The 60,948-nt window shown below is 35.1% G+C and overlaps 1 protein-coding gene across 5 annotated transcripts; it reads left to right on the top strand.

Annotated features, from left to right (window-relative positions):
• The first annotated feature begins 685 nt into the window (after window positions 1-685).
• Window positions 686-48,284, top strand: LOC125651551 (cAMP-dependent protein kinase type II regulatory subunit-like). Of its 5 annotated transcripts, none has more exons than XM_048880202.2 (5): window positions 686-1,033; window positions 2,943-3,003; window positions 3,109-3,172; window positions 28,482-28,612; window positions 45,984-48,284. In XM_048880202.2, the coding sequence occupies exon 5, from the start codon at window positions 46,613-46,615 to the stop codon at window positions 47,720-47,722; it is 1,110 nt and encodes a 369-aa protein (XP_048736159.1). In that variant the 5' UTR covers window positions 686-1,033; window positions 2,943-3,003; window positions 3,109-3,172; window positions 28,482-28,612; window positions 45,984-46,612; the 3' UTR covers window positions 47,723-48,284. The 5 variants fall into 5 exon arrangements, with proteins under 5 accessions (XP_048736159.1, XP_055995226.1, XP_048736161.1 ...); XM_056139251.1 differs by having other exon boundaries at window positions 721-1,033; window positions 28,502-28,624; XM_048880204.2 differs by lacking the exon at window positions 686-1,033 and having other exon boundaries at window positions 2,453-3,003; window positions 28,502-28,612.
• The last annotated feature ends 12,664 nt before the right edge of the window (window positions 48,285-60,948 follow it).

The following is a 60,948-nucleotide window of genomic DNA, read 5'->3' as shown; positions in this document are numbered from 1 at the left end:
TGCGTATTTTTGTTCAAGTTCAATTATTCGCTCAAACCACATTATATATGGTACACTAGATAAACATACATTTCAGTGCGAATAAGATCAGAATATGTACAAATACACAATATACATGTAGTGAAAGAGTATTTGCAAAATATGTGAAGAAGAACAGACTAACTCGTGGAAATTTGAGATAAACATATAGAGTATTTTAAAGTGTTTTAACCTTACTGGTTTACAAATTCCCATGCACTTTAATAACATGACGTGTAGGTCTAGTGTAGTCTTTTCTAAATTAAAAAAATAATACTTGACAAAGCACTGCGTTCTAATATATAATGGAATTCGTCTGCAATTTTTTTTTTATTCGTTACACAAAATCTTTCATTATATGGAATACTAATCTATCTGCCAGTCTCTATTTGAATGCCATGGTTTGTGGTGCGAAATTTAAGACGAATACTTCTTTAAAAAATAGGCAATGTTTTCTAAATATTTTTCAAGTCCAAAGTGTATCTTAAAAGTTGTGAATAATTTACGTTTTCCACTTCAACACTGTCTTTCTTTGTGCCGTGGAAAGAGAACACCCAACGACTTTCAATTAGATTGTCTTTGATTGATTTAAATGTCTACAGATGATCATGTCGAACGAACAATAAAATAAACCTAGAGAAGACAACTCGTACGTTAAACTGGTATAATCACGAGGCAATTCATTTTAAAGAACGATGAAGGAAACTGGAAGCACTACACATTCCGGTTTATTCGACGTGTAAACCTTATTGTGCTTGCTTTCTAGTATATTGGATTTGGTAGATCATTGTCATATTTGCAGAGTGGATTTTCATTTTATCTGCGTAAACGAATTCTATTTATATAGCAATTTATATCGAGTAACAAATTGCTAGGTTGAGGACGTTGAGCGAATTAGTCTGTTTGTAGAAACGCTTTCGTTTATTTTACACTTGATACGAAATTTATTGGTCGTACAGGTTTGCTAAAGTGAATTTCATTTCTATCGTAACAACGATCTGAAACCGACAGGGAGGTAAGTAAAGTCATGCTATCACAATATGTTAAAATGTTTTACATTGTCGAAGTGTAAGTTACTGATAAATATCACTTGCACTGATGGATGAAAATCTCCTTAACACAACTGTATGCGATAGGATAAGTAATTCTCATCACAGGTCACTGGAGTTGTTTGCTAGCTCAATATTGGGATATCTTTGTTTTCATCATTTGCCCTATTCTCTGTATTCTTTATAGGAGCTATGAGATTGATCATTGTTATTTTCACCTCTTCATTAAAGACTGGATGCGGTGGTTCGGTAGTTAGTACTTCGTAATTAGGCCGTGTCAAACATGCATGTACATATAGGTAGTGACTGCTCCTTTGCCATACGCTCGACATTGCGAGAGTCGCTGCCCTTGAAACCTTTAAAACCGAGATCCCGTGTCACAGTGAGGGTTTTTAGCTCCCATGAGCTAAAAGCTCGTGAGCTTTTCTGATCACCGGTTGTCCGTCTGTCTGTAAACTTTTCACATTTTAGACTTCCTCTCCAGAACCATCAGCCAATTTCAACCAAACTTGGCAAAAAGTATCCTTGGTTGGTGAAGGGCTTTCAAGTTTGTTCAAATGAAGGGTCATTCTTCAAAAAAGAGATAATCACAAAAATGAAAAAATAGGGTGGGTAATTTAAAAATCGACTCAAGAACCAATGGGCTAGGAGAGCTGAAATTTGAATGAAAGCTTCATGACATTGTGCAGATTCAAAAATCTTCTCAAGAACCGACGGGCCAGAAAAGTTTACATTTACTAGGAAAGCTTCCCGACATTGTGCAGATTCAAGTTTGTAAAAATAATGGTCCCGGGGGTAGTTTGGGTCCACAATAGGGGTCAAAGTTTATGCGTTCATGATGTACCTCGACAACTGACATTCAAATTTTTGCTGACCATTAGAAATACCTTAGTTAAGCATTCTAAACATTAAAAATGGAAAAATAAAACTTGACTTTTCACCTCAAATTGTGTCCATACTCCTTTAAACATTGAGAACTTTTCTTTTGAAGATTTCAGGCCTAATAAATGTACTTTGTAATCGGTCATTGTATTAATCCAGCTTCATTAATCACGTGACATGCATAGTGACGTGTTAAAAACGAATGCGCGTAATCAATATTTCATGCATGTATATCGCATGTATTTACAATGTATAAGCATAATTATGTAATATAGTTATACACATTTTCATACAATACATGTTTAAAATCCATAGGTCTGATGCACAGACAATCACATCAATCAGTGTTTTTTTCATGGTCCAGAGACGTGCACCACGAAACCTTGATTACTGGTAGATACTGTAATAATGCACATTTGGAAAAAATATCTACTTTAGTGCACGCATGCATTATTAATATGTTAAAAAAAATAATGAGATTCTAATGGATTTATATTAAAATGTCAATAATGTCATAATAGCGGATGTATGTGACGTCAATGATGTATGTCTATATTTGGAATTCCAAATGCTCAAGAGTGACAAGAGAGTAGATTCATGGATATATTGACTAAATTAAAAACCGATGCAAACATGGGGCCGATTTTAGCTCTCAAGGTCTCTAGCTCTTTGTGGCCCTTTACCGTCAGTTGTTGACGTCTCAATATGAGTGAAAAATTCTCGTGGGGACATAAAAAGAAACAAACAAAATCAGTGCAGTGTATTAAGGGACACCGATTAAACGATAAGATTGCAGTTTTATAGCATACAGAGTTTCTTTTCTTCCGTGTGATATAAATCGTGGAAGTATTTCATGAGTTTTTGAACAGGAAGTTGTGTCTCTCCTTCAGTGAAAACGACTACAATTTACTAACACGACAAAAAGTTATAATGCAATATAAAATTGACAAATTTGGGTGTATTTATATGTCTAATCAATTCAATTTATGCTAGGCTTTTGATGTCCGTAAACGATTATTGTTACATCTGTAACACAACACATGGCCATTGACTGGTGAGTACATGCGACAAACAAACGTCGAATTTGTTCACTGAAACGTATGGCTGCATTCATGAGCTGGCGGAATAAGGTGTTGATATTAGACGCATTGATTTACAGATCAGAATCTACAACAGCTGCGACAGTGTCCTGGGAGGAAAAGCCCGCTGAAGATCACCTACAGGTAACGCTTTTCTTATCGATATTGTAATCAAGATAAGACAGGGCCAATAATGAATATTTCTAGGAATTTTATAAATCCGAGACAGAGGCTGCTACATTTTATAATTCCGTCTTCCGAATTATATGAACTGTACATTTTGTCAACATATGCATTTGAAGGTATCATTGAGAATGCAGTGACATTAAGTAAATATCTAATATGTGCATTCAGATATATTAAAATTTTCAGAAACGTTTGGTTCATTTAAACTGCTCGTACGAGATGCGTTCAGCTTTGTCAATATTAACAAGTTTAGTCGATGATATGTTTGTCCGTTCATTGATTTTCATGATCTATTCTTTGAACATTTTTCACTGACGTTTTCCATTATTTGAGAGAGGTTCGCGATCAAAAACGTTATATATTTTGCAAGCTACATGTAGGACAATTTGCGAATGACACTAGAATTCTTGGCGCAAGGAAAGGTCGGTATATACATGTACTTTTGTTTTTACAAAGTGCATGGCAAACTTTAATATTATTGTTGTGGGCTCACTAGTTTATTTCAAATAATGAACAGCTGTTATATGCTTAATGTATATATGAAAAGTTGTTTCATTTTTAAAAAAAAATGCATTTCATCTGAAGACACAACGGTGCCTTATATAGCCAAAATGTTAAATTAAATTATCTCCTATCTCTCGTCTCTTTCGAAAATGTGGCACAGTTTCACAATTTTTACTTAAGGTAAGATAAAAACGAGACTGAAAGGTCAAAACTTTGTCAAATAAAGGTCAAGGTAATAGTCATGATAATCTCATCGAACCGCCGCTGGTACGTTTCTTTTGATTGGGTAATTAACATCTGGTTTTGGAAACAAAGTGAAATCCGCTCATAAATTCCCTTCTTATTTTCGGTGTAGACAACGAATTCACTTGTGTTACTTATTCTTTAGGATCAAGGTATAATATATGCTAAAGTACGTCAACTTTAAAGACGTAAGTGAAGCACAGCAAATTGTGCTATGCGAAAAACCCTTATAGAATGAACTGCCTTTATAATTACTAAAGTACCTTACATGGAAATATTAATTGTGTGTGTGTGTGTAAAGTTAATTACAGAATGTTTTAAGATAAGGAATAAATGTCTAGTTGTATATACATGTACAGTACATTAGGGGGGTGGGGTATAAAACAATGGCAGTAGAAGATAATTAGTCTGAAACCAATGGAAAACATAAGACAATTTCTGCGTAATCGGCTTTACAGTTTGCAAAGTACCCCGTTCTTTCATTGTCATTTACCCCATAATAAAATTGCAAACAAAGTAGACATTCCTGAATTGTATAATGTATCAATTTCATAAAGGCGACATGTGCGTTCGATAGATCGATCTAGTTTTAACATTGATTTCTTAATGAAAAGTCATTTAGTTGGAAGAGTAGGATTTTTTAAAATTTACAGAAATTCTGCGTTGAATAGCTTTCATCTGATGGAATGCCATATGAGTGGCTGTAAATATATTTGAAAATCATCCATTGTGTTACAATTCCATGAATTCAAAAGGAAACTTGAAAGGGTAATAGAGACAACTGTGCATTCGAAAACCTAAGGTTTCAGTTACTTCATGAATCTAAAAGCATACATGAATGAAAGCCACGCTGCCCATGTGTAGGTGTTTAGGGTTCTTTTTGTCTTGTTGATCAAAACCTGCACGATGTGGTGTACTGTGTATATACATCGGATTGTAGATCCATTTTTATGTTTATTGTTTCGTTTGATGGCCGCTAGAGGATAAAATCTGTAGTGCTTTAACAGTGTTTGCTTGTGTATATTGAATATAAGCTTTTAATGCTTACTTTTAAATGCGAAGACTTCGAAAACTAAACGATATCATATCTCTAACTGATCGTGTTTACATTTGAGAGAAAACGTGGGTTTACATATTTGTTTACCCAGAGTGGTTTGCAAATCTGATTCTCCCAAACATATCACTAGTAATCCATACAAAAGCCACAGGGAAATTCTCATCATCTGGTCTCACTGTTGTATTCCTCTGCCCCAAAAGAATGAAACGTCGTGATTGTTGTTGGAAATCAATAAATAACTCTTTCTAAAACAATTACGGAGAGCACAATGTGATCAGTCACTCTCTAGCAGATTAAACTGGGCACGACTTCCCTCCCCCCGTCAAATTTGTCGCATTGCATACAAAAGAGTGAATTTCATTTATCCGCTGTTGGTGATCTTCGTTCAGGATTCGATAAAAAATATTTTTAAAAAACAAGATGTGTTTGTGAAACAAATGCCCCCGATAATGGCCAATTCCGAAGATGGCCAAGGTCACAAGGATAAATATCTTGGTACCAGTAAAAAGATATTGTCACAAGAACTGCTCATGTACAATATGAAAGCTCTAATATTTACCATTTAGAAGTTAGCCTATGACCAATGTAAAAAAAAAATTAAGTAGGTCAAATGTCAAGGTCAAAAGGTTTAGTACCCACGGAAAGGTCTTGTCACAAGGAATACTCAAGACATGTGAAATATCTAAGCTCTATCACTTACTTTTCAAAGGTTATTAGCAAGGTTAAAGTTTCAGACAGAATGACAGACAGGACAAAAACAATATACCCCCCGATCTTCGATCTCGGGGGCATAAAAATTCACTGATATAACTACACGGGTGTCTTGATACAATGTGTGGCAGTTCCATCTGCAGGATTCAAAAGCAGTGATGGAACATATCTATTAATTAGATATAAATCACCCGTCCTCTCGAATAAATCCGTGTTCTCTCTGTTTAGTAACTTGGTCCCTCTTGGATTGGTAATATGTTCCCTTGGGTCGTTAATTTATGCCCACAAAGTGCGAGCCCTTGGTCGGTCCAACGGACTATTTTCATACTCTATTCCCTTTTATTGGAAATTCACTTCATAAACTACATGTGTAAGTTATTTATGAGATCCTAGACTAATGCTTTATTGGCTTCATTATAACATTTTTTTTATACAATTATCTAACTACCGTACAGCTGTACCTACATGTAGAGGCATCATACGATACTGCAGACATACTTACACTCCTCCTAACATGTGTTGTATGAAGTATCTTAGGACTATCGTAAGATATTCTTTGGCATGTAAAACAAAGGTTTCTTAGGAAAATCTTAAAATAGAATATCCAAATGGGGATATGATTTCGGTGGTTTTAATTTTGCTATGTTCGCGGTAGGAATTTTTTAGCGAAATTAAAACAACCGCAATCATTTTGTAAGTGTGACACAATACGTTTTGAACAGTATATATGATTGTCATAAAATTTGAATTCCGCGAAAATAAAACCATCGCAATTAGACCAATATGAAAAACCGCAAACTTTTACCACCGCGAAATTAAAACCGCTTATAGTATTTTAAATGCAATTTCCATTTGCTCGACATTATTTTCAAACGCGTTTCATTTTATAATTATACAGACATCATTAGAGCAGCTACTGCCGACTGCACTCCGTGCATACACTTCAAGCGTAATTAATCTAAGTAGACATATTTTGAGTTAAACGTTTCCCTTTATGAAAACCAAAAAGGAGAGTGTATATATGTACCTCAATTGTCGGTGCATCAAGCTATAATAATCCAACTTCAGAATGTTATAATCTGATAGATGTAAAATACTGGAATATAAAGCAAACAAGATATTTTAGCTCGGCAGGACGACTGTCCGGAGAGTTATGGCCCCACTGTCACACTTGAAGGAAAATTTATATCCTTTAAACCAAAAGGGATATGCTTTTGATATTTCACATATAGATGTCTCATGAGGAAACCTTCCGTGTAGTACCAAGACGTTTGATCTTGTGATCCTTACTGTGGACTTTGACCTACTTTTCAAAAACTTTAAACTAGGCTCTATCATTTCAACTAAAGGAGATTGACCAAGCCTTTCATGTGATATCAAAGTTTTTGACCTAGTGACTTTGGACTTCGACCGTCTTTTCAGAAACTTTAACGTTGGTTATATCTTTTGATCCTACGGGGACAGGAATTTGATATTTAGATGCCTCACGATCAAGCCTTTCATATGGTATCAAAATGTTTGACCTACATGTAGTTACCGTGGACTTACTTTTTGACCTTGGACGTACTTTTTGAAAACCTTTTCAACTAAAGGGGGCAGGTTAAGTAGAGCCATGCCTGCCGGCGATGAGATGTGTGGGAATAATCATAATCAACAAGAAAAAGTAGAGCCATGCCTGCCGGCGATGAGATATGTGGGAATAACCATAATCAACAAGAAAAATGTACTCAATCTTCAAAATATATGGTTATAATATTAAATCATGATAGCATAGAATTCCAAACATGTGTCCATCAGTGTTTGTAGAGTATAGAGAATCTCCCAAGAAACTACAAATATTGATTGATACGCCCGGAGAGAAACTACAAATATTGATTGATACGCCCGGAGAGAAACTAAAAACATTGATTGATACGCCCGGAGAGAAACTACAAATATTGATTGATACGTCCGGAGAGAAACTACAAATATTGATTGATCCGCCCAGAGAGAAACTACAAATATTGATTGATACGTCCGGAGAGAAACTACAAATATTGATTGATCCACCCGGAGAGAAACTACAAATATTGATTGATACGCCCGGAGAGAAACTACAAATATTGATTGATCCACCCGGAGAGAAACTACAAATATTGATTGATACGCCCGGAGAGAAACTACAAATATTGATTGATCCGCCCGGAGAGAAACTACAAATATTGATTGATACGTCCGGAGAGAAACTACAAATATTGATCCACCCGGAGAGAAACTACAAATATTGATTGATCCGCCCAGAGAGAAACTACAAACATTGATTGATCCGCCCGGAGAGAGGACCTTTACGTCGAATATGGAATTTAAGTACTCTACTCAATAATGACCCCTACCGAGACATTCTTCGTAAATATATCTCATTTATTAAATGATATGCAAGAAATGATAAACAGTGCTACAAGCAAATTTCACACCATCAACTCATTCATAGAACGGATCCATTGATCTGAACTGTCAGGTTTCCAATTTCAGGGAACATTTTATTCAATTGAGGTAATGGATTATTCGATTCCTTAGAACGTATTACTTTTCAGATTTTCTAACATGGATTTAAGTGTGCATCATGGCTTTCGTAACACATAAAATTTATTATTTAAATTGACCAGTATTTATTATTTAATTAGTGTTTATCTTAGGATTCCGACAGATTATGAAAAACGTGAAGACAAAGCGAACACAAAACTAATAGCAGGGCAAATACAAACCCCTGGACGCACCAGAAGTGGAATCAATTGCCAAGGAGGAGTAAACATCCCTTGTTGACCGGTCACACCTTCCGCGAGCCTTATATCTTGATCAGGTACATGGAGCGATCCGTAGTCAAAATCATTAAATAAAAACTGTCTAAAATTAGTATAAAACATGCCAGACAGCATTCAAGTTAATGACGGGTTGTGTTTGCAAATTATATCATTAAATAGCGTTTTGGAACTGGCGACTTTAAGTGAGACTGTTGAAACTCATGTAAAATCAACTTATTTTTAGTAGCCTGTCTCGCTTCATTTTCAGAAAACAATTTTTATAAGTCCGTCAAATTATGGTACAACTTCGTCCGTCCGGACCATATATGCAAAATAAATCGTAAGCTTCGGGATCTCAATACAACTTGGTACATTTTATCACCTTGGTGAGAGGAATATGCCTATTGTTTTCATGGTCAAGGTTGTAGTATCAATTAATAGAAAAACCCTGTAGGCAGAATACAGATCGAACTATTGGGGCTGGGATCTTATAACTTGGTGCATTTAATCATCGTGAGGAGAGGAAGATGCCTAATGTTTATCTTGGTCGTAGTATCAGTTAATAGGAAAACCTTGTAGGCAGAATACAAACCGAACTATTGGGGCTAGGACCGTCAAACTTGGTACAGAGAACGTTGGGGCTAGGTACACATACACATTATGCTAAGCCTATTGTATCTCAAGGTCAAAGGTCAAAGCCGTAGTATCGCTTAGTAGAAAAACCTTGTTTTCGTTTTCCAGATTTTTTCCCCATTATTAGGGGCGGATCCAGGAATTGCAGTTACGGGGGTGCCATTTTATGAGGCAAGGGGCTGGGACCGCCTTGAGGCGAAGCTCTAGAGCTCTTGGATTTTACAGATTTTATAGGGCTTGAAATATGTCTCCTAATTAGTCATTCGTACTATTTTCTATCATTTTTTATAAGGTGAAATTAATAAAAATGAAGCAAATTTTAAGGGTTTATCGAAAAATTAAGTTCTCCCATTAAAGTAATTCAAGAAATCAAAAGATTTTGTCTTTTATTTCTCCGGGAGTGGAAGAAATTATTGCTTCTTTTATCGTTTAGTACATTTTTCAAAACAAGATACCACGATTTACCTTAAATTTGAAAATTTTAGGGTGGGGGGGGGGGGGGGGCGCCGCCGGCTGCGCCCTCCCCCCTTAAATCCGCCACTGGTTATGAAATACAGATATTGTCCTAAAATTTTATCAGAACCTCCATCTCAGAGAAATACTTAATCAGTTCACATTTTAACGTGAATGGTGCACTGTGACCTACTTTGGGGCTAAAAGTACGTCAAATAGTTTTCTAGATTTTTTTCTCTTAATGGATACAAATATTGCACTGAAGTTCTAACGGGCGTATGCCGTGCTGTTTGTGGTACTCTTGTTCAGATAGCCAAACAGTAAACATATTGCTACAAAGTAAAATTATTACAAATGTATAATCAAGCCTAGGTATTTATTTTTTTATCAAACATGAGGACGAATTAAATGTTTTGTGAAATTACATGCAGCGGTGATTTTGTTTGTATATCTACGTAGCACAGTAAGGTATTGGATTACTGAACCGCAGATCCCGAGCTCAAATCCACCAGTGTCTTTCCTGTTATTTATTGATATAATTTTTTGAAAATCAGGATTTCTCTCTCCAAAATCATATGTACATGTACTTATTACAGATCATATGTTTCATGATTAAATTATTTCATGCCGATTTAACACTCTCTTTCATGGTGTAGTGAGCCACCTTAAAGTAAAACCACCTTTTGTACAAAGGTAAGATAAAATTATGTTTTCATGGAAGAAATAGCAACTGCGAGATATGTTATCCTGCTGTGATTGATAGTCACTCGTGTATGACGTCACAATTCAGAATGATTTCCTGCATGTTGCGAAAATCAAATAAAACTTGAAGAATTTTACTCAAAATTAGTTTTAAGGAAAGGGTAAGATAACGCTTGGAGCAATATCAAATTGATATTGGTGATGTATTACACCGATGTTATAATATTCAATAAATTTTGTTTTGCCCGATAAAAGCGCACTCTATTCACTTCACTGTTTCAAAGTTAACAGCTATAAAATGATCTGACTTTATCTATCAATAGTTAGATTTTTTCAAGTTGTATTCAGTTACTGATACAGTCATTACGTCATTGTTTGTGTGTATGCTGTTTTAACGTCTCGTCAGATAATTTTTCACTTGTACAGGAACTTCCAGTTTTAGCTCACCTAAAGCCGAAGGTTCAAGTGAGCCTTGCTGATCAAAACTTTCCGTTGTCCGTCGTTTACGTCGTTGTCGTAAACTTTTCAAATTTTCATCTTCTTCTCCAGAAAGACTGGGCCAATTTCAACCAAACTTGGCACTAATCATCCTTGAATGAAGGGAATTCAAGTTTGTTGAAATGTAGGACCATGCCCCCTTTTAAGGGGAGATAATCACAAAAATGTAAAATTAGGTCTGTGTCATTTAGAAATCTTCTCAAGAACCACTTGGCCAGAAAAGCTGAAATTTACATGAAAGCTTCCTGCCAAAGTGGATTTAAAATCACCACCCCTGGGGTTAGGATGGAACTAATTTTACATTCCTTGTGATAAATTAAAGACTAGACTTTTTGACATCATAGACAGTTGCTTCTTCAACAAAAATGGAAAACGGAAATATTCATATCTAGTAGTATCAGTCATCCAAAAAATTACTTTGTTAAACACCATTTTGATTCCACGCACAAATACTCTGAAGTTGAAATAAAAAGTATGCTGGGATTCCTCATTGACAATATCTTCGTAGTATTTTGATGATCATGTCTTCCAACAGTCTGTTGGAAATCCAAAGGGCACGAATTGTGCTCCTTTGTTACCTGACCTATTTTCATAGGCCTAATTGTTTTTTGTTTTTTTTTATTTATTTTTAGCTCTTCTGAGCCAAAGGCTCAAAGAGCTAATGCTATGGCCATTTGTGCGGTGTGCGGTGTGCGTAAACTTTTTAGAAAAAGGGCTATAACTCAAGAACCCCTTGGCCAATTCTTTTCAAATTTGTTACAGGGTATCATTGGCCCAAGGGCTTTCATACATACTAAATAGAGGGATGTGACCCTTTAACAAGGGGAGATAATCAGGAAAATACAAACAAAAGTAGTGGTTGCTAAAAAATCTTCTTCTCAAGAACCACTGGGCAGATTATCACCAAACTTACACATAAGGATGAGGATATGTTGTAGATTAAAAATTGTTCAAGGCATTACCCTGGGGCAAAGGGCGTGGTCTCAAGGTCACTTCAAAGTTGACCTAAATTTAAAAAATTTTTAAATTCCTTAAATCTTAGATATTTTAGTCATTATAAGGACTAGGATCATCAAATTTTGACAGTTGATGCATCTTAGGACCTTGTGTCAAGTTGTCTCAAAAGTAGGTCACGGTGACCTACTTTTTGAATTTTGCAGGTATTTATTTTAAAATTAATTTTGATGCATATCTTGGACACTTTGAAGCCTATGATCATCAAAACTTGTCAGTTGGTGGATCATGGGACCTTGAAATGCGTCAACTGAAAAATAGGTCACCGTGACCTACTTTCTGAATTTTATGGCTTATCATTTATAGATATATTTTAAGTTGTTATTTCAAATACCGAGAGGTTTAGAATAATCAAATCTTGTAAGTTGATGCATCTTGAGGCCTTGAAACATATTTATAAAAAAGTAGGTCACAGTGACCTACTTTTTGAATTTTGCAGATATTCAAATTTCACATTTTCAATTTTAGATGCATATTTTGGGCACTGTAAAACCTAGGATCATCAAACTTTGTCAGTTGATGCGTCTTCAGTCTTCGGTTTATGTCGACCAAAAAGTAGGTCACCGTGACCTACTTTTGGTATTTGACAGCTAAATTACTATATTTCAGACACTATTTGACCTACAATCATCAAACTTTGTCAGTTGATGCATCTTGAGTCTTCGGAGTGTATCGACCAAAAAGTAGGTCACTATGACCTACTTTTGGCATTTGACAGTTATATTTATATATTTCAGTCACTAATTGCCCTACAATCATCAAACTTTGACAGTTGATGCATCTTGAGTCAACGGAGTGTGTCGACCAAAAGTAGGTCACCTTGACCTACTTTTGGAATTTGACGGCTATATTTATATATTTCAGATACTATTTGACCTACAGTCATCAAACTTTGTCAGTTGATGGGTCTTGCATGTTCGAAGGGTTTCGACCAAAAAGTAGGTCACCTTGACCTACTTTTGGAATTGGACGGCTATATTTATATAATTTAGATACTATTTGACCTAGTCATCAAACTTTGTCAGTTGTTGGGTCTTGCATGTTTGAAGGGTGTTGACGAAAAAGTAGGTCACCTTGACCTACTTTTGGAATTTGACGGCTATATTTATATATTTCAGATACTATTTGACCTACAGTCATCAAACTTTGTCAGTTGATGGGTCTTGCATGTTCGGAGTTCGCTGACCAAAAAGTAGGTCACCATGACCTACAATTGGAATTTGACAGCTATATTTCAATATTTAGATACTAATTGGCTTAAAATCATCAAACTTTGTCAGTTGATATTTCTTGGGTTCTCAAAATGTGTAAACCAAAAAGTAGGTCACATTGACCTACTTTTTTTTGAATTCTTAGGATTTAACTAAAGATTTAGAATACTAAGAGGCTAAGAATAGAAATGGTGGGGTTGTACAATTTATCAGAAGAGCGATTCTAGGCCCTTGGGCCTCTTGGTTTTTTTTAAACATACACACAGTATATATATACATACATTCTGCAAAGAAACTTGTACAAAATGTTTATAAGAACTATCAGAGGTATATGTATATATTATTTTCTGAGAGAGAGAGAGAGAGAGAGAGAGAGAGAGAGAGAGAGAGAGAGATGAGTTCAATCATTATTTAATATATTTTAAAAGGGTACATATATATTGAAATTTATAAAAAAGATAATTTTCAAACAAAAAACAAAAAAATAAACAACAACAGCAAACAAACACTCAATGAAATAATTGATTCCAGCGGTTCCAGCAGGTGTCAAACAAATCTTTTTCACCATTTTTATATGCAATATGTCTTTGAGTTTCATAAAATGTGTTCATTAGCGATATCACAACATTTACATTCAGTGTCTTCCCTTTACACCTCATAGTATAGATATAATATTTCAGCCAAAGAATAAGATTATTTTGTATAGTTTTCTTTTCATCCAAAAATCCAAAAATAAAATTATTTTTTGTTATTGATATTTGAAGATTGGTCTTATGTTCAAAACAAACTTCAAATTCTCTTAAGAAATGCTGAACACTATCACATTCCCAAAATAAATGTTCAATTGTTTCTTCTTCTATCTGACAGAATGTACAATTCTTATCATCTCTAATTTTGATTTTGAATAAGTATGAGTTTGAAGCTAAAATTTTGTTCAGAATTCTGTATTGAAACCACTGCAGTTTACAATTACTTGTAACTTTAAAGGGCAATCTGAAGATCATTTTCCATTCTGTGTCATTTAATTCAAATATTTCATTCCACTTTCTTTTACCAGTAGGTTCTGTGCAGTTTTGATTGAGAAGAGTATAAAATTGTCTTGATTTTTTGCATCGTAGAAGAGTGTATATACTCGACATAATCAGAGGGTTTGTTAATTTAATTAATTTTTTATCAAACTTGACTTTTTTCATCCATGCTTTAATAGCATTTATGACACTCTTATCAAAGACGTATCAGTCTCACCACCATTGTCTTTTTCAGAATAAAAACACGATGTAAATGTATGGGTTTATTGTATGGAATATATTGGCCACAGTGGTCAGAAACAACATCTGTGGGGTCGCCGAACAACAGGGCTCACCCCCAACAACAACATATTATGCGTCGTCCGAAAGGGCAAGTAACATGCTGGGTTGATCTCAATCATGCTACCGACACATACAACACACAAGTATTCAACTCATAATTATTTACATAAAATGAAATTAAACTGTCAAATCAACATTCAACCATCATCAACAGTCAATGTATATTTTCACAACCAACTTGAAGGTGACGATTTGGCCTCGCACCGCTCATTGACGACCACTAAGATACCACTGTGACTATGTGAAATGCATGGATGCTATCAATGATGCTGTACCTGAAAAGATAAAAGGCTAACAGCAGAAAAACTGAACTCAAAACTTTTTGGGAAAAAAGGGGGGTGGCTTGGGTGGGTATTTAAAATGTTTTTCTTCCCCAAAATTTGACCGACCTTCTTGGTTGGCTGCTGAATGGAAAAGAAGGAAGCTGGGATGCGTAATTGCCGAGTGCACCCGTGATGAGTTATAATTCCGGAACAAAGTTTCCGGATTGCAACATAACAGAAATGGGCTTACTATTATTATATATATATATATATATATAGTAAATCATACGTTGATGCGAATACTATCGTAAATAATGCTTAGATAAAGACACATATTTACAGACAAGCTGAAATATGTGTTAATATATTCTAAAAAATTGATTTTTACTTTTGGATAAATGTTAAGGAAAGATTCATAAGTCAGGAACAAACCCTCTTCATCAATAAGGTCATTAAGGTATTTAATATTATTGAGAAACATGGATTTATTAAGAAATGCTTTCCCACCCACAAGAAAGTTAGAATTGTAAAATATTGGAGTATCTACTGTTACTGTAAATGGATTTTGTTTAAGCTGTAGCTCAATCCAAGAATCAAATACATCAACCCAAAATTTGTTTTTCAGCGATGTCTTAATGTTTTTTATGTATTCTATTCCACATGTAGTAACTTTTATTAAGATCTAAATTTGGTATAAAATTATGTAAACCCCTATCTGAAAAAAGGAGTTGTCTCATCCAAAACAATTTTAAAGATCTTCGTAGTATTTTGATGATCATGTCTTCCAACAGTCTGTTGGAAATCCAAAGGGCACGAATTGTGCTCCTTTGTTACCTGACCTATTTTCATAGGCCTACATTTTGCAGCCGGCAAAAATCTCTTACTGTGGCCTTCAATTCGACATTTAGATACAATGTATATCGACGCCGTATTATCTATTAACAATGATAATTTCCATTTATGTCGTCCACTTTTACTTCATAATTAGATATTTTATTGAAAGTAGACATCAACGGAAAGCTAACAACTCATCTTTATGACAAACGGGATGATTTCAGCTTCTTCATCGTCAACTTCCATTATTTATGTAGCAATATTCTATTATCACCTGCATATGGTGTTTATATCTCTCAACTGATTCAATACGCAAGAGCTTGTTCTGCGTGTGGTCAGGTTTTAAATTGGGGCAGGCTACTGACAAGCAAGTTGATGGTGCAGGAGTTTCAATAGTCTCGTTTAAAGTCAGCATTTTGCAAATTGTATGGTCGCTATAACGATCTAGTTTGTAAATACAACCTATCATTGGATCAAATACTGTCTGACTTCTTTCATACCGAAAGTTAGGCCGTTCTTGGCACACTGATTTTAACTACAGGGCTCACGGCGGGTGTGGCCGGTCGACAGGGGATGCTTACTCCTCCTAGGTACCCGATCCCACCTCTGGTATATACATGGGCCTCTTGTTTAAAAGTCATATCGATATGATTTGTGATATTCAATTCTAATGCTGGGCGAATGGCGAAGGTACAATCACCACCTATGTTAAACGTCTTAGATTTGTCTTTGCACCCAAAACCATCCAAAGCCGAATCCTGGGACTTCTTAGCTGCGAAGCACCACTAGGCTACCACGACCGGTGAGGTCATATATAAATGATAAATCTGAATCTGATGATAAATGTCATAATCTATAATTGCTTATTTTAGCTGAAATGTCAGAAGCGATAGCTCCGATTTCTTATCTGATCTCTTATTCTTTGACCAAGTACATGTAAATTACCAAATACGAATGCATTGGGTTGTAATTGGATATTTGAACTTTGTTTCAAAACAACAAATTAAGGCTTTGATTAGTGATTGTGAATGTATGAAATTCCCTTAACTTTGATAATTTAAGTTAGAATCCCTGCTCTTCCATATACATCATAATATACCAAACATCAAATAAATGTACGATACCTTCAATAGTTGTCCCTCCGATAGACATAGAGATAGGTGAATTTAATTGAAAAATACACCATTGAGTTCATTAAGATATTCGTACATTATATAATGTCATATTGTAATATGAATTTAGTGGATGCGTATATGAACTGCCCCCCATCCCCTACATTGCCACCAAATGATTTGGTGCTAAGTTAATCTTCCGCACGCGATTTTGTCTGATCTGGAGTAATTTGTAATGCAAGCAAAGAAAGTTTGACGAGAAAAAGCTACAGAAATGCTCATGATTTATTTCTTTTTCTAATTCATTTCTCGGGATTTGCTCCGAAAATTAATTTGGATAGCTAATTTATTGTCATTTGAAGTCCTTGTGTGTAAGACAGAGTAGAATTGTCACTTAAATTTATTGTCAAGAATACGTTCATGCATCATGGCAGATAGTTGATCATTGACGTTTGGGTATAGTATATATCAAACTGATATTAGCATGCTGACTTAGAAGTACTTTGATATGGCTAACGACAGGTTATTTTCCTATTGATTCGTCACGAGTATTAGAACTGTGTTCTGCTGCATAAATTTTGTTTTCGCTTAAAGTGTTTTGCAATGTTTTTAAAAAGAACGTGATATCTTATGCATGTGGGTGTATGATAAAGATTGGTAAAAATGTTGGCTAACTTTAAGACAAATTGCTACAAGATTAAAATAATACAATGCGAGCAACTATTTCATAGAAATTGGGGGTAAGTTTAATTACAAAAATGTACATGTACTGCACATGGTATTCAGAAGATGTGTCAGGATGTACATTCGCCTACAGAGCTCTTGAGATTACACAATGAATATAAACTGGGTATATAAGTATAATTGTATGCTTATATAACTTGATATATACATTTATGATATTTAAGTTACTTGATATTTACACATTACGATATTTACATTACTTGATATTTACACATGATATCAACATTACTTGATATCAACATTACTTGATATTTATATTACTTGATATTTACATTACTTGATATTTACATGTCATGATATTCACATTATTTGATATTTACATTACTTGATATTTACATTACTTGATATTTACACATTATGATATCATCATTAGTTGATATCAATATTATTTGATATTTACATTAGTTGATATTTACATTGCTTGATATTTACATTACTTGATATTTATATTACTTGATATTTACATTACTTGATGTCAACATTACTTGATATTTATATTACTTGATATTTACATTACTTGATATTTACATTACTTGATATCAACATTACTTGATATTTATATTACTTGATATTTATATTACTTGATATCAACATTACGTGATATTTATATTACTTGATATTTATATTACTTGATATTTACATTACTTTATATTTACATTACTTGATATTTACATATCATGATATTTACATTACTTGATATCAAAATTACTTGATATCAATATTATTTCATATTTACATTACTTTATATTTGCATTACTTGATATTTGGACATTATGATATCAACATTACTTGATATTTATATTACTTGATATTTACATTACTTGATATCAACATTAATTGATATTTACACATTACTTGATATTTACATTACTTGATATCTACATTCCTTTAAGGTTCTTTTTTAAAAATGAATAAATAAAACAATCAAACCATTACACGCGTCCTGCTATTGTATCAGCATTCCTTGGTTAACAATTAGTGTCGAAAAGGGATACCTTTATTACTTGTGCATGTTACGATGATGTATGACGAAAATGTACTGATAAAAATCTCCAGGAAGTGACTCCAAATACTATGTCACATGTATGGATATATTACAATCTCCACTGCGATATTCGATGACATGCATTTATTTATTTATTTCCGCGTTGTTGCAAATGAACTCATCCAAGCCTTAGTAGCAGAAACAACTGTTGTAGTTTGTGAAATTAGGCCTAGGTCTACATAATTTATTTCTTAATGAAATATGCATCCACTGATATTCTAACTCCTATGATGTATCTTGGTAATAATACCCTTCAAATTGTTAGAAAATATTTTTTTTAAAACACGCTCTTTAGTCTTCAAAATAATTTTTAAAAAAAATAACCCAGTTTTTTTCTTTTACTTAACTGATATGAATTGTTATTTCTACATTAATTTGTTTTTATATCAGGGGAGATCACTACGCAATTTTAAGTAGTACCAATGTATATCATTCTGGGTGATCTCCCCTTTTTACATTGTCATCACAATAAATGACAATTCACACAAGTAATGTTGTCTGTCTTACTGTTGGGGTCAGAGCAACAAGTTTCTGTGATCATTGAACGGGTATTACATAAATGAATTGTTGTAATTTATAGTGAAGTATGTTTTAAACAGGAATTTGAGTATTAGTGGGTTTGTAATTGCTATTCGTTTACTCATAAATAATATTTTTTTCTCTCACCAACTGCACGAGTTCAAAACCCTCTTCAAGGGAAAAACTTTACGTTTGCCTTACTATTTTTTCTTTTGCATGTTGCTCTTCACTTGTATGTCCAAATTGGTTTCAGTAAATAAATTGTATTGTCTTGAACAAAGCATTTGCGTGAGTTAGATACTAGTGTAAAATTGAAATATAGTGATTAGTGATTTTTTAATTTGAATTCTTCATGGCATCATTATTTCCTCCTTTGAGTGCAAGACAGTCAATAAGACAAACACAATGTAGCACACATACCAGGAAATACGAAGGTGAAGCAATATATAATGGTCACTGCTATGATGTATATCGACGGAAAAAGTAAATAATATATTGGATGTCGATTACTTGCGAATGAAAATAATTGTTCCAACACTCGTGCTCACTAATTGGGTACAATACCATTTTGCCCATGATTTAGTAAAAAAAAAAACCAATGCCTCCTCCCCCGAGTACCATCTCAGAAGTAATGCCGCTAATGACTGCCCGGAAACGAGCCTTAGTTGTCTTATAATTGCTTACTTCTCGGGTTCTAAGGATGGACATCAATTAAGTCGAAATTCGGCTCTATTTCTTAAATTTCAGGATTGCTACCGAGAGAGCGATCAAGATCAAGCAAGAGTTGAGACTAACGTCAATACGATAATGAATCCCATTATCATTTAATAATGGTTATCGTATACTATGCAGTTTATGTATAGATGCGTGCATTATTTAGTATGTAAGAAAACTCGCGGTACAGAACATTGGCTTCCTTGTGCCCATACCTAAGCATTTCATTTATACAAATGCGGTTATCATATACATGTAACAATTGCATATCACATGTAAAGGATGTTTACATGTAGTAACGCCACTGATGCAGAACCGTCAGATTCTACCCCGTTATGGGAGTATTCCATTCTCAAACGAAGTCCAGGGATATATTGCAATCATCCGTAAACATGATTTTGTCCAGACATGCTCTGAGAGATTAATGCTTGGATCTTTAAATCATTTGTACAAAACTGGAACGGTTGTTTTAAATCCTTCTATTTTCAATATTTACATTTGCCAATGCACTTCCTTATATGACAGTACTAATGAAATTGATGTTCAATTTCGTGTGACATGAATTTGGTCATGTGATCAGTTTGTTCTTACGTATGAATACAATCACCGCTTCAAAAGTCAGTTCCTGTATTTTCACCTGGCTTCTTGCTTATGAAATGCAGTGGGGGATTTAGAACCCCCCCCCCCCTCTCGCCACAAATTTAAATAATAGAAATATTGTGAGTAAAATTCCAGATTGGCACCCAAAATGGCTAAGCATTTTGGCTAATACTTGACTTTCACACACACCCTTAGGTAAACCCTGGATCCGCCACTGCAATGACATCATAACAGAAATAAACACAGCAGGATATTTATACAGTTTATTTTGTAAGCAAACAAGAATTTCATCAATTTATAAAAGAGAAACATTAAACATATATCGTTCTGTTGTTTCATTTTATACAGTTTTAAATACCGTCTGCAACTTTTGCATGGCGAATTTATAAAATAAAGTTCTATGATATTGGAAGCGAAAACATGTAGGCAGAGTTATAAGCCTACATGTATTTACTTCATGATGATAAGTTAACCTGTTGTTTCCTGGCAACTTCCATCACGGCTATGACTCGGCATGATTATAAGCGAGGCTGGTTTCGAGGCTCGAAAAATTTACATGTTCATGTCAGGTTACCGGTGCGAGTCTTCATTAAAATCCTACAACAGAAATCTCTCAAGTGAAGAAAAACTCCGTCAGTTCGTTTTTATTTTATTTTACACACACTGAAGGTAAATAAAAGACGCAACCTACCTGCATTTGGTCTAAACCTGTCCTACTGTCTTGAATCGTCTCCTGCATGGCTATAACCGCGAATCCTAACGATGAAGATACCGTTTTTCTTTCCAAAAACCTGACTAAGAGCTTAACGTTAACTTGACCCATCATATCCACCATCAATTCTCTCAGATCCTTTGAATTTATGTCGAAATCTGTGATCAACAATTGCATTTTCAACTAATAGTAAGCTAGACCGACGCCAGTTTCTCCATCGCTGATCGCGACCAAATCACACCATAGTTTACTCCGCTCTTCTTGTCATTTTACGCTCTAAATTGCCTTTATTTTTACACATGTTTCGTCTTTTTTAACATTTTCAATTAAATATCTATATCTTATATTCTCTTTGATATTGTTCCTAATTTTTTATTCGCTAAAACTCTTACGAATTATATTTTGTGTTCTACGATCGTTATTTTGGTCATCTGCTACATAATCATGAAAGCTCGGTAAGAACACAAATCAAAATAGAAAATATAAATATAAGAAATAAAATATCATTTTTTAATGTTATTGGGATATGACATGAAGTTGGTACATGATCAAATCTACTATAACGCCCTTCGGGCGTTATAGGATTTGATCACGTGACCAACTTCATGTCATATCCCAACGACATTCAAAAATGATATCTTATTTCTTAATAATTATCGGTGATTAATGTAATAATTCTCTTTATACTGAATGCTATACCAATAGATTAGGATTTGAAGTATTGATTATATTTTACACCTCTCCCTATTTTGACAACAATATAAACATTTCACCGACATCATATACATGTATGCGAATGCAATGCCATAAAGTCATTGACATTGGTACAGTTTAGACTCACTACTTTGTTCATCATTTGAAACTGGCCGAAAAGGAATTGGAAAATCATTTAGTAGGCAGGGAAAATCAGCAAGAGGTAGGAGAGCGACTGTCAAAATATACGATCCTCTCCCATGCGGACTCCGGAAGTGGATTGCGACGATGATACTGATTTATAATTAAAACAGTTTCAATTGCGTAAATACCAATGCATTGAAAGATTTCTTATATAAGACGTAATTATCATATCTTGTTTTTCAAATAATGGGTGAAAATAGATGCACAATTTATCTTTTTCATTGTGACAGTGGCAAAGCCTGTGTAGAACTACGAGCATTTGGATTTTAAACTTTACAAAATCGTTTTTAAAAAAATTTGAATGAATTTCATGTTATTTTCACTTAATACAATGTAGCATTATTTAGTGTGTATGTACCCACATGCTATGTGGATTGGTTGATTTTTTGAATATTGTTTAACGTCCCCCATGAGAATCTTTCACTCATATGGAGATGTCACCACTGTCGGTGAAGGGCTGCAAAATTTAGGCCTATGCTCGGCGTTCATGGCCATTGAGCAGGAAAGGATCTTTATCGTACCACACCTGCTGCGACACGGGACCTCGGTTTTTGCGGTCTCATCCGAAAGACCGCCAGAATTGTAAGTCGCCTCTTATGACAAACAAGGGGTACTGAGGACCTATTTTAGATAACCCCGATCTCCAAGGGATTGTGGAGATCGTCCCACTTTTGATAACATGTGAAATACATCGTCCTAAAAATCAAAGAAATTCGGCTGCTCGTGGGATAAGGGTGAATTGTATGGTAAAATCTACCCCGTAAAGAATGCGTGAAAGAGAATCAAGACTATGGGGAATACATATTTGAACTTTGAGAGGAATAAACACTTTTTTGTTACCTATTTCAAAGTAAATGAAGGGCTTTATTTTTATTCTTATAGGAGTTTTGAGATTGATCTCTATTTGTTATCTTCACCTTTCATGTAATACATCGTTAATTTAATTGTATGGGTGTAACCTAGGGTGTAATGTAGACGTGTATGGAGCGCCAACTGGTCATAATTTGGAATGTTGAAATTACTCAATTTTGAAAGAATATCATAGTCTTTCCCCTTTACGAATTTTTCCCATGGAGAGTTTTATATGAAAAATGGAAACTTCTGATGGACAGGGAAATTATGCAAGGCCCGGGGAGTGTTTTACTATTTCGAAGTCGAATTCGATAAAAATCATAAGTTGGTTAACTCCGGGTGAAATCCATTGATGTCCAGAAACGGTTTTCACACTTCAGTGTCCAGTTCGCTTGACCTTTATCGTGCCACACCTGCTGTGACACGGGGCCTCGGTTTTTGCGGTCTCATCCGAAGGACCGCCCCATTTAGTCGCCTTCTACGACAAGCAAGGGGTACTGAGGACCTATTCTAACCCGGATCCCCACGGGATCATGTTATGTGGAATAGATGATGTTAATTTAGTTCAGATTAAAACAATGCATCGTAAAATTGAAGGAATATGGATTGCTCTACAATTATTAAATACAATTACATATATCGTCATTCAAATCGTACAATTGATTAAAACTTTCGGAGAGTCAATTAAAATTTTCAAATAAAAATCATAGTGTACATTTGTTCAGTAAAACTCATAACATATCTCAAAATAAGATGGATTAATTTGAATCATTCGTTCATGACAATTAAAGTGTTCTTGTTCATGACGTTGTATAAAGTAACGTGAAAAGTATACGACTTTATCGTAAACTATACTGCATAAAAATATGTATTATATATAAATAAAGTCTCCTACGAACATATGATAATCATTTTATGGAAACATACACCCTATAAAAGAATTTTGAGGAATATGATTTAATTTTGACGCAGGGCAAAATTTGGCCCCAAACGTACCCGGTCCTTTGTACATGTGCACACTAAGACTTTATTCACCATCATATAAATATTGCATGTAGGTGAGTGTAATATTGAAAATTTTCACCCCGAGAAAACCATTGTCAACCGAGGCGTAACAACATGTAATATGTATTGTAATACTGAATGTCATATAAACAGCAAAGCAGAAAAACTTACGATCAATCACTGTCATACGATATTTCGTGTATCAATGTGGGTATTCGTGTTTATTACAAAAGCTCAAACGACGTCGTCTAACAATGTACGGCGAACGGTACGCTCATAAATTTTACACATGTGATAATTTTTATAATATCACCCGTTGTCAAGTAATGTTACACGTTGCTAGATACTATCACCCTAGAGCGCATGCTTTCTTTTCTTAGAGGGTAACAATGTTTTTCAAATGCTTTTCGACCAATCAGATTCCAATATTTTACATGAAAGTATAACAAAAATCAATATATGCCCCCAGGGGTGCAAGAGCCGAGTTGCATGGGATAAATTGTAAAGTCAGGAATGATGTGGCATATTTATAATCGTGAAGAACTAATTTCAGTGTAAACTTTTCGAGTTACTGTCCAGAAATTTGTCTAAAGTTTTCAATCTATTTTCGGTCAGTGGCCTTGACCTTTGACCTATTTTCTCCAAAATCAATAGGAGTATCCCTTACCTGGTACATAACAATATCTTTAAGTATCATTAGATTCGGATTTAAACTTTCTGAGTTATCATTCGGAAACCAAATTTTTCTGAAATTTTCATTCTATTTTCGGTCACTGTGACCTTGACCTTTGACTATTTTTCTCCAAAATTAATAGGGGTCTTCCTTACCTGGTACCCAACAATATATCAAAGTTTCAGTTGATTACATTGTAAACTTTTCGAATTATCATCCAGAAACCAATTGTTGACGCCCAACCGCCCGCATCACCAAACCAATAGACGAGTTCAACTTCGTTGCAACTCGGCTAATAAATATGTGAAGCTGATATTTTCATCATCACTCGATTTTTTTCCTACTTCACAGGTGTTTTAACGTTATGGACTTGTCATTTTGTTTTAAATTTTGTAACGACATGTTCTTTCAGAGACCATTGTATAAGTTTAGGAGGATTATAATATAATCACGGTGTCCGTTTGTCTGTATGTACATCCATCTGTCCAGATATTTTCTAAGAGAAAAGTGCATGGATTTTCCTTAAAATTTATCCACTCTTGTCTTGTGTTTTGACGTGCGTGACTCTTTGTCGACGTGACCTGACCGAGCGAAAGGTCTTTATTACACTATGATTATTGATAAATACGGCGATCAAAGGAATCGAATGTATGCTGTAGCTAGTATTCAGGTAAAAGATGAATAGTGTAGAAACTCTCGTATTTTAACAGCTATAAAACATTTCAAATATTTCCAATATGGATGAGCGCTGCGGAGGTACTAGTCTCGGTAGAACAGAGCAAGTTTGATCTTGTTTTAAGCATGTGTCAAAAATTTGTAAAATTTAGAGTGGAGGGTATCTAATAACCTCAAGGATAGATTGAGAAAATTTGAAAGTAAATGCAACCTCTGTAATTATAATACCTTAATCCAGTTGATGAAGGTCTAGACGCTTTTAATTTCAATCATGCAAAGTAAGTCAGGCATAGTGGAGGAAATACAGATATTCTGAACGTTGTTCAAATTGCTCATATGTACACGACAATATGGGTTTATTATAATGAATGTACGGTGAAAGTACGCCAGTCTCAGGCTTCCGTGGAATGACAGTAAGGGGAGATGGTCGGAGTACAACATGAAGTACGTAACCTATACATTATATTGCTATGTATATTGACACTTCGTGCTCTAGGGGGGCATTCATGCAAAAGGTTAGATTTTATCTCGAGTTCCTTATGAAATCGTTTCTAAAATTTAAAAGTGAACAGTTCAGAAATGCAATTAGAACACCACCAATGAAGCCAATAAATGGTTATACAAATGTGCATGTATTTTCAACTGAAAACTTTGTTTCCTATTACAACTATAACTCGATATTGATTCACTAATGCATTGATATAACACACCGAATAAAAATAAATTGCATAATAAATTTTCCGAGACAACCGTTCTCTACTGTTCTGACCGCTAGATACCATCATCACGATTAATCATACAATTGATGCATTTTATTTGAAATTAAGTACTTTAAATGTAACTGTCTTACCAATATGATTAAACAGAATTCAGGTAGGAATAATTTTCCAATATGATTATACAGAATTCAGGTAGGAATAATTTTAATTAACTATATTGACTTCGATTGTTTTTAATTTCCTCTTCCATATTTCATCTTCAGTCAGCAACTTTTCGTGTATTGGGTAAAATAAATCACATGACATCTGCACAATTTCTCATGATTTGCGTGGGTCGAAATGCGCGTTAATGCTGTGCCGTTTTCTCCAGCTCGTTCGGGTGTTGACAGCCTTAACTAGTAGAAAACATCAACACAATGGAAGCCAACATCTCATGTATGTCACAGAAATGAACAGGGAAATGTGGTGTTTTTATGAATATATATATATATATATATATATATATATATATATATATATATATATATATATATCTCCAAAATTGAGTCTCAGTAATCGGATAATAATATTTAAAAAATATGAAAAGAAAACACAGAAATCCTCCGTAAAGCTTTAACGCTTTCATTACATCTTCAGAAACTTTACAAAAATGTATACATAGCAGTATCATAGTAACATATATATATATATATATATATATATATATATATATATATTGTATTAAGAAAGACTAAGATGTTCTAAATCCCTTTGCTTGTGATCTTTACATTCATTTCCCCCGTAAACATTTCAAAAGTTGTCTTGTAACTAGGGCTGTCATAAAGGGACTAATACATCAATACAACGCATTCAAATTGGGGCATAATTTAAATTCAACATATGTCAACGCCACATTCATACAAACTTCTTCCATTATGTATTCATACCATGAATGTTACTTTTTCTTGACCTTCGCAAAATGACCTTTAGTTAGGGTCATTACACAAATCTAGCCATGAGCAATGATCGTGTCAATTAAGAGCTATCATTTCTCCTTAATAAAACTCACATCCTTCGTCAAATGACCTTGACACACCGGTCGCGGTAGTTCAGTGGTAGAGCGTTCGCTCCGTAACCGAGAGGTCGTAAGTTCGATTCCCGCAAGCTTTCGTGTCATAGCCACGTCAAACTTAAGACAAAATAGAGGTAGTGATTGCTCCTTCGTCAAATTCTCGGCATTTAGAAGTGAGAATCAAGAATCTTTCAGACATGATCTTAAAATCGAAAGTCTGGTATATAGTGACAGGCGTTGGCACGGTCTGTGGCGCTGAGAGCCAAGCATAGGCCTAAACCTGTAGTACTTCACCTACAGCTGGTGACATCTCAATATGATTGAAAAATTCTCAACGGGGCGTTAAACAAGCACAGAAACAGCCAAAGCCACCTGGCTATGAACTGTCTTGTGTCAAGTATGAAAAAATCCTTGTGTTTCTTCATTACAAAATTATGGCCCGAACAAAAATAGTGGGGCGGACACCATGCAGGACCAAGAACAATGTTTGAAATGGCTATTCTGATTCCCTCGACGCTTAATTTATATCGGACCTCAGTTCGAGTTGAGAGGAACCTTGACCTATCGTCCAGATATCTATTAATAAGAACAAGTATATTGCGGATACGTTTTTGCTATGAATTGTATATTGGCTGAAAACTTTGGGTATGGTTAAAGCAAATACAGACCATGCATGCACGGTTATCCATATGGTAAGAGTGTTATATCCCTGTGTGCATAGTGCATCATATACTAGTCTTAATCGTGTTACTCGCCAATTGAAATTTAGTTTTCGTTATAAGTACTGAAGTCTCCAAAATATATCTCTCACTTGATGTGATCAACCAAATCCTGAGAACTTGGATGAAGATGTTGAAACAGATTGGCTGGCCTGTGTGTTTATATTTTCTATCAATCTTAACAGTGACATAAGACATCTGTTCGGTTAATGTCGATAGCATTTAGCGAATGAAGAGCGTAGTTGTAAAGAATGCTGCAACAGTTTCATTTAATTTCACAACGGACAGTCCTGATTAAGCATCATCCTAACCCTCGTTACTTTGATGTTTGCCATTGAATATTGATTCGGATTTAATGGTGCCTTTTGCTCAAACGAAAACAAATACCATAATGATGGATTGGTTTTTTAAAAGTGGATAAACTGCACTTTTGAAGCGCAATGCTAGTTCAGAAAGTCAGTTCGATCATTCCTCTACATAAACGATAATTAAATGGCTTGGGTAAACTTTAAACATATCCTTCACACGTAATGAATGAACAGACCATACGGGTACTTTAATAAAGAAAAGCATGCGATCGTATTGACATACAGGATCTTGATAACATCTGCTTAATTCATTAGACCATCATCGATACTACATATGAAATCAGAGTATTTATTCTACATAACTGAACAATTTAACGTGATGGGGTGAAAAAGAAATGCAGAACACGTTGAAACTGCTCATCCAAAAATAATACCCTCTTCTTTCTGCAAATAGTTTAAACACTTCCCTCACAAACGGTTCATATAGGTATGGTATACACAGACCCTCGTGTATAGTGTACATAAATTCCAAGATGAAACATATGCTTTCAGCAGAATGAATGCCGTGCTTAAGATACACATTTAAAATGGAGGGGAAATCGATCTATAGATATAAAGTGTGCAGATTTTTCTTCGTTTTCACTTCCAGGTGATTGCTTATTTATACAGAGTGTCATCCTGTACGCCTGTTCGTGATCTGTTGCCTTGGGGTCTGGCTGGCACTACTGGGGTGCTGCTGTACACTGAACGGCTCGCTACATATTGGATGTACACTGAGAGGTAAGTTCTTTGGTAAGAAATCTTATTTTTTACCCCAGGCTTGAAATACAAGTGCAAGTTATAATTACATGCACATCGGATAACGGATCTGGATTCGGTTTTTAACATACTTAGTACTGCTATTCGCAAATGGATTTCCTCGTATGTTTCGTGACCTTTCATGTACATCAGAGTTTACACAAAAATGGTGGTGAAGAATATGAATTATTCATTTTCGATATTGAGTAGCTAATTACTTGCAGTAGAGTTATATTACGTGTTACGACGATGTGATATGCTGACGTTTACAATCATAATCATCTCTTGTCAGGGGCATCCAGCTCCATTTGGTAAAGTTAGGTAAAAACAGGGGATTAGTCCCCTGTCTTGTATATCAAAAACTTTGAAATTGTGATGTACAATAGCAAATGTTCTGACGTTCACTTGTGCGTATATTTAAGACATTTTAATTAAAAAGCAAAAGGACGTCAAGATCATTTCGTTCAAATGGTTAAAAAAAAAAAAGATTTTAACAGATAAAGTGGAGAAATAATATTTTCTATGTATGCTATTGCTTGAGTGAGTTCCATACGGACGGATATTTGAACGTGTTTCAAAACTTTGAAATTTTATTAGGTTTTAACAATAACATCTCATATCCTGTTAGGTTTTTATTGCATTTTCTTGCGTGTTACACGTCGAGAGAGTCCATTTCTAGAAGCACAGTCTTGATTAGAGTGACAAGTATTGTCAATATTTGAATGTTTAAATTGGAACAACCGCAATCTAGTTCAAGGTGTTTGAGTGTAAACGAATTCCAGTTGAGATATAAAAACATTTGCACTATTCTGGAAGATTTGGCGATGCTCTGTATAAGTATTTACAGATTGGAATTAGCAAATCGTTTAATTGTAGGACGAATTTAGATGAAAGATGCAAAGAAAGTAAAGTGTTGGGTTATGTTACACATTTAATTAAGCACAGGTACAAATGCGCTTTTATGTAAAATTGTTGTAAAGTCACATCTTAATGAAGACCCTCAGTTGGTAATTTAGACTGCACTGCAACATATATGTGCAAAGGTGCAGAAATGATATCAATAATCTCCAGGTGTATTATTCTCCTGATACATGTAGGTACAATTAATGGGTAATTTCATTCAAGGGTTATTAGAGCGAACTTGATATACGGTTTAAATCTAAGAAGGTATAAAAGCCTAGGAATGATTTATAGGGTGAAGAACGTGGATAAATATCCATTGTACCAGCATATAAATTACGTTTATTCAATATAATTTGTCAAGATAGAAGGATTTATCTGCTACCGATTGTCGCTGAATATGATAGCAATTTCTATTCATTTCTTACATAATATATTTCGTACTGTGGCCAGATAGAAACAATATTTCGTTTGTGTTGTCTATGTAAGACTACCTTCTTAGACTCCGCTTTGAATCATTGCTGTAATTTGAAACTGTCAATGCGTTATTTCTCCGCAAATTGGGGAAATTTTACGCGAAATTTACGTTAGATGTTAAGACTGTGCGCGTCAGTGATTTCGTCTTGAAAGGTTAATATCTATTGATTAGACCAATAAGTCCCAATCCCATGGAAACCTTCAAAGAAAACTCCGCCATGCAACTTTTAGAAGCTGTAAATCTCGTCCCCCCTCTCATGTGACCACCATCTTTTCAGAATTACACCTCTCAATTAAAATCGGTAATTAGGATCGTATATTTCCAGTCTTTCATTATTGGTAATCTTAAGCTTACTTTGAAGTTAATTCTCAGGTACTCGAACATCAATGTGCAATACATTGAATAGGGACTAATTAAAACCTTTTCCTGATGACCCAATAATACGTTCTACTGCCAAATAAGTTGGTGTTACAGGGGGTTTCAACAGTCTCGTTGAAAGCCAGCATTTCGCAAATTCCATGGTCGTTATAACGATCTCCTTTACAAATATATACAACCTGTCGTTCGGTTGAATTCTGTCTCGTGTTTCATACCAATTGTTAGGCCGTTCTTTACGCATTAAATTTGACCGGTCAACAAGGGATGCGTACTCCTCTTAGGCACTTAATCCCACCTATGTTGTGTCCATGAATCAGTGTTTGACCTTCTCTTAATTTTTTACAGGAATTATGAGATTGATCACTGTTCGTTATCTCCACTTTTCATTGGTAGCTGTACTTATTAACATTGTCTAGTCGGATACACGATGATTCATGTTGCTCTTCCAAAACTATATTCCTGTATCACAAACAGAAATGAAAGAAATATTGATATGATATAATTTACTGTTATGTCTTTTGTTGTATAGACATCGATTCTGGTTTATTTAAAAGAAGTGGAGGACATAAATTTTGTCCAATTTGTTCTATAGAATCATGTGAAGATGTGATGTTGTGGTCGCCCAGATATCGCTTTTGTTTTCTTTTTGGATCCACGTCCGGATAATGATGTAATTTATAAACGTTACGCACGATATGATGTCATCGAATGTAATACCAAATAGGCGGTGTTTATTTATGAAATCAATTTCATTTTATACCACCGAAATCGGAAATTATCTCTCTGGAAATTTAACTGGAGCAGCTGAGCACTTCATTATTTCATGTGTACTAAGACGGTATTTGCATTGCATTGAAAAAATGCATCCTCTAACTAAACATCCATCTAATAACATTTTAAAGTGAAAAATTCACCTCAATTACATGTACATGTGTCAAATACCTCTAATCGAAAAATTTATCCGTTTCCTCGGCAGTACTTCTCAGTTCTCAGCCATTTTTAAAGAGGCTTGCTACAAACAAATTTTTCTACCTCCTTTTGAAGAGTTTAAATATTTACTTTGCTATAGTGTTTGACAAATTCGGGAATACATGTGTATTTGAAAGTTTCCTTACGGTAAAGTATTTATTGATACTTATTTACCAACATGATGCACCCAGAGTAATTTTTAATCAATGTGTGAAAAGAGTCCATGCGATTACAGAGTGTCTCTATACGGGAAAGCACTGAAAACGTGTGCCCAGTAAAACTAACAATTTGATCAACTTGACTTGATATATTTTGTAATATTGCTATTTTTACATGTTTTACATATTTATTCATGTTGTACAGAAAGATTGAAAACAGAGATGGATTTGTTTGTAGCAAGTCTCCTTAATCATCTGTGTTAGAGAGAAAGGAGAGGCTGGATCACAAGGCGTGTAAAATGGCCGCCGGTTACGAAGTAAAGCTGAGCAAAAGGATGGTTTTCTTGATTGAAACTATTTGACTCATGAATATTTCAAAATCTTATTAGGTTATAGAATGCATTGCAAATACCGTTCATATACACATGAAATAATATGATAGTCATCAGCAGGCCCGAGTAAAATAAATAGGTCAAATTGATTCTAGCAATAATTCGACGAAATTTATTGACACTCTCTATGAATATATACAAGTCGAAAGGTACAGAAGTCAGTATAAAATGACTTATGGGATACCCGGTAATAGGATTTTTAGATATGTCTATATAACGCATATCAAGGTTCCAGCTGTCCTGAGGGTATGTGCCTGAAACATATACACATGTCACTTTGGTGCCACATCTTTGAGCATTTACGGTACCTCCACTCTCATGTAACTTATCATTGTTAGTGGTTTAAAGTCGATAAACTGTTTTAATTTCCATTTGATACAGTTTAACCAAGAACAAAAGAAAATACATATGTTGCCACCTTCTTACTTATGTTGGAAAAAACGATTCAACTTCAGAAAAGGGGTATTTATTTTTTAAGACCCATAAAATCTACTCATTCAACACTATACAATGTATCAATTCTTTGCATGTCATAAGCATCAATAGGTTAATGTATGGACATTATAATTATATCAATTAAAATGTAATAAATTATATTTATAAAAGTTTTGTATCTCAAATACTAGAATGTAGAAAAGTATCTTAAATACCAGAATTTAATCAAATGTGGTAGTTTTTAGGGTTTGGTGTACTTACAACTTGACTATTATTTACCTAGGGCTGACATCCCTAATACAAATAATCTAACAACATTACTGCGTGACCTCCAACAAACATTTGTCGACAGCGTCAATAGTGCTGATCATAGTAAGGCATTTCAATTTAATCATATCATAGCTGTAAACAAAATTGAAATAATCCAAAAATGCTTAGTTATCTTGAACCATCTGATAGATAACTATGCTTAGTCCAACGCCTCACGAATGTGTATAACCATGTGCCATTCGATTTCTGTCTTTGCATCAGAATGACAACTGAGTCATCAAGTGTTTCACATTTCGCGATCGAACCGTATCTGAAAGGACCGCATGTCTTCTTACTGGTCAATTTCGCATGAGCATTTCTCAACAGCATCCACCAAGTTTTCGTGTTAGATGTTATAAAATGATTTTCATTTTGCAAGAAATATGACTCTTTCAAAGCGATCCTGTCAGAATTGCATCATATGAAAATATAGTGCTTTCAGACAGTCATTGATGAGAAAGGATGGGGGAAAGCCCAAGGACTGGTAATTAACCATCAGAAAGTCATCGCCATTTGAGATGGACCTTTATTCATGAGAAAATCCTCCGCTCGCTAGCACGGTGTTAACATGAATAAAACGGGAAATTTGAACCTTGATCAATCTGCTCCTTGGTTTACTGTAATCACAAAAATAACAATGAAATTGATGAAAAATGGCCAGTGAACTTACTTCGTTTACTTTTTAAAGGACACGCGTTTTATGAGAAAATTCATTTATACATTTAAGGGGTTGTGGTGATGAAATAGGATATAGATGAATGGTAGATGTGGAAGTTAGACCCATGACCACATCACCTCTGACCTCTGTGCATTTACTTTGTATCTATTCTACATATAGGACTTTTTAATGATTTATTTTTTTTTTCTTCTTCACAAACATTGACCTAAGACAGAAGAACATTTGTCATTTTTTCTCCTCCTAGGCACCTGATCCCACCTCTGGTGTGTCCAGGGGTCCGTGTTTGCCCAACTATCTATTTTGTATTGCTTGTAGAAGTTATGAGATTGATCACTGTTCGTTATCTTCACCTTGCACTTTCATACTCACTCTTATACCTTTGTTGGTAAGTGCTTGCATTTTGATATAATTGTAGAAGTGCAAGAATGATAACATGATAACAATACTAAATAAAGAAATAAACGTACCTTTAAAAGGAGGGGGAAATATTGCTTAAAACAGCGAAATTCTGATTTCTTTTTTATGTCAAAACAGTGTTTTCCGTACATGTCATACAAATTTTTGTATTTCTAAGTTCCGATATGCAATACATTTTTCCACCTTGTATTTGTTGTATAGATAGAGTAGTAATTCTAATAATCTTGGCAAACATTTTTTCAAACAAGAAAAAAATATTGTTTTGTATATAGGACTACATATAGAACTTGCTTTTTTTGGTTTTGTTGTTGTTTTTCTTCATACTTAAGATTTTAAAACCTTTCCTTTTGAAATAAAGTAGATGCTTAAAGATTTCTTCGCATTTCTGGGGGATCTACAACTGTCAACCGTCGTCATTAATCTTGCATGTAGTTCAACGCAACACTCCGTTATTTAAAAGAAAATTTGGCAAGGAAGCTCGATGATAAGGTAATTAACCCATTAGGTGTTGGATGGATCCTAGCAATCTATGCAATTTCAATAGCAACGTATTACTGTGCTATTTCGTTATTGCAACAATTGGAGATCACATCAAACCGAGCCTGGAATAGCGTTCACGAACAGTCACACTCACAGACTTTAAATTTTTATTCAAACACACCTTAGATATTCATAGATTTGAATATTTTTTTTTTTTGAGAGAGAGAGAGCTGTCGAGTGTTGACATTGTAAGTATTATATACATGTATGTATATTCCCTTTTCATTTTCCCCAATATAAAACTATTACGTAGTCTATTAAAACACATTTTGACTTTTACGTGTACGTAAAAGTTCCTTATCTACCGTTCTGTTGCATCGTCCGGTCAGTCGTCTTTCGAAGTGTTGACGGATATACACTGTAGTCCTAGGAAATGTTGGCTAGGTAAATCACGTGATATTAAAAAAAGTCATTAAAATGAAGCAAAACAATTATAGACTGAATTCTCGGGAAACATCAGTATGTATGGCCCTCGAACGATCTATTATTTTCAACCTGCGGCTTCGGTAAACAGAATCCAAGGTCAAAGAAAACGTTTGTTGCCCTCGAGCCCAGTTATTAAATGCAAAATCGTATTTGAAAAATTATTTGAAAATAACTAAACATGGATTTTATTTCCATTTCTATTTCCTAGTACAATGTAGAAATAAAAGTTGAATTTTAGCTTGAATATCACAGCATCCGGTTTATTTTGACAGCTTTTGGTAATATGTATTGTGTGGACACCACATTTCCTCGCTGACATTTACATTTAGCATTATCGTTTTTACACTATTTATCAGAAAACTCTGTTGCAATGTCGTTTCAATTTCGGGAGACCAAACACATGTAAAATGATCAATTCAGGGGAACAAAATAAATGATCTATAGGGGAGAACAATTTTCTGGGGAAAGTCACATTATTATATCAAGTTTCATTATACATACATGTATAGTTATTTTCTGTCGTACATGCATTGTATATGAACTTTTCATTTCGAACATGTAAGTTACTATCTACAAAGTTAAAATTAACCTTCATGGGTGGCCTAAACAGCATTTTACCGATTTGGGCATTAATGTTGGCTTTCAAGGCAGGACTGCCCCTGGAAGTTTTTGATAGTTTACATTAAGAACATTTGTGTAGGGGCCTGCCTTGGAGTCGAAATTCTCGAAAAACCGACAAGAACTAGAACTATTTTTGAAAATCTGGTTCATGTTTACACGGATATTACTTGTGCTTAGAATAGCTCAATGAGCTGCATCGCTGGCAGTATATGCTTGTGATTATTTTTGCCATGGTTTGAATCCGCCTTACGCTGCATTTTCCCCCCGCATTTTCAACACTTTTTCATGCCTTATATAAATATGTGTATTTTCCATCAATAATCTAGTTTAAATGTATATCCACTATCCATTCTCTATACATGTATAAAAAGCATAAATAAAAGAGAACGCAAATTGTCTGCAAGTGAAACTATCTTCGCCGTGGTCGATTTTATCCCAAGGACAATAATCTTTCACTCATATGGAGACGTCACCAATGACGGTGAAGGGCTGCAAAATTTAGGTCTATGCCCGGCGCTTACAACCTTTGAGCAGAGGGGAGTCTTTATCGTGCCACACCTGCTTTGACACGGAACTTCGGTTTTTGCGGTCTCATCTGCCCCATTTAGTCGCCTCTTACGACAAGCAAGGAGTACTGAGGACTTATTCTAACCCGGATCATTCGTTCTGGTTGATTGATTGATTTTTACGCCGTTTTTGGCAATATTTCAGCCATTTTACGGTGGTTCTCTAATTGAATTAGGTTTGGTTGTGAGTGTTTGAGATTCCCTGACGGCCCTCAGTGAGCCTACTTTTTTTCGAACATCAGGGAAACGATCTTTTGCGTGCCAAGGGGGTTGTGATCCTTGACACGGGACACCCTTTAACGTCCCATCAGACGGACATAAAAGTTAAAACAACATAAACAGGTTTTTCTAAAAAAAAAAATTAATTCGTGTATATAAACAGTTGTATTATAGAAGTTTTCGAATTTCGTTACTCGTCGAAAGCACATGTGCCATGCAAAAATTGTTGTGTTTGCCACATGCTCTCGACGTTTTAAATGTACATATGTAATAAAAAAAAATGTCTTCCTGTAAACAAACTTTGTTTACAGCAATTGTTTTATTATATATATTTAAAACATCGAGAACCTGTGGTGTTTGCCTGTCCGGAACGTCTTATTTCACACACTTGACTTGCATTCAATTATGAGGAAATAAACCAAAACTGTTATACCATTTTTCCTCATCATCGCAATACACACACATTTCTCATTGCATGTATATACTAGTAGCCTATTAATTACTCATAGGAAATGAAATCCAGAAATTGTATATTCCTGCTTTATGCTTATTGTTTCCGGGAACCGGTCTGATTCTTTAACATGTGACACTTACTACAAAAAGACACGTCAATTTTGAAGGTCGCATCCGACTTAAAGACCTGTGACTTTCATATCTAATTCCGACCTTCTAGAAATGGAACAGTTACTACCTTAACAACATACATGTACCTATGGTATGTACAGGGGTCCGTGTTTGCCCATTCAACTCTTTATTTTGTATTAATTGTGAAGTTATGAGATTAATCACTGTTTGTTATCTTCGCCTTAATTCAAATACATGTATCATGAAGTATTACAAAGTGGCATGTTTTATTGTTGCCAGAAATAAATGTCTAGTGAAATAAATGTCTATCAAAAAAGGAGTTAGGCCGAAAGTAATTAAGACCGGATATATACCATTGAAAAAATATGAAATATCAAATACAGCTTAAAATGCGTGAATAACACATTTGCATTCATCATGCCAGTACATCGTTGGAAAAGGTCTTATATAAAAAAAATTACGATGCTAAAGGCATTGAAAATCTAGAAGGATTACGGGTGAGCTGTTTGTAAAGACCAAAACCAGATATGGACTTGCAAGTTTTTTCTTTGGTACCTTGAATTGATCCTTTGCAATGCGTTCTTTTTCCGTTTGGTGATTTTCATAATGAAATCAACTACACATTATGTAATGAATATACAATAGTTAACTTTGAATAATTCTGCAATCAATATGAAGGAGGGGCTTTAGCTGTACCACGTGATCTGATGTGTCAACACCGACTGGAAAGTTTTACTTCAAGTTAATGGGGTGGAGTAAAAAATCTAGGCTAAAATGAAAAATTGTTAGTTTGCGGTCGTGTTACTGACTGAAATAAACCACGAGAAATTTTTTGTCTGTTTTATCTGGATTCTTGTACCTGTACCTACATCCATGTGAAGTATATCCCTCAGTTTCAAGTAAACAAATTGTGTTCAGCGCTTTAGGGGACATTTGGAGGAAGAATCGAATGTAAATGGTGTGTCTTCAAGAGAAAAATTAAAAAACTTTTCCTTTCCAAACTTGTTTATACATTGTCTGTTGTTTTTGTTGTAAAAATAATCTGTATGTCAACTACAGGGAATCTATACTTATCTAGGAATACAATAGATCGTTCATTGTTGTAAAAATAATCTATATGTCAACTATAGGGAATCTATACTTATCTAGAAATACAATAGATCGTTCATTGTTGCCAACTCATGCCGGAAAAAGTTACCACTCGTGGTGCTAGAAACATTGTTACGAATTTTAATAAATACAACTATTTTGTTGTACATATGATTTATACACTCGTAATTGATGCTCCCATGTTCTTTAAAACTTACAAGGCCATATGACATGTACGTCTAATAAATTGATATGGTACGAGAAGAGTGTTTTCCAGTGAATGCAATTTCAACTTCCAGTATTGAATTAAGGACGGTTGGTTAGACAATTCAAGAAAGGAGTCGTCGATCGTTGGAGAAATGTATTGTAATTGGTAATAAACTTCTATCATAAAATAATCAAGCTCTATCCTTCGGCATAGGTCTGGAAACAAGGTGCCTGCTCAAGCAAGACGCGACAGCAATTCTGTAATTCCCGCCACTTTATTAGACTTAATGCATATTGCAAGTGATAACATACGGATTTTTGTGAAAACAGCGAACGTCAACTTGAAAGAAGACAGTCCTCTCTGTCAGTCAATTATCTTTTTTAAAAAGAGAAATGACAAAACGGTTAGTTTTGTTCGATAATTCCTTGATTTGGAAGTTGATATAAATGGTTATATAAATAAAAATCATTCGGTCAAGAGATGCTGAACCCTTGCTTACTCAGTGAAATGAATTGTTTGAACATGCAATCACAAGATCCTAATGCGATGGATACAATCCATGAATGGAAGATGGATGAGAATAGAGAAGGTCTTGTATTAAACAGACGTGATTAATGGCTTGTAAAATGGACTCTCTACCAACAATGAAATAAAGCACTATCAGGTCTTGGGGTTATTCATTTCATCAAAACTAGAGATTTATGAATGTATTGTGATACACAATCTTCATCATTTTGTTTTCACAAGTTACTAGTGAAACACGATTTTATTTTCTCCATTAATACAAGTTCTGGTGTTGTTCTTAATTTTGGATTGTAATGGTAAAGCCCCATCGTACACAATTATGAAGATAATTGTCCGTCGGCGTGCATCCTGCTTTTTTAACGTTTTCAACTTCTCAGATACTAGCTACTTAGCCAAATTTTACCAAATTTGTTATATAGCATGGTCCTTTAGGGGCGGGGCCTTAAACTAGTTGGCCGAGTTGCTTAACAAATCTTGGCTTTTAAATTGGCGATGGATGAGTGTCCGGTCGGGCGGGCGGCGTCCACAATTAGCTTGTCCGGTCTCTAACTTTCATACTTTTTGGTGCATCTTTGTGAGACTTACATAACATGATCACATCCAAAAGAGGAAAGTTCCTATTTATTTTGAGGTGAAAAGGTCAAGGGCACTTTGTCACTAAATGCCATAGATTTTGAGCTTGTCCAGTCTTTAACTTTCATACCATTTGGTGCGTCTTTGTCAGACTTGCATATTTAATTTGATCACATCCAAAAGAGGAAGGTTCGTATTTATTTTAAGGTCAAGGTCTCTTTTTCACTATACATTGTAGATTTGAGCTTGCCTCTAACTTTTATACATGTACTTGCTGGTGCATGTTTATCAGACTTCAAATCCTGATGACATTCAAGATTCATGTTCCTTTTGAAATCCAAAGGTCAAGGTCATTATCACACTAAATACCTATTGCGGCCATTCAAAGCTTCATACTTATAAACTATATTGAATATGTGCATGTTTTTACTTCGTGCATGCAAGAGTGCATAATTTACCAAACTGCAACTCGGCTATACGCATCTTTGATGCGTTTTAGCGATTTTTTAACTTTCGGATGAGCAAGGATGCCTCCACTTGATTGGATCAGGGTCCGGGTGCTTATGTAAATCTGTGGCTGGAATAGTGAAAATGGATCATTTTCCATTGACCCATGCTTTCTAGCCCATTTCCATAGGGCTAACTGATTTTAATTCCTAGTGTATTGCATCTGCCGGGGTGGGTAGGGGGCTAGAAAAAATTTAATTTGCTTTGCCAAAAAAATCCCTGTTCTAAACAAGCGAAACAAAATTCATCCTCATGTCATAAATAATACATATATGTGTCAAAGAGTTCAATGTGCTCAGGGCTAGGTACCTAATATCAAAAGACAGACATAAGTAATAATAACCCGGGAATGCGTTTTTTAATCGGCCATTTTATAGCGTTGTTTTATCCTAACATGCACAACTGATCAATGTAGCCAACATATTTCCATTCCCGGTTTGGACAAGTTTGCGCTGAAATTATTAATTTTAACGTTTTTCTATACAACGCGCTATGTATATATTTAATTGACTATACCTTCAATGTTATCTTATAAAATCAATTCCTATAAAATTGCAAAAGTGTATAATCCCCACTAAAGGTAGATATTGTAACACAATCAGAGCAAATAGATGTCGTTTTTCAGATGTGAATAGTCTTGGAGATATTATTTTGCCCTGTATATACAGCATTAGTACGGGAAAAAATTATTAAGGAATATTATAATTTTAAAAAAAACCCATCAATATTTAAATCAATACAAATACTTAACAAGGTAAACTTCAAAGATCTTTGTAACCTTGGAAGATTTATATGGAATAGTATGTCACTTTGAGAAAGTTACATTAATTGTAACCACGTACGCATTTGTTCTTCCGTTAATGTACCAACGCTTATCATACTGTACTGATAAGCTGTAAAACTTAACGTAATAAAGAATTTGACGTCTCAAACTGACTATGTAACTAATAATACCCGGCACTGCCTGCTCCGACTCCCATCCTGCAAAACCCGTAAAATAAGAAACGAGCCCTCTGATTATATGAATAGCATCTATAATTCATTGTAGGTCGTAATACCTTTCCCCAAGGTGCTTTACATCAAACTCGGATAATATAGCGTATGACCTTCAGGTGATCTCAATGGTTCCAATGAAATTCTACGCACCGTGTCACTCAAAACCACGTCATCCATTTCTTTCCGTTCTGTGTTTTAGCAACATATGTACGAATTACACCAATACGCAATTTCCGAGTTACCCAATAGTTTTGTCCCCTTGTTGAACTCTTACGCACGGTGAGGGGCAAAATATGTTTTCATGTTCATGCGATGGGTACAGATGCTTATCACTGCATATATTTCATAAAGAATGATTACCAGACTATGCAACCACCCGAACTGCAGAGACACACAAATTTAGTAAGTTTATGAGTATTTGATAATAAAATAGCTCAAACAAAAATCGATAAATATCACTCGTGTAGAAGAGGAAATAAATAATAATTTCATATTTAATTTAATGGCCTAATTCAAACTAATTATTTTTGATATGGTCAGTTTAATACATGTGCCAACGGCTGATATAAATGTCAAGATTTACGCTTTCATAACTCTTATTGTTACCTGCATCTATAATATATGTACAAATGTATGTACATCTTGTACCCACCCAAACGTTCAACAGAATACTGAACGAACCTCCATCACAGAAGAGCTGATATCTCGGAAATTGCGTATTTGGGGAATAACCGTTGTATAAGAATCGCCGCGAGGAAATATCGGTAGTGTACAAATGGTTGTTTGCTGGTCATGATTTCTGTCTCCAGCTTCAATAGTAAGATCGAGCCTCGGGGTTATTAGTTTGTGATAGTCTGTCCGTCCATACATACCACATCAGTTTCCGGATATCTCAAATACCATTCAGCTATAGCAATGAAGAGTCATTTTTAGCTAATGGTGAATTGAGTGTGGAGTGTTTACGACGAATTGGCCGTATGTCAGCCATATTTCGTTCATTTGTAACATATACTAGTACACAAATTACATGCGGGTCATCAGGACATGTGGTAAAAGATTATAAACAGTCTGAAGGTAACAATATTGCTCTCCTCATGTGCATATTTCCTCTATGGAAAAATAACTATTGATTATTTCAAGGTCATTTTAGCAAAGTTAGGGGTGGTCAACATCCTCCCTCGCGATTTCAGGGCAAGTGGGGTTAAGAACATTTGCTTACTTGGTTTGTATAGGAGAAGGGGATGGGGGTCATTATCGTACACAATACAACATTTGCTTTCAACATTTTTCGATTGTGAGACATTTGAAACAAAATTTTGTATATTAGAAATATTCTACTACTGTGTTAGCTGTCAGAAGATTGAATTACATGTACTCACCATGACAACGATTTCACTGCTGCTAGAACATTTATTCATTTTCAGTAAAAACCATTAATTTGTTTGATACCCTGTACTTGCCGTGCTGATTGACAATTCTGACAACAAATCAATGTGATTATATGGTTGGATTACGGAATTCAGCGAAAACCATTTCATACCACCCCAACCATCACATAAATGTTAACATAGACAGAAATTGTCTCTGTATGCCATATGTTCAGCTATTCATCAATGTTTGTCCGTCTGTCTGTCTAATATCCAGAGGTGGTCTGGGTGTGAAAACAGAAATGATTACTAGAGAATTCTGGGTCTGTTTTGTTAGATTAACAGTTGGGATGAATACTTTATCAGGAAAATGACTTGCTTCTTCAGCTACACAATAATTATGCAATTGAAAATGTCATCTTTGTCTGGTCCCAGAACAGTGAATTGCTGGCATTGACTGTATTATTAGACGTTTCATGTATGCCACGATTTTAAATATTAAACACTTAGGTTGGGTGCAAAATGAAGTGGTATTCAAGTGCAAGGTCTGTTTTCCCATATGACACATGACATCAATTTCATAGAACGCTTTGGCAATTTTATGTTTTTACAGTTGTAGCTTCATTCTCAAATGTCAGATTTAATGCTCCCCAAATAATTCTCCCCACATCATTGATGAAATGTTTCAATAAAAGATAATGGCATTTCGTTGACAATTAATATTGGTAATCTAAAGTGTCATATGCATGAACAACCCAGTGGCGGAGTCAGAGAGAGGGTGGTAGAAGCTAACACCTTAAAATATCCAGAGTAGGGATGCATTTTATACGACATGAAGTGAACGTCTATTGTATAAATTGCATGTTTACAAATGAAACAACATTTTGATTAGTATTTGTTGAATTACAAAACCAAACTGGAAAAATCAAGGTGAATAGATTACGCACTACTAGAACCCCCCCCCCCCCACACACACACACACACACGCACACGCACGCCCACACACACGTAGTGTCCCCACATTCAATATACTAGAGTCACACAGTATTCATGAACTTGCCTATTAGTGTTTCGTGGACTATATTGAACGAACTGTATTGAGACATAATTCAGTGAATATAATGACCATTTGAATTTTATTGTTAAAGCAAATCAATATTGTCTGTCAATTCCTGCGAAAGATATACGATGATTTAGTTAATTAAAATTAGACCTTCAATCAATTATATTATTTCGGAAATGTTAATTCCATTCATTTTATTTTAACTACTTAATACATATTAAATGCATGTACACTGTTTCGAAATATTAGTTTATATTTTGGCAAGGGTAAAAAAATCGTTGCAGAAAGCAAGGCTTTCTAAGCCTTATGTATTTTGATTATCTTGCAACACAATGTCAGTGTTTCCAATACATTCTACAAAACGAATATTGCTAATTCTACTTCATAACCATTCCCTTTGGGGTTGGTTGCATCTGATGTCATAAAACATGAGCACGTTAGAATACAAAGAAAACGCACTAAATTAAGGGCGACCGAATATCACTTCGATTTATTGAGTTATAGCCATTGGGTTACTAAAGAGGGTAAGATACTTTTTAAATACTTTATTCAAGCTGCGTAAAAAGTGGAATAAGTTTTGCTAATATTGGCACATCTCTGCAGTTCTTCAGAAAATATATAACTCATCGAAAAATGAAAATTGTACTAAGAAGCATCGGGATGTATTTCAAGTTGGGACTACGAACTTAATAGTTGACATTGTTGAGAAATAAATATGAACACTAAAAATTTTTTTTTTTTTTAATTAAACCATTCATTTTAAACTACCGCATTTTTATGGAAAATGTTCCTTTTAAAATACGCGAAATGCCAGCGTACCCTCAGCCTTGTTATCTCTCTCCCAACAGTAAAATCCACCCCACCACCTTCAACTAGCATATGATAAAAAGTTCTACTGACCGATTAAAAAAGTGATGTAGAATAGTATATATTTACATACGTATTATATTTGTAGAAAGCGTAGTACGATTTTTTAAAATTGATTTATCATTCGATGTTTGTGTAAAAGTTGTATGTCAGAAACTCAGCAAAGACTATGGTACTGCTCTGACAACGATATGGCGAGACTGTATGTCCAAAGGTGTTAAGACAATTAGATCTGACGGGCCAAATGATCAACATTATGGCCCTGAATTTGTTGATTGAAAAGGACGTATTAAGCTAGATTACAGAAGCCTCGTTTGCATTTGGTGACACACTACGGTATTTTAGTGTGTATTCAAGGGGATCGGTAAAGTACATGTAATGCCGTTCCGAAGTTTTCAGGAACCAGATATAGTTTGTAGGTATATTAATTCTTTAGTTTCAGCAATCTAATTAAAATCAGATCCTAGGTATCCTAATCACAATCGCTATAATAGACAGAGTATACGGCGCGGATCTAAGAAGTCTGATTTTAATTAGATTGTTAGTTTCAGTTGACGCGATTGACCTTCAAATGGAGAGAGAATCCATCTCGGTTCTTTGAAATACTAGTATGTAATGAAGTAAACCTTGAATACAGTATTGTAATGAATGCACAGGTATGTTAAATATTAATATATACTCTGAAGACAAGTTGATCAGGAATTGTTTTGTATGATACACGAGACAGCCAATGCTAGATTTAATCACTGTGTGTAGTCGCATATGTATATGAAATCTGTATTTCAGGCTAGGTATCTGCGTAAACAACGATCATGGAATTATGAATAACCCCTGTAAGATACAGATGTATTGAAACTCTAGGAGTGTTGTTGAACTATTATAGCTGGGCATGCGTATTCGGATATCACATTTCTTATATCATATCTTCATTTATGCCAGTATCGTCACTATCTTGTAATTAGCAAGAACTTTTTCCAATTTTCTCTGATTAAAAGTCAGAGTCGTATAATGACGTCATGAGGAGGAAATAACTAGGAATATTTTGATATTTTATATCATTTTGTCATAACATCAAATAGTAATTTCAAAGTTTCTAGTGATAAACACATCAACTGACGTCAGTATCCCGTCTTTTGTAACTAAACTGAGAGACACGATCAAAATATATGAACAATTTTTTATTACTTTCATTTTAAAGAAACTCGTGCATCCATTCTTACATGAGACAACCAATACAGCTGTGTACAGCGCCTGATCTTAGCATCTCCAATCTTTAATGAGATCCGAGATATTTCCTGGTGATTTTGTATTTGCAGTATTAAGAGAGAAAAAATCCTAAGCATACAGTTAATATCCGGTGGTCCTGGAGTATTCGTGACATATGACAGACGAACTGTACATTTTAGCAGACTACAAGTGCTACAGGCTTTCAGTAGCAAAAACTGTCTCCATTATTAAAACGTCAAGAACACATTCGGTCCTTCCCTGTATCAACAGATACTCGTCTTTGTTGCCTGGAACCAGCGAGAATTAAGCAAAATTATCGCATCTTGTTCTGAAAATGGATTTTTATGTATATCCTTCTAGCGATCAAATCCTTATACATGTAATTATGATAGAATTAGGGAAAAAAAATGTACTTGTACGTCCTATCACGGTGTATTTACAACGTCTTCATTTGTTTGAATGTGACTTTTATTCTATAAATATTGTAACCGTTTCCATGCGATGATGCATGTAATATTTCATGATTTGGTAGCAATCAGTATTGTTACAGTGTATATCTCGAAAAAAAAAAAAGCACCACTTCATTATTGGAAGTTAATGACTGTTGAAATACGAGCAGTTAGAGACAGATATATGCGGGAGTGGGCTTTGTCACGGTTTACATGTACACGTCCACGATGGGTGTTGGTAACCGATGTCATTACAGGCTAAGATCACGGAGCTATTGATTATTAAATGCAGCGTCCTCCAATATTCCTAATTAAAATCTTCCTGGAGTTTGTTTACACAACTGTGATGATCAGTTGTAATAGCGTCTCGTCACAATAATTCATTAAGCGTTTTCATTTGTGTTTTGCAGATCGCGCCTGGATTGTGGTAGTGATTTTTGCTGTATTCCTCGGCGGGAACGGAAATTATTTTTTTTTTTAAAACATTTCCATTGAACTGGATGTTAATCCTCTAAAACAGACGGATAGAATATTCTCTACTGAGGGACCCAGTTTCATCTGATTTTCGATTCCCTTTACGAGTGACCGTGGGATTTTACAATATCACGTGGGAAAAACAGTCAGCTTTCTGTTGCGGCCAAATGATTTGCTCACGGCGGTGGTTTGTATCGTAAAAACCTAAATAATAAGATTAACTAGATTGTTTTGAAGAATATACTCGGAGAAAAATCCTTTATTGATCAAGGATCTAATATTTTGTACGTAAGAGTTGTGATGGAAAGTCTCAATGCACCTGCGAACTGATGCATGATAACGAATTCATTAAACGTATCAATCGATTTTGACATTGTTTGGGAATATTGGCTCACTGTGAGTGGAACTATGTCTTTCTATTGAAGAGCTTCTAGTATACGACATTTATTTCTGATCCCAATACTTACTTCGGAAATCTTTAAACATCTATTTATCACTTTCCCCCATGACTGGTTAGACTGAACTTTAGAAATAGTCTTATTACAAGGATTCCTACAGATAAATCATGAGTTTGGAGATTCCAGATGGATTGGGAGATCTGCTGCGTGATTTTACTGTGGCTGTCTTGCGTGATAAGCCAAATGATCTCTATGACTTTGCGGTTGATTATTTTTCCAAGGTTAAGGAAACCAGGAAACCAAAATCTATTCCTATGTATGTGATTGTGGATGAAGATGACGAGGGGGCAGGGGAACCAGATAAAGAACAGTTCAAACCTAAAACTCGAAAGTATAATCGTTATGCCAGGCGTCAGTCGGTGTCTGCGGAAAGGTATGATCCGGAAGCGGATGACGATGACGAAGATAAGGTAATATATCCAAAAACGGACGGGCAGCGAGAACGTCTTACAGAAGCAGTATGTGGCATTCTTCTTTTCAGATGTTTAGAACCAGAACAAATGCAGGATGTCATTGACGCCATGTTCGAGAAGTCGGTAAAACCCGGTGAGTACGTTATTCACCAAGGGGATGATGGTGACAATTTTTACGTCATTGATCACGGTCTTTACGATGTTTTGGTAAATGTTAATGACCAGGAAAAGAAAATACATCGTTTTGACAATAGGGGTAGTTTTGGAGAATTAGCTTTGATGTACAACATGCCGCGTTCTGCGTCCATTGTGGCTGTATCTGATGGAGTTTTATGGGCCATGGATAGAAACTCGTTTCGGAGGATCATTTTGCGAAGTGCATTCAAGAAGAGAAAAATGTACGAAGAACTTTTAGAAAATGTCACCATGTTAAAATCTCTGGAACCATATGAACGAATGAACCTTGCAGACGCGCTGGTGACTAGAAATTTCTCGGATGGCGAAACAATTATAGCACAAGGCGATGAAGCTGACGGTATGTATTTCGTGGAATCCGGGATGATTCGGGTTACTATAAATCATCCGGAAGGTGGCGAGGAGGAAGTTGGGCGTCATGGAGCTGGAAAGTACTTCGGGGAACTTGCTCTCATTGAAAACAAACCTAGATCAGCGAATGTGTACGCGATAGGAAAAGTAAAAGTCGCATTTCTAGAACGTGACTCCTTCGAAAGACTTTTAGGTCCATGTCTTGACATTATGAAAAGAAATTCAGAAATTTATAAAAACTATACTGAAACTTCCTGAATGCTGAATGTAAGAGAGAAATTGTATTCATTATCGTAGAGGACATGGCAACGATAAAGATTCAGACAGGAAATTCATGATACCAATATTTCTGTTCATATTTCTGACAATACCATCCCATTTGTGGCCGATCTTGCGTTAGTGTTGAATTGCCAATATTATAGACTGACGTGATTATATGGAATGTGAAGTCAAAGAATTTTATGATGAACGGATTAATCTTTAATTTTCACGTTTTGTTTATTCTCTCCCATTGACGTTCTCGGATACTGCAACACGTCGTGCTCGATTCTTACAGCTAGATAAAAAAACAAGGCGATGAGGTGTACTCGATTCCCAGTCTAATAGCTAGAGCACAACAAACTGAAGTTTTTCAGTCATCTTCCTAATTGAAGTAGTGCTTGTATCGATTTTGTATTATTCCCATTCCCCTTATAAAGTATTCATGCGTTACATCCGACTGTCAACCTAACGGTGCTTCACTTTGTTATAAATTGATAATTAATTTTGAATATTGTGAATAACTGTATATCAATAAAGTACGTCATGTTCGCCAATTCTACACCAATTTTCACTAAGTCAGCTGTTGTCTTGCTAGAAATAATACAATTCTATCAATGTGCGGTGATCATTTGTGTAGTGTTTTAAAATTCTTCATAAAAGCAATTGTTCACATTCTAAATTTGATATAATTCGCTTGATGCGAAAGAAATCGTTCACAAATAATGAACAATTACATCGATATTGATGTAACTGGTGTTTTTAAATCTATAACATTTCTATGTCTGACATTAAAGATTTATGTGCTTTTATGTACAGAAACATTACAGCATTGCGATTGTGGTTTAAATTGTCTCAAATAATGGAAAGGAAACGTCAGAAGCAGGGAGTTGTACCCTCGCGTGTAATTTGTTGTTTCTCTTTATAATTTTGATCTTAGCTTTATGTCCCGACCAAAGAAAATTGGTCTTTTCTTCTAAATTTTGTAATTAAGAAAATGTTCGATTTGTCTGAGAAAATATACACATGCGCAGTACTAGACTAACTACATGTAGTACAAGTATACTATTGAACATATATATATAACAATAAGGGAGCTGCACTGTCAGTTGTTTTTATTCCTGTATTCATTTGTTGTATCCTCTAGAAGAGTAGGCAGCTCGCTAGAGAGATTATTACATATATATATAGGATTGGAAGTTCTATGTTGATGAAATAGTATGCTTGGACTTTTAACAGGTAATATCCCCCCCTCCCCCCCCCCTCCCCCCCCTCCCCCCCCCTCCCCCCCCCCTGATATTATATGTTACCTCTCAGCTGAAACTGAAATATTTCAAAATAAACGAGAATATGGAATCGGAAGAATTTCCATTTAATTTACTCTAACTAAAACAGCCATTGGTGTCTAATGAGTCAATTTGAAATACAATGCCCCTATCTAAATCCATTCCATTTCCCAAAGCTGTCGGGGATTTCAATTTCACCGTTACGGGTTGCTTAGCTTTGTGCATAGATAGAGAACTATGCAATTCAAATGGAAAATATACAATACAAATGAAACAGTATACTATACAAATGAAACAGTATACTATACAAATGAAACAATATATTATACAAATGAAACAGTATACTATACAAATGAAACAATATATTATGCAAATGGAAAATATCAAATATCTCATCGTTTGATATGTCATGCATGTGGCTATGGTGACTAAGGTTACGAAGGGGGACAGAAATAGAACGGGTCCGCCGTTAATCCTGAGCTGTGTTACATGTATATGTATGAACACATTTCATCTACCGCCTGATTAGTCTTTTGACAACAATTTCTTATTTATAATAATTTGACTTTAAGTAAATATAGTGATGCTATAGTACTTTATTGTAATAGTATTAATATTTTAGCGAATAAGTCGTAATATAAACCATCGCTTTACGTGGCCGAATTGTAAAAAGAGATTAAATAATTTGGAAGAAAAAAACATTACGTAATCAGTTTATTTGAAACCGCGTATGTTTTGGCATTGACAATTTAACACCGCCCCCCCCCCTTCATCTGCGATATTTACACCCACATCCAAAGAGTTTATTTCATGAACAAGGTCATTTGCAAAAATCGAAAATAGAGTTGGAGATAAGTTATCCCCCTGTTTAACACCAGTTTTACAGCTAAACCAGTTTGTAAGTTTTCCATTTACTCGAACGCATGACTCTGAACTTTGGTAAATATTCTTGATCGAGTTATACATTTTACCATTTATATCATTCAACAGAAGTTTATACAGCATCATGTCTCTATCTACAAAATCAAAACACTTCTTTAGATCAATAAATGCAACATACAGATTTTTATTATTCTGAATTAGACTGTTCAAAGTAAATACGTGATCTTCACAGGATCTCCCTCTTCTAAAACCATTTTGTTCATCTGCCAAAATATCATTATTCTCCAAGTAAGTAACAAGCCTTTTATTAATAAATGCACTATAAAGCTTACTGATACAGGATAGGAGACTGATACCTCGGTAATTCATTGGCAGGCGTTTGTCCGAGGAGGAATCCTTAAGAATAGGACATATGATAGCTTTCCTCCAGATGGAAGGGATGATACTTGAATCAAATATAAGTTGAAAGAGATTACGTAATGTTTTAATTATCATTGGGAATTTTAGAACACTATATGGAATTTCATCATACCCACTAGCAGATTTAGATTTAGAGTGCAGTACAATATCAGAAATTTCTTCCAGCGATATATCATAATTTAATTCTTCATTGCAGATGAATGATTGCAGTTTCATATTATTTTCCAACCTTGTTTTTTCTAGCCTTGAACTATCGTAATGATCTTGAAAAAAATCAGTATTCACGCTACCGTTATACAAATTTTGGAAATCAATTTGCCATCTATTTAAAACTTCTCGTTCATTAGTAATGATATTTCCATCTGTATCTATGACCTCCATTGGAATATATATTGTATTTCTTGGTCCAAGCTTTTTGATTTTATTCCAAAATTCATTTGGGTTTGATGAACTCATATTCTCAATGTCTCTAGCTACAGTTTTCTTGTAAGAGCGTTCGGTGCGCCTAAGCGCCTTGTCAAAAATATCCCGTGCTTCAATGTATTCTCGTCTTAGGGCCGATTTAACATTTTGTTTACCTTTATATTTCACAAACATATTTTCTTTTTCTCGTGTATTGTTCCATAAATCACGTAATTCATCATTCCAAAAAGGCTTTTTATTTTTCAGACGTTTACTTGAGTTTTTGTGTACAATCTTTGGGATAGTTTCCATTTCTTTTAAAATTATTTTACATAAATTGTCATAAATGCCATCTATATTTTCCTGCGATTTTCTGCTTTTTTCAATTTGATCTATTGCTATTAATAAACCAGTTCTAGTCAATTCATTGGACATAAAATCCCGTGGGATCCTATTCAGATTAAATCGTGGTTTAGTGCTTTCGACCTTTTCAGATTCATGTATTAAGCCATATTCAGTAACACTGAAATCACAAGTAATAGCCGAGTGATCCGGGAGTTTTGATTTCATACCTAAGAAATCATGAAACTTGAAATCATCTACAATAGACTGTACTGTAAACACATTAAAATTTGTAACATATCTAAATATATCTACAGGTATACATATATAGTCAACTACAGATTTACCTTTTCGTGAAATACACGTAAAATTGTCATCTGGAAATCTGCCATTCAGAACACAAAAGTTTGTTTCATTGAGAAACTCAATAAATTCATGACCATGCTGGTTTATAGTGTTGTCTATAGGTTTACGAGTGGTAATTTCGTCAACATCTTGTATTACCTTTTGTAGGTTGCCTATTCTACAATTCATGTCACCCAATAAAAAAAATACCATTATTTTCATTGTGCAAATAAATCTGGGACAACAGATGTGCAAAAAAACCCTGAGCATCCCGTCCTCTGTTTGAATTTTCTGGTGGGAGGTAACAAGTAAATACAATGAATTCAAAATCAGAGTTGTGTTTAGTAAACTTAATTCCTAAAATGCCATCATAACATTTGTCGATCACAGAAATACTAAAAAGTTCAGTTAACCAGATTTTTACAAGAATTCCAACTCCCCCTGATGCTTTAGGTGCATTTACGTGAATTTGTTGTCTATTGAATCCTATCCACTTGTACCCTTTAATATGTATTTCTTTTTCTTTATATAAGTGTGTTTCACTTATTGAAATGATGTCACAATTCATGGCATTGATAATTTGGCTTCTAAGTTCTGCATTTTCGTCGGTCCATCCACAGACATTAATGTGACCTAGTTTTATAGTGTCTATGGGCCGGGGAGGTTGCTATTGATGATCCTGATCGCGGTTGTTGCTGTCCGCGGAGAAATTGCTGTGTTGACGGTCAGAATCTTTCTTTACTATCCGTCCATTCGAAGTGATACGGAATTGTTCTCCATTCGGTATTTGAGTTAGTAGTGTTTTCGCGTTAAGTTCTATGAGCCTCTCGGTGTGGGATTTAGAGGACCTTAAAGCTGACATGAATTAATAAATACGTACACCTTTTTCATCTTATCCGCCATATTTCTCTCAGGTAGCCTAATTTACTCTACCCGTATATACCCCAAATGTGATTGTCACACCTGAGTGATTTTTCTAGGTGGACTCGACCAGTGCACATCTCCGATAGTAATATATAGGGAAATGCGAAACAAATAAAATCACATTTTAAAACATTATGCTTTGCTCAAAGTTACAAAATATTTATTGTATACCAATGCAACATTCCGAAAGATTAGATAATTTAGAAAAAAAATGCACAAAAAAGTTTTTCTTGCATACTTGCAAGTGCAAGCAAGTATTTGCAGTTTCTTATGAAATAAATGCGAAGAAATCATTTGCCAATTACATACTGATAGAATGGAATAAGCAAAGAGCATAAAATATATTATTTATATCAATTCTTGCAAAATACAGGTCCATGCCATATGCATAATATCTAATGCACATGGCATATTCGCCACAAAAAACACCGTATCAAATACGGACGTCTATTCAACAGGTATCGGAGATGTGCACTTACCGAAAATATTAGATTCTCTTTATTCTGATAAATCCACGAAACAAAATGATAAACTCCATTTGTATCTCGTTAGAACTTTACAACACGTTGTCATTCTATTATACAGACTGCGACACACTTCACCCGTGCCAAATAGGGTGTCTTCAATCAGGGGAGATGTCAGAGTCGAAAATTTTTCCTGCATTGAATGCTTGTCTGGTCGAAGTTTTGCAGTTGATAGAAACCGGGAATCTAATCATATACATTGAGCATCTGGTTGGATATATTGCGTGCTCAATTCAAAATTTATCGATGATCATATACAAATTTGGATATACAAATAAGGGAATAATGATCGAAAATATACATCTGTTTAAAAATGCGGGTATTACATTTGTAATCCATAATAAACAGTTGATTACACAAAGACACATATAAAAGGAAATGTATAAACGAAAATATAGTTTTATTGTTTCATTGGGAACCACATAATTATTTACGGTCTCTGTATGTCCATATTCATTGATTGAACAGGAGAGAGAGAGAGAGAGAGAGAGAGAGAGAGAGAGACTGTCCTACATCGATGTACAATATCATTTCACAGAAGGAAAGAAAATTGATCACTGATATAATGGTAAGCTTACAAGCATTCAAAAATTCCAGCTATTTAAAAATTTGTTATTGACAATATATTAAAAACTTACAGGAGTTGATGCTTATAATTGAATTCATTACAAATTCAAAATATATATATATACCAGTTTAAACTGCATGTAGAAAATACTGACTTTGTATGTTAGAATAACGGGAAAAAGTAAATTGTCAAAAAAGTGGAGAGAGCAGACCAGCCCAGCCTCCCTGCCCACCCCAACCCCCTGTATACGTGCCTGAAACAACATATCAATTCGTGTTGAAAGAAAGGAGCATATTTGCATTTCATTAAATTCCAAAGGAGCTCGAATTTATGTGTTCCCCTATTAATTATTTTGTATGCAAGATTCGTTCCCGAATTTAGAATCATGCTTTCAGTCAGAGCAGAAATGAATTAATTTTGAAGTACATCTAGTTTGAATGCAAATGTGGGGTTCCTTCTTTTAATTTCATCAGACTCATTAGAACCCCCTCCCCCAAACTATGCAGCTTTGTTTTTATTGATATCTAAATCGGCATATGAATCCGGATACAAATTATATGATGTTTTTTCGTGATCATATAGATATCGATACTAGAAAATGTTTATACTCTTGTCTTTTGCATATCCTACTAATGCATTACAGTAGATTGACACTGCATCATATCAAATAAAACCTCAACACGAATTTTACTGATTTATGAATACTAACATCTTATCGAATACATTTGGATATGAAATTTCGACGTACAGCGGTATGTCTATTTTCAGAATATATCCATTGCGCCAGATCTACGAAATGAAAATAATCATTATGGCATGTTACAGAAACGTTAAAACACACATGCTATAGTCCTGCAATGCATGCATGCGATTTTTCTGAATACATGTATTTATGTATTCGTGAATGAAGTTCCTACGCTTAAAACTATCTTGGCCTTTATGCATTATGTTTTGTGATTTTGGTTTACCATTCCTTACACTGTAAATGAAGGAAAACTTGGTAAAGGGTGCAATTCTACACCATACAATTAGTATGCATGTATGTGTTGAAAAGTAAAATGTACATGTAATAACCAGACATGTATCGTCATTTTTCATGGGGGGGGGGGGGGGGGGGGGTACAACAGGATGAAAAAAATGGAAAATTGGATTCTTCAAAATTTCTTGCCATTCAAAATAATAATTAAAAAAGATGAACGAAAACAGCAATAAAATAAAACAAAAAACCCAAACAAACCAAGATGTTTTATCCGATGTTCAAAGTCCTAAAGTGGGGGTGAAGGGTTAAAAGAGTCTTTTACTTTGACTGCCTCAATAATTTCCCCCTACACTTCATTTTCTTCCATCGTTGGGGGTGGGATGGGGTGATTAGAGTCCTCTACTATGAGTGCCTCATAATATCTTCATTTTCTTAATTGGTGGTGGTGTGTGTCTTCTACTATTATATCAGAACTTTCAAGCTGGGGTCAAGTTTGGGGGGGTTGGGGTTGTCACCCAATATATTTTTTACTTGCATTACAAAATAACGGCCTCTCACTTCTGTCGGCGCGGGTTCGAAACCCGCTCGCGCCGATTGGTGAGAAAGTTTCCCAGTTTACTTTCGGAAGGTCGGTGGTCTCTTCCCAGGTACATTGTATCTGGTTTCTCTCTTCCACCAACAAAAACTGGGTGCCACCAGATAACTGAAAAATTGTTGAGTGTGGCGGAAAACATTAGAAAAAAATGGATATTGTTATCAAAAGTGGGGGACAGACACTCTTGTCCCCTCCCCTTGATTCTAAGTACTTTGTACTTGACCTTTGTATTTGGGGGAGGGCCTACATAGGCTATGCCTGTTGCCCAATCCTGTTGAGCTTCTCAATAAAATATGTTTAAATAAAAAAACAATTCTATGTGCTTGATAACTACGCATATGATAAACTCTCAATTATTACATTTTGCATTACTACAATTTGCGTCGAGTTCAACGCAGAATGTAATAAAGCAAAATGGCATAGATATATAAGATCTATTGAGCGCCGAATTAGCATAAAATGAAGTAATTGAAAATAACATTATTTAAAGATATGTTTAATTTTTAATTATTGCGTGCTTTAAATCAATCAAATAAATCTGTATTATCAATTAATGAGAGCAATATTGAGTTACTGTTCTCTTATATTGAATTAACGATATCATTTGTCTTAATAAGAGCGCGATTATTACAAGATCATCGTTTGAATCTCTCTCTCTCTCTCTCTCTCTCTCCATACACTCATGCAGTGTTGTATATGCAAATTATCTTTGCACAAAGGATTTATGTGCCTAAATGATATCCTGATTTATAAATCTGCAATACTCTGATAAGTAAATCATACAGTATAAGGATTCATGCACAATACAGGGTAACTATTCTACTCTGATACTTCCCCTGATTGAAGATAGCTGATCGGCACGGGCTAAGTGTGTCGCAGTCTGTACAATGGACAATGTTGTTTACTGTTGGAATACAAATGGAGTGTATCGTTTTGTTTCATGGATTATGCTAATAAAGGGAGTTTTACTACTACTTTGAGTATTTTCGACAAGTGTACACGTACATTTGTACATCCTCGGTCCTTTACAGATATTACGAGTAGACCCAGGTAAATAGTCATCCGCATTCGATGCTTTTTCATGACGAGCGTACATGACCATGTCTTCTTTATACGTACAGTAGCATTTATGTATTTGCATTTTGCTTGAAGTAAGTGTGAATGGTATAGATTTTATACCCTTTGCTTATTCCGTTTCATCAATAGATCTAGATAATAGATGAATTATTTCTCCGCGTTTTTGTATAGTTTTGACATATTTATTGCAAATGTACGCACATTCACGTAAAGAAAAGGCATTCTGTATTTATTTATCCAAAGCTTTTAGAATGATTTACTACTGTACGATATGTTTATTGTAATTTTGAGCACTGCATGGTGTTTCAAAACGTGATTTCATTTCTTCTTGATGTCCTATAAATTAGTATCGGAGATGTACGTGTTACCTGTCGAAGCTACCCGCACAGGTAAATCGAAGACACTGATGTGAAATGAAGCGTAGCAAAACTCGTCCCCTTATATACCATGCGAACCCTGATACATATAACAATAGAATATCCAACTAATATGGCGGATTAGCAAAGAAATATGGCGGACATATAGAATTATACTATATTTATTAATTCATGTCAGCTTTAAGAAAACAGATTTGTACGCTTGACTGCCCTTCAAGTCGCGTTTCTTCCGTAGTATTTCTACTTTCTCCTCGACAGTTGCGAAACTGATTTTCACTAACCCTGGTTTCCCCTGAATCCGACTCCTGAGCCTAGCAGCCGCGACTACACTAATCGAATCACTCAGACAGTCAACAAGATCCTGTGCAACTTGTAGAATGTCCTCATCGTCTGACTGAGGTATATTACTAGCTATTATGGTTACCTCCGAATCCTTGACGGTGCTCGAATGGTGAACAGCTGATCCAGGTTGAGTTGCGTAACTGTGTCCTACTTTCTCTACCTCTTTCACTCGATGAATAAGAGACTCAACCGACCGTGACAAACTGTCGATCTGGCTTTGCTGTTTACCAAGTTCAAGGTCAAAATCTGACCGCATTGCTTTGAATTTACTATCAATACTAGCCATGAACTCATTCTTGAATTTATCAAACTTACTATCGAAAGATGAACGTAGTTCTTTCTGACCCTTCTGGAGCTGACTCACAGCGTCCGCTATTACAGTCATCTGGTCAATGATTTTGGTTCCAACGTCATCACTGTCACCACTGTCCCCTTCCGCCATTTTCAACATTTTGGATGATGGTTTGGGAGTTTGCCCGTCTGACGACCGTCTACGTGTGTTTGTCTCCGTTCTCTGTCATTCTTAATCACTTACAAATGGTGCAGCTGACGTGAACTTTTATGCACACACCTCTATCGTGAAACCATTTTCTCTTCAGTTCATCATGAGCTGAAAAAAACTTCCAACTTGCCATTCCAACGCATGCGCAATATATATGTGGAAATTGGTAGCGGTAGAATACCTTAGATATGTATGATATCTTGAATGCATTTCAAAGCTCGCGCTTCATATTGTAACGTACGACTGACGTCAAAGTTACATGTACACATGACAACATCTGATGGAATCGATCCACATACGAAGTATATTTGAGGTTACGGAAATAGCCGAGTAGTTATGATTGGTGCTGAACATGTGGTTGCTCATCGATTGACCTAAATGTACATGTCATCTTCTGTAGGTAGTGAGTAGACCGCCACAAACAAAACTGCGAACACTAAATCTAATTTCACTGTATGTTTGTGTTTTTGATGATTTATATTACATTTATTATCTTATAAATGTGGACTTAGATTGCATAAGGGGGTATATAATTTTATCATTATATCTCGTTGACAGACGCGTATCATCAGATCAAACTAAAAGCTTCGTGTCTCGTGTGATCTTATGATCCGCGCCTGTCAACTCGATGTGATCCAATTCCTCGGATCAAGTTATATATCTATCGTACCACACCTGCTGTGATATGGAACCTCGGTTTTGCGGTCTCAACCGAAGGACCGCCCCATTTACTCGCCTCTCACGACAAGCAAGGGGTACTGAGGACCTTCCTAACTCGGATCCCCACGGGAATTTGACAGGTATGGATTTTGAATAATTCTCTATTACAAAGTTGAGGCCTTTCGTAATTTTGAACATGGCCAAATTACCATACTTTTGATTCATTACACTTATCCTTGTTATAAGCACCCTCTGTGCTAAATGTAAACTTCTGTTGTCTATCTATTACAAACACTGGAGCAGATCTAGAAAATGTTTCTAAGGGGGGATGGGGTTGTGAACCAAGTTCGTACCTTCTCTGCCCCTAAATGTAATTAGGGGGATTGAAGAGCTCAAATTGGCAAAACATTACTTCTTTATTAAAGATGTTCAATAATTAAGAAGTGGGTGGGGTTGAAAATCTTCATATCTCCCGAACGTTCATGCAATAAAATAACAAACAACAAAACAACAAACCAAGACTACAAAAGTGCATTTGAAATTGGAGTCCGCTCATCTATACATTGTATGTAGGTGAGATCGCCCTAACGGTAACAACGCACAGTCAATGTATTACCGTAGAAGGTACAAACAAAGGAATACGATTGTATGATGACCAGTTTTTTGTATTTCCATTCTCCTTGAAAGGGCCTCCGTGGCCGAGTGGTTAGAGCATTGCGCTCAAAATCACACGGCCTATCACCTCTGTTGGCGTGTGTTCGATTTCCGCTCGCGCCGATAAGTTTACTTTCCCAGTTTACTGTCGGAAGGTCGGTGGTCTCTTCCCAGGTACATTATATCTGGGTTCTCTCTTCCACGATAAAAACTGGGCGCCACCAGATCACTGAACAATTGTTGAGTGTGGCGGAAAACATCAATCAATCAATCAATCCATTTTACTGCTTGTTTTTGTATCAACCAAAACCAGGCAATGTATCAGAGACCTTACGAACTATGAAAGTAGAATGACTTGGCCTTATTGTGACGTCACAATACACTTCGTCTACCTTGACAATTTACGGAAAATGCACGAGGCTTCCCAGGGGGTAAATATGATAGGGAGATAATATTATGATGTTTGAGAGGGAGCTATGAAGGTTTATCATCCCTGTCACATGACTGCCTAGACCAACCAGTTTACGCGTTGCATAGAATACTGAGGTATAATAATCTCTTATATCGCTTACGCCTTCAATGAGGGAATGTTAAGATGTATAAATCTCAATGATGCCTCGTTCACACGAAGAATTTAATTCGCATTAAACGTAAGTTAATGCGAATTAAATCTGAACCGCGTTCACACGGAGATTTTAATGCGCATTAGTTTACTTCGAATTAAAATTGACGTCGCGATTTAATGCGAATTAAATTTACTTCGCATTGGCTCCGTGTGAACGCTAAGCGAAGCTAATTCGAATTAAATGTAGACGCATGCGTAATGGCCAATTTGGGTCACATGCATCATACCCATGGTCAGCTATATATATTAATGTTAGTTTTGTACGAAAAACTAAGCAAAATGATAATAATCACTAAAAACATGTACAAACAGCATGTGATTAGATAATGTCAGACGTAAATATGTGCTCTGCATAGGCATACTGAGTAATACATGTGGAAGGAATTGTTTTTAAATATGACAACAATGTTTTAAAATAGTGATAATATGATTTTCTTTTTTACATTTTTTAAAACAAATATGTCGCTCATTGTTAATTTTTATAGCATATGACGTCATAGTAGACTTATAATACGTATTAGTAATTAAAATTACGTCACAACAATAGTCAGCGGAATGGTGAAAAAGACGTTCCGAAGTTTTAAAATTGGGCCCATGAAGAAACATTATATTGTCTTGATTGAATGCTGGTTGTCAGAGGAAATAACAAGTAATTTCTTGGGAACATATCAATAAACACGACAAAAAACTCCTTATGTGTAGATCAGTTATGTATGTAAATTGTAAACATGTAGTATAGCTACATGTATATAGCGTTTTGAACAAAGAATTCTGTATCTACACACTATTCAGTAAAATATCTATAAAAATAATTTTCAATAACATAGTCTATTCTATTATTTCGCGCACCCTTTAATAGAGATGCATACGAATTTAATGCGCATTAGTTTACTTCGCATTAAACATTACCGCCGTGTGAACGCTATTTAATTCGAATTAATCTAATGCTCATTATTTTACTTCGCATCAAATTTGATTCGAAGTAAAATTTAATGCGCATCCGTGTGAACGAGGCATCAAATTAGGGAAATGCTTGCATTGTACATTGGTGTCAAGGTAAATTGTAGATTTTATGCATATTAGTAGGAGCATATTTTTAAAACAGCGCTGAAATGTGTGAAAACTAGAAAGAATTGTTTTAGCACACTAAAACTGATGTCTCCATTTTCCATAGTTAAAAAAAAAAAACATTTTTAAGGATCATCTTTACAGTGGAAAATTAAGACTTGCGGTACATAACATTCATTTATATGTATATGAGCTTCAAACAAGGAACAGTGTTGTGAACATATGATAGTAAATTAAACTTGCCAACATACCAAATATCAAAGGCCAATGTCAAAAAGGTTATGGTCCGGACAAAACACTTTACCGAAATATTCTGTTGTTTGACCTTTAAATAAAAGATCAAGGTCAGCAAAAATGGCATATGACACATTGTCTTATCATGGTATACCTACATACCAAAGACCTATGTCAAAAGACACAAAAAAAAGTTATAGTCCAGACCAAAAAAATGTCCTAAATTTTTTAATTAATTGACCTTAACATAAAATGTCAATGTCATCATAAATGGTACGCGACACAATCTTATCATGGTTTACCAACACACCAAATATCAAAGGCCTATATCAAAAGATCAAAAAGTTATGGCTTGGACAAAGTTGGTATGAGAAGCGGAAGAATTCACACTAAAACAATATGTCCCCCTTCTGGCAAGGG

The sequence above is a fragment of the Ostrea edulis genome, chromosome 5 (genome assembly GCF_947568905.1).
Source record: "Ostrea edulis chromosome 5, xbOstEdul1.1, whole genome shotgun sequence".
In the NCBI taxonomy this organism is placed as follows: domain Eukaryota; kingdom Metazoa; phylum Mollusca; class Bivalvia; order Ostreida; family Ostreidae; genus Ostrea; species Ostrea edulis.
Note: the sequence above shows the minus strand (reverse complement) of the source record. Positions and strands in the feature narration are given on the sequence as shown.

Bases quoted from the DNA above. Each gene is read 5' to 3' on its own strand.
- LOC125651551 (XM_048880202.2), top strand. From the start codon at position 46,613: ATGAGTTTGGAGATTCCAGATGGATTGGGAGATCTGCTGCGTGATTTT.